Source organism: Aotus nancymaae, unplaced genomic scaffold (assembly GCF_030222135.1).
Source record: "Aotus nancymaae isolate 86718 unplaced genomic scaffold, 86718_ANA_hifiasm-v0.15.2.pri h1tg000003l, whole genome shotgun sequence".
Classification (NCBI taxonomy): domain Eukaryota; kingdom Metazoa; phylum Chordata; class Mammalia; order Primates; family Aotidae; genus Aotus; species Aotus nancymaae.
The window spans coordinates 72,451,594-72,522,734 of NW_026988414.1; the positions used below are offsets into that span (position 1 = coordinate 72,451,594).

The 71,141-nt window shown below is 49.9% G+C and overlaps 1 protein-coding gene across 2 annotated transcripts; it reads left to right on the plus strand.

The window, feature by feature from the left end:
- The first annotated feature begins 31,412 nt into the window (after positions 1-31,412).
- Positions 31,413-47,658, plus strand: TBC1D21 (TBC1 domain family member 21). Of its 2 annotated transcripts, XM_012475881.2 has the most exons (11): positions 31,413-31,639; positions 39,328-39,435; positions 39,572-39,675; positions 42,415-42,509; positions 43,045-43,155; positions 43,274-43,374; positions 44,299-44,395; positions 44,744-44,844; positions 45,848-45,964; positions 46,637-46,720; positions 47,513-47,658. In XM_012475881.2, the coding sequence occupies exons 1-11, from the start codon at positions 31,580-31,582 to the stop codon at positions 47,543-47,545; spliced, it is 1,011 nt and encodes a 336-aa protein (XP_012331304.1). In that variant the 5' UTR covers positions 31,413-31,579; the 3' UTR covers positions 47,546-47,658. The 2 variants fall into 2 exon arrangements, with proteins under 2 accessions (XP_012331304.1, XP_012331305.1); XM_012475882.2 differs by lacking the exon at positions 39,328-39,435.
- Positions 47,659-71,141: the final 23,483 nt, after the last annotated feature.

Genomic DNA, 71,141 nt, shown 5'->3' on the forward strand with positions numbered 1-71,141 from the left:
TCAGCAATTGGGGCCACTTTCTCATTAAGCATACAGCCCAGGGATTGGAACATGGTAAAAATTCATGAAGGGAGAGGGGCAGTAACCAGTGTATTCCCCATCCTGCTGTTCCTAGGATATCTTGGAAACCTCTAGTATTCTATGGATTCCAAGGGACAGGCGGAAGTACATATGACTAATATCCTAAACAAGGACCTTCAACCCCAGCCCCTGCCTGCTTAAACTAAGGCAAGCCAAGACGTTGTAAACCCCTCTCTCCTCTCTCTCTTTGGCTCTCCCTCATTCCAAACTGGAGAGTGACCTTGGGCTCCTGGTTGCCATCAGGCTGTTCAGAAAACTATGACATTGAGGCTAGAGCTAAGTTGGATAGATGAGTGCATGCCTCTGGGGTGCATTTGGCTTATCAAATGAGGCCTGTGAACCAGGACAGATGCAAGAAATTATTGTTCTTCTAAGATGGATGAGACCTTGGCAATGATGGTGGAGACCGCTGGTTATGCACCAAAATCCATCCTCTGCTTCTTCCATAATGATGGAGTTGTAGCTGGCCATGTGTGGCTGCTCAGCTAGGGACTATGGTTCGCAGCCCCCCTTGCAACTAAGCATGGTCATGGGACCAGGTTCTCAGCAATAGAGTGAGCACATTATATGCCATTTCCAGGCCTGACTCACAAAACCTTGGGAATGCATTCCACTGTGCTCACTTCCCATGAGCCCAAACTCAGACAGGCCCAGGCCCCAGCTGCAACCAAGCAGATAAGTGCAATGCCCTAGAGCAGTGGTTCTTCATCTTTAATGTGCATCACAATCACCTGGAGAAATTCTTAGCTCATTGATAGATGGTTGGGCCCCAGTCCAAGAATCTTTGATTCAGTATCTCTGCGGATAAGACCTAAGATTTTCCATTTCTAGTGAGCTCCAAGGTGAGGCTGATGCTGTTGGTCCAGGGACCACACTTTGAGTAGCAAGTCCCTGAGATACAACAGAGGAATGAGATAAAAATCACCTCCATCCCTGAATGGCCACATGGAGCACTGCCTTTGTACACCCAGAATGTTCATCTTGGATTGATATTGCAGGTTGTCTTTTTTAAAGCAACTGAATTCTTGCTGGGTCTCTATGGTTCAGAGCTCAACTTGACACTATTCTAGTCAGCTAGTCCACTCATTTAAATACAGAAGGGGATGTTGGGGCCCAAGAGGAAAAGGACCTGCCCAAGGGGGTAAACAAGAATGAGAACACCAAGCTTTAGCTCCCAAATGGCAGCCTGATTCCCATGTGTAGATGCAAAGGCACTGCAGTCTCTTTTACTCTGTGTGATAGGTAGAACAGAAACCCCCTTCCCCGGTCAAAGGTCCATATCCTAATCCCTGGATCCTGTGAGTAGGTTAAATGCTGTGGCACAAGACAAATGAGATTGCAGACTGACTTTAGGTTGCCAATCAGCTGGCCTTTTAAAATAGAGAGGTTATCAGGATTGGCCCATAGTAATCATAAGGGTCCTTAAAGGTGAGAGAAGGAGGCAGAAGAACAGTCCATGTCAGCGTGACATAATGTTAGAAAGACTCAGTTGGCCACTGGAGGCTCGGCCAAGGAATGCAGCAGCCTCTAGAAGCCAGAGGTGTCAAAGAAACAGATTCTTCCCTGGAGCCTCCTGCAGGGAACACAGCCCCACCAGCAACTTGATTTCAGCTCTGTGAGCCCTCACCAGACTTCTGATGTCAGACTATAAGAATATTAATTTGTGTTGTCTTAAACCACCAAATTTGTGGTAATTTGCTATAGCAGCCATAGATTAACTCCTGTGTGGGGAAACTGTTTCCTGTGTTAGGGAGGTCTGGCCCCTAGGCTGGGAGCTCCTTGAGTGAGCCTTTGCCCCCTCCACCTCCCCAACAGCACCTGGCTCAAGGCTGGGTCCTGAGGGATGGGGGAGGGACACAGAATAAAGCGTGTAGATAGGGACATATGTCCTTTTCCCCAAAACTAAAGAGAAGGACTGTGCTTGTATTACTCTTTGGGATGTACCCTGATAAGATCTGGTTCTCTGTCCCCACCCAAATCTCATCTTGAATTGTAATCTGAATTGTAATCCCCACGTTTTGGGGGAGGGACCTCATAGGAGGTGATTAGATTATGGGGGGTAGTCTCCCCATGCTGTTCTCATGATAGTGAGTGTGTTCTCATGAGATCTGATGGTTTTATAAGGGGCTTTTCCCCGCTTTGCTCTGCACTTCTCTCTCCTGCGGCCATGTGAAGAAGAATATGTTTGCTCCCCCTCCACCCTGATTGTAAATTTCCTGAGTCTTCCCTCGCTCTGCAGAACTGTAAGTTGATTACACCTCTTTCCTTTATAAATTACCCAGTCTCAGGTATGTCCTTATAGCAGTGTGAGAATGGACTAATACACACCTTAACTCTCATAACTAAACCCTGACTTTGTTCCTAGACTGAATCTAATTTGGGGCCCAGCCTGAGCCTTCATTCCACTAAACATTTTGGAAAACTATGTTGATCCCTCAGAGGAAAGCTTAGGGTGTGGGTGGCACAAACTAGCCCTGCTCCCATAGTCCAGCTCGTCAGGTTTTATCAAGGCCCCTGGGATCTCAAGGAGAGGCAGAGGCTGCTGCTGACAGGACAAGCTCCCAGGCAAGAGGGGGAAGAGGGGAGAGGGGATCCTGAGGAAAGGAGGGGAAAGGGTGAGGATGGGATCCAGGCTCCCTCTGGAGGCCTCAGTCTTTGGAAATCTTCAGAAATGGCAGGCTATGGGGACAGCTTACAGGCCCAGAAAGGGCATTTGGCCTCTGGGATGGAAGCATCATTTGTGACCAGGACCTCTGTGGGTCTGGAGGACCTAAGAGGTGGTCTGAGGATACTGCTGAGTGAGGGGTTGTGCAGTTGAAGGAGCAAATGCCCACCGGTGTGAGGGACTGATTCTAAATCTTTCCTGACTCGCGCAGTTCCCCATCTCCCAAAAGGAGCCCATCACCTCACCAGCACTCCTCTCATAGAGTTGCCCTGATCCCACAGTGAGCTGTAAGCCCTCCCCAGGTGCTTTTACCCAGGAAGGCCTCCCTGACTCCCAGCCTGCCTTGATCTCCATGCTCTGACCATTTCAGCCCTGCCTTGCTGCATCTCCCTGCTCTCTGGGCCGCACTCCTGTCTGTCCACGCTTACAGGAGCATCCTGAGAACAAAGCCCTGTTTCTTCCAGAAATTAGGCACTTAGGTTCAAGCTGGAAGATCTGGAGGTAAAGAACAGTGGCTGAGGATGCTGCTGCAGGTAGCATCTGATGGTAAACTATAAAGGCAAGTTAGGGGCTCAGGAACCCAGAGCCAAGGGCAGGAGCAGAAATCAGGAGCCCTGGGACGTAGACTCAGCCTTGACTCTGTCTCCCTGTGTGATCTTAGGCACGTCTTTTTACTTCACCTGCAGAGCCTTACTTTCCTCGTCTATAAAATAAGAATATTCATCCACACAAGTTCAATCATGGGGGATGATTTTTGGGGTAGGGCCTTAAAAATGTCAGGATTCTGATTCAGCTTTCAAATTAGGAACAGACAGAGGGAGTGAAGCCTGCACACCTGGTTGGATTTCCCATCCATTCTGGGCTAGAATGAGGGAAATTATGCCAAATCAGGGAAATGTGAATTAAACCCAATAATCCTACACTAAAGTGAACTGCTGAGGATTGAAGAGGGTGGCATGTCGTGGCCAAGAGGAGAGAGCATTAGAAATGTGCAATCTATCCATCTGGCCAAACAGCTCTGGAGGCAGGAACTGCATAGAACGGACCCTAAGAGCAGGCCAGGCATTGTTCAGACCAGAGGGAACCTAGCCTGTCAATCATTTACAATTTGATGTGAATTCTGTGGCTACTTTACCCCTCTCCATGGACTTACCTACTAGCCTGAATCATCCAGGCAAATGCAAGATTCCGTCTCCTAGTAAAAGACTCTTGGGCATCACAGTAAAAAGAACTGGCCATGGAGCATTCAGCTCTGAAATCAGCACCTTAACTGCTCTTTCAGCTTGACTCAAGCACCTCTGGATTCCAGGATGCTGGAATGATCCATCATGCCCTTCCAGCCAGGGTAAGGAGAGAATACCCCCATGCCAGAGAGGTAGTGAGTTCCCCACCTTCTGGGGAGTTCAAGCCTGGGAATAGCCTTCTGGAGCTTGCACTGACAACATGCAGGCTCCCTCACATTTCTGGAAGGCTCAGGTTCTAAAATTCTGTGTGAGGGACAAACAGCAGAGACTCTAAAGCCCTATTCCCCTTTTCCCAAAGGTGGGTGTCCCACAGGGCCCCCTGGATTCCCTGACCCCTTTGTATGAGGTGACTTTGTGGGAGAACACCAGGCTGCAGGCCCAGCCCCTGGAGCTTACTCTCTAGACCCTCTGGAAAAGGAGCAGCCCCCACCCAGGTTGCTGATCTACACAGCATTCCCCTGCCCCAGCCAGCCACAAGCCTGAGAATGAATTCAGGTGCAGAAGGAGCCTCAGCCTGGGCATGCCTCTGCCCCATGCCAAAACTCTTGAACTGCAGGTGGCACATTTTTCTTCCTTTGGAACCAGAAGGAACTGGCAGCTTCTCCACCATTCTGGCACTGTTTGGATGAGGATTCATGCCAGAAAGGGCTGGGGTAGAAGGAGGAAGATGAGAAGGGCAGGAAATTAGGAAGGAATTAACATTTAGAGAGCTCCTCCTCTGTGCTCAGAACTGTGGGGCCACTTTGAAAGCATTTGTTCATTCTTTCAATTACAAATTCATTCACAGAGTACTTCCACAAACACATAGTGAACATCCACCACATGTCGGGCCTGGTCCTTTGAGGACCTGCCTTTGAGGAATCCACAGGATAACAAATGCTATGAAGGTTATTTCATTTACTTTCTACAAATCCCTAGGGGAGAGGTATTATTTTTCCCACATTACAGATGAAGAAAAGGAAGATCAGAGAGGTTAAGCAACTGATCTAAAGTTGCACCATTTGCATGTGGCAAAGCCGAGAAGCAGAACTTAGTTTTCAGTGGTTACTACCACCCTTTCCTACTGTGTGTCTGTCTTAATCTGTAAAATGGGAGTGCAGCTCCTTCTTTGCAAGGTGTTGATGAAGACTGGATACAGCACATGTTAAGCACTGCATGACGCAGGTATTCAATAAGCAGTTCACGATGCAGTGTCTCTTGTGGCTCCAAGTCCTCTATTCTCTCACTTCCTCACGTGGTTTTTGGAAACAGGCTGCTATAGAGCTGGCCTTAGGAGTTGGGGAAGGAAGGAAGCAATTAAGGGTTTGGAAAGCCTGGGTCCTGTGGGAGGCAGATATTTATCACTCTGTCACCAAGTAATAATTGAGCACCAACCATGTAGCCTCAGGATCTGAGAAGGAGATGGAAGACTCAGAAGATATAACCCCTACCCTGGGGGAATTCTCAGCATGGTAGGGGAGGCAAGACTGACACATATAAAAACAACATAGGAGAGGGCCTTCGCATGTTCTGAATGGGTGAAGAGCAGGCAGCTGATAAAAGACTCATAAGCAAGCCACTTGGTGCCCCATTTTTGTATTTTTTTAAATTTTGAAATAATTGTAGACTTCAAGAAGTTTCTCGATAGTGCAAAGAGTTCACAAGTATCCATCACCAATCTTCCCCTGGTAATGTGGGAATGTGGGGATAGCTGCAGCACAATATTAAAACCAGCACAATATTATAACCATACATATTAGTATAATATGATTAACTAATCTACAGACCTTACTTTGCTTTTACCAGTTTTTCCAGGCACTCTTTTTTTTTGTATGTGTATATGCACAGTTCTAGTTTATCACATATATAAATTCATATTGCCACCATTACAATCAAGGCATAGAATGGCTGATCACCACACAGGGGCTCCCTCAAGGGCACACTTTTTTGCTTGCTTGTTTTTTTGAGACAGGGTCTTGCTCTGCTGCCCAGGCTGGAGTGCAGTAGCACAGTCAGCTTGCTGCAGCCTCAACATCCTGGGCTCAAGCGATCCTCCTACCTCAGCCTCCCAAGTAACTGAGACTAGAGACATATCACTACGCCCAGCTAATTTTTGTATTTTTTGTAGAAACAGAGTTTTGCCATGTTCTCCAGGCTGGTCTCAAACTCCTGGGCTCAGCAATCCGCCTGCCTCAGCCTCTCAAAGTGCTGGAATTACAGGTGTGAGCCACCACCCCACAATAAATATAAGTTGCCCACATTATGCCCTGCACAGGCCCTAAGGATGTGTGCTTGCTCATCACTTTAGGAAAGCCTACCTATCCCATCTTGCTCTGCCCAAAGAGACCTTTCCAGGGAAAGCAAGTTGGGGACTGGATGTCTAGGAAGAGATCTTCTAGGGTTGGCTGAAGCCCCCTGCACAAACTCTCTATGAAGAGGCTCACCATAATCAGTTTCCTGCAGAAGGAGAAACTGAAACCCTGAAGACTTGGTCCTCCCAAGGTGAGTCTTGGACAAGCTCCCTGAGATTCAGCACCACGGACAGATCCCAAGCTCATGGGAAAGCAAAGAGGGTTCATAGAGAGGAAGAGAGAGGGCTGGCTGCTTCTCTGGGTCACCTCTTAGTCTGGAGATAGAGAAACCCTGGGTGAGTACATGACCCTCTGCCCCCCTCCCCCAACACACAAGGTCTCAGGGCAAGGAAGCAGGGGCATTTCAAGAGGGAGATCCCTGCTTGCCTGACTCCTCCCCATGATTCAAAGCATATCCTCAGTCTCTTCTGTTCTGGATCTCTCCTTGACTTTCCCACCTTGCTGGCTCCCTTCTCGGAATTAATTTACCCCAAAAGCTGGCAGCACCATCCAAGACAGCCGGGAGCACACCATGTGCTTTTCTCTGCCTGCTCCCACATATGAAGCTGCACCCCCAGCCAGAATGTGAATGCCCAGAGGAAGGACCAACTTGTCTTTCACTTGTCTCTCCCATTTTCTCCCTTTTTTCCTCCCACCCAGTGTAGCGCCACACAGGGTTAGGAATTCAGGGTCTTTCTGGGGAACGTGTTAGCCAAGGGATGGCTCTGTCCTTATTCGATTCTCCTTCCAGAATCCCACATTGGGCATCTTTTCTGCCTGGCACTGTTGGGACAGGGAGCAGAGGGAGCATATTCAAACCTCAATTTTCCTTCCAGAACTTCTCATCCCAGCTTCCTTCCCCTTTTCTCATAATCTGTAAGACCTTTTCCCTTTGAGAATCCTCATGCATGGTATTTTCCCCGGAATTATCTATGGATCCTGGAGTTAGCCTTGCCAAGCCTAGAGAACACCATCCCCAGCCACCTCCCCACTGGAAGCATTGTCATGGCTGCTGTGCTGCACCACCTATATGGCCTCTGCGGAGCTAAAGGACTTACTCTACCAGCTGCCAGGAAGACGATCGTTTAACATTTCTCATCTCTCAGTCCCCCTAGAAATTGTCTCAGCTGAAGAAAGCACCCATGCCTAAGATAATATTCCCTTCCCAGGGCAGTCCACATCCAATGACAGGGTATTAAGGCCCAGCTCTCTCACCCCAATGCTGGATGCCTCTGCAGCATCCTCCCAGCCTCAGATCTCCTATGGAATCTGCAGAGGCTCTCATGGCAATTGCATTGCTGCCCAACTTCTCCCTCTGCCCAGTCCTGCTTCCTCCCCTCCCCCACAGGCATTGGTCCTGAGACCACTTCTTGATGCTTTCTGCATGCTAGTATGCCTCCAGGGCAACCCAACCTGTGACATCTCTAAAGTCTTGGCCCTGTGGGATGAGGCTTCTTCTGGCCACCAGCTGGCTACTCAGATCAGGCCCAACAAGACGGACTGGAGCCACCCTGCTTATTAATTTCCCACAAGTCTTCAGAAAGACTCTGTTTACTCCACATTCTGACAGTTCTCAGCCTTGCTCCTAGAAGCAGCCCGGCCACCCCGAGGTCCTCTGGGTCTTCCGGCATACTCGAACAAACTCTGAAGGCAGGCAGATCAGGATTTGGGCTCCAGCACCTCCAGGTACCAGGTAGGTGCCCCTGAGCAAATTCCATAATCTCCTCAAGCCACTGTTCCCAGATCTGGAAGCAGAAATGATAATGAAAACATCATAAACCCATTATGGAGATTAAATCATTTGACACAAGTAAAAATGTTTACAAAGCACAGTTCCTGACATATAAATATGTGCTCAAAAAATATAAATTCCCTTCCCTTCTTTTGAGTCTGAGGGCATTTTGTAACTAATTACCAATTAATATTAACATTGAAATATGACATTTTAGTAGTATTGAGCATGACAAGCGCAAACGTAATATAAATCTATGGAAAACGTTGCACATTTTTCATGTGATGGGTCAGGGAGGTGGCCATTCAACTGAACTCTCCCTGTATGCTAGTCTTCTTCACATCACTGGAACATTCTTGGCATCTAAAGAAGATTCTTCATAGCTTAAAGACTATCAGCTGTTTTCTTTGCATCCTAAGGGGGAAATGGAACCCAGCCAGGCCACCTTTGTATCTGTCTGGAGCAGAGAATGTGTCCACATAAGATACCAGGATCAGCCCCTCTTCTTAAACAATAGGTAGATGGTTTGGAGAGGAGGTGGTACCTTAAATTATGGCTGCTTGGGCCATACAACTGGGTGCTGGCATCTGGAAGAGAGGATGTGAGAAGACAATCAGCCTGTTAAGAGAGTTTTATGAAAGTATAAGTTGTCCCTAAAATAACAACACTAAGTATCCAACTCTCTGACAACGATCTCTTCCCCAAATGCAATGATCATCCACTCTCCCAAACATCTTCCTGCTGCCTCAGACTTACTTCCCTCAAATCCTTCTTCTCCTCTCCCCAGGGAAGCTGGAGAAGCCCTGACCTCCCCAGAACTGGTGCTGCTCCCTCACTGTGACATCTGTGGCCTGGGTGTGTAGGGTGGGAGCCGGAGGGGGACTGGGGAGCCCAGGGCGGGAAGCCACACCCCAGGCACACATTTTACTCCAGCTGGGCCTTTTCTGACAACCTTGGACCAGCACACAGCTACACCCACTCACAAGTACTGGGCTCAGAGAATGCTGAATTCAGCCCCAATTAAAGGGCCATCTCAGGGCAGGCTGCCGGCACCAGCAGCTGCTATTTTGGGACCTGGTGAAGGCACTATCTTCTCTCTTCCTCTCTCCTCCATCTCGGTTTTATTTTTCTCCTCTCTCTCCCTTCTCCATTTCCGTTATATCTCTAGGATTTTCTAACTGAGTATGCATTTCTTTTTGTCTCCCAGTTCCTCTGTCTCTCCAGCTGCCCCCATCTCTGTGGCTGGATCTCACTCTAGATCTCTCTTATCAAATCAACTTGACAAACACTAATCCCCCTCCACTGCACCAGGCCCTGTCTGGGCTCTGGAGAAGAAGTAATCTGCAGACCCCTGACTTTGAAGAGCCCTGAAGTGTGGGCTGCCTTTCTCTGCTTCTCCCTGCTCATTTCTGCATCTTGATCTACCCTGCTCACCCTGCCCGGGACCCAGGGATTGCCTCTAAAGGTCAAAGAAAGGATTCATGTTCCAGCCGTCCTGTCTCCTGGTCCACCTGCAGCTCCTGTACCCCTAGTTTCTGTGCCTCAGGTTCCCAGTTGTGGCTTTAGAGGGGACTTCTCTTTTCCTCCTCCAGACTTCTTCCAGTTTCAGCAGAAAAAGAAGGGCTGGCATTTCCAGGGTGAATCTGTGGCAGCAAAGGCTCTAGAATGCCCAAGAGGCCCACGGCCAGGCTTCCCCATCGTCCTGGCGTCAGGGAGACCTGGCCAGTGCCTGCAACATAGAACCATTTGGTCTCCCTTGTGTGGTGATTTTCACTGTAATTTGGTCTCCAGGTCTGTCTCTTGAGATTGGCCATAAGCCCAGATAGCTACTCTCTAAGAGAGCCCTGATAGGGGAAAAGTTAGGTTTGGGTGTGTGAGACATATGAGGAAGTAAAATTAAAATGCAGAAGGAGAAGAAATTTATTACTCACAGGTCCCAGATAGGTTAGGGGTGTCAATGGTAGGCTGATGGAAAGTCCAAAGGTGACAGGGAGTTCAACTAGGGAGTAGGGGGGAGAGAGAGAAAGGGGGGATCTGTGGGCCTGTACCTTTATGAAAGCCTGTAGTGTTATCATTGGGCTTTCCCGCAGGGGCTGCGGATTGGCTTGTTTAGAGAAAAGACACACGAAGGGGGGACTCATTTGCATGACTCTGGTGTCGACCATTCAGTTTCATCATGGTCAAAAGCTATGGGACCAGTGGTATTTCGGTCAGTGGGATGAGGAACCAGCAGGCTATATTGCAAACAACTATCTAGGGGAGGGAGGTTTTTTGGGTTTTAAATAACTTATGTTAGGCCTTAAAATGGATGCCAAGACAGCAACTACATTAAAACAAATTTGTGACACTAGGTCAGACCAGCAGGCCATGCTCCTCGTCAATTGAGAGATCCAAGATTCATAGACCAAAGTCTCTTCTCTGTCTTCTCCTCCTCATTCCAGAGAAGCCCACTTCACCATCTCCTGCCTCAGCTCCTGTAGCCCTGGTACTCTGTCCTGTGCTCATGGCACCAAGCTCTCCCACCATGGTACCCGTGGGCTGGATTTAACCTGACTCTGTTCCTTGATGCTGAGTGTAGAGTAGGAGCTTATACTAGGACCTGCCTGTGACCTCTCTGAGGTCCATCTCCTCAGTGGATTCCCTTCTTGGGCTTCTCCACGTACTGGAAAAAGGGGGTACATGGTAACTTCTTATGTTATTATTAAATTAAGAATTTTTAAAAATTAGCCAGACACATGAGTATTTTCAGATGTATTATCTTATTCAATTCATAGACCAGCCTTATTAATCTCATTCTAGAGTTGCAAGAAGAGAAGCCCAAAGAGATTACCCAAAGTCAAATCACCAGGGCTGGGCTAGGAAGCCAGGCCCCCTGATTCCCCAGCCAGGGCTTGCTCTAAAACACAGCTCTTGGCTATAAATAAAAGAGGGGGAAAACACTTCTACACAGCACAGTTCTTCCTCAGAGAGTTCTTCATCTGAAATCCCAGGGCCTCAATGCCCTTAGCGGCTGCTTGAGAGATAGAACCAACTCTTGAGGAGAGACAGAACAAGGCACCCACACACTGAGCCAGACTCAGCCTGGCTGGGACCTCGGCAGAGCAGAGAAGACCTGGCTCTGGGCCAGGTGGGCACAGCTGGTGACAAGTTCTCAGCCAATGGGAGCCCAGGGGCTAGAGGAAGCCTTAGGGAGGAAGGGACGCTCTTTGAGCTGGTGTCAGCCAGAGGCTCAGAGGTGAAAATATCAAAAACTCCCAGGTGGCTGGCAGGACTGAAACCCCGTCTCCCAGTGGGAAACAGGAGGCTGGCTTGGCAGGGTCACCTTTGAAGCTTCCCAGGGGACAGACATGCCACTCAGGGCCTCCCTGGTGAACAGCTGTGCCCCTCAGGCCTATGGCACAAGCGGCATCTGAAGCCAGCTTTGGGGCTGGGGGAGTGCAGTTGGGAAGGCACTTTGATGCTGCCTGCCTTTGGTGGTTTTTTCAAGCTCACCCTACTCTTTGTCAGCCGTACCATGTCAGGGTGTGCCAGATGAAGAGGAAGCAGATGGCAGAGCCCAGGTGTGCCAGGCTGCTCGAGAGGAAAAAGCAGCTCTGCCCTGGCCCAGAGCTGCTGTGCGGAGTCAGGGACCCCAAGCCTGTTGGGACCCTGGACTCTAGAGACCCCTGGCTCTGAGCTGGCCTGACCCCTGTCTCCCTGGCTTCTAATTAGCACCAGCCCTTAGACTCCAGGGGACCCCCAAACCCTGAGTCCTGGGCCTTGAGTGCCATATCCTGCAGGTCACCAAGGCCTAAAGAGTAAGAATCACTTCTCAAATCCACTCTCTCTTCTTTGGTTCCAGCACCTCTGCTGGGTTCTGGCCTTCCTCGTCTCCTGCTGGACTGTTGTTGCCCATGATCTTCTGGCCTCTGTTCTGTCCCAGCCACCCAGAGCAGGCTTTCTGATGTGCAGGTCAGGCCCTGCAGCCTCACATTCTTGCTTCCCTGATCCAGGGCTCCATGACTTGGCTCCTGTCGACATCTCCAGCTTCCTTCCCACCTCTGCCTCCAAGGTGCCCTCCAGAGCTCCACTGCACACGCAGCCATGGCCACTCCACAGACATGTCCACCTGTTCTCATCATTGTACCTGGGCCCGTGCTACTCCCCAGCTAGGACAGAATTCTCCCACTCTTGCCTACAGGCACTTGTCTATCCCAGTTTTCTACTCAACTTCTAGATTCCATTCCAGCTTCGCCTTCTGGACAAGCCTTTCCTGGAGGCTGGACTGGGCCTGTGCCTCTCTTGTGCTGTCTCTGTACCCCGCATGCCTGATCTCACTACTTGCCATGCTGGGCTGTCACTGCTGGCAGGTGTGTCTCCTACAGGAAACTGGGCTTCACGGAGGGCAGGAGTCATTTCCGAGTCACCAGTGTGGCTCCACAGCCCAGCATGTAGGGTGATAAACAGGCAGCCCTGCACAAGTTCCCACCATCTGGTTGAGACACACACACACACACACACACACACACACACACACACACACACACTACTGAGCTCTCACAGGACCAGGCAGTGTAAGCTAAATTGAGGGCAGAGTCAGCAAAGAGGATTTCCCTTGAGAAGGCAGGATTTGAGCTGGGTTCCAGAGGCATGCTCTGCACCCATCTGGGGATGTGAGTGTAGACATCTGAGCCAAGGCTGGGTGGCAAATGACTGGTGGATTGCATTGCATCGACAGTGCAGGGCTTCCTCATCCCTGCGTCCCTGTGCTTTGCTGTGTGCCTTTGTATTGTCCTCCCGCTATAAACAGAGGTGACATCACTACTTCCACCCTGACTCAACCCAGTCATGTGACCTGCTTTGGCCAATGGGATACTAGCAGACATGCTGCAAAGGGAAGTTTGAAATGGGCTTTCACATTGGAGCCTGCCTTCTTGTGTCTCTGCTTGCGGCTAGCTTAGGTCAGCCAATAACCAGCTGACCTCCAGAGATGTGAATGACCCCATCTGAGAACTGAAGAACCACCCGGCAGAACCCAGACTAAATCTCTGACCCACAGGATAAAAAGTTAAATACCTTTTACATTAAGCCAGTGAATTTTGGGGACTTTGTTATATAGCAACAGTGACTGGGGCCAAGGTGACCAGCCTCTCGAAGGGCAGGCTCATCCACAATGGTGCCCACGGTGGGCTGGCACAGAGGGAGTCTGAACAGGACCATCACTCCTTCAGCATTGCTACTGGTCCCTCTGCCCCAGCCACCTTGGGCTCTAAGAGACCTCACACGTGTCCTGTGTCTTTGTACAGCTTGTTCCTTCCTCCTGGAAGACCCATCTTCATTTGTCCTTTGAATCCTGTTCAACCTTTAAGACCAGCTCATACCCTGGAACCTTTGTAGGTTTACAGCCTCTCTGCCACCATCAATCTTTTGGGAATGAAGTAAAATCTAAGTGAATAAAATCTCGCCCCGCTTCTGTCTCCTGTCTTCTCATACCACCCTGTGCTCTGCCGGTGGCTTTATGGCAGCACATCCCCTTTCATGGTTACCAACCCATGCGGTGGCTCCTGAACGCTAAGTAGGGAGGGAAGCCCCACTGGAAGAGTAGCCCTCATGGAATCCTGGGTCTCTCCAAGCCTCGGCACTAGGCCGGGTGCCCAAAAGTGTCCCTGGAGGGGGCAATGAAGAAAGATGAACAAGCTTTCCATCTACTGATTGCCATGAAAAAACCCACATTGAGGCCGGCATGGTGGCTCACCACCAAAGTGCCTGTAATCCCAGCACTTTGGGAGTCTGAGGTAAGAGGATCACGAGGTCAGGAGTTTGAGACCAGCCTGACCAACGTGGTGAAACCCTGTCTCTACTAAAAATACAAAAATTAGCCAAGCATGGTGGCAAGCCTGTAATCCCAGCTAATGGCAGAGGTTGCAGTGAGCCGAGATCATACCACCACAATCCAGTCTAGGCAACAGAGTGAAACACCATCTCAAACAACAAAAACCACATTGAAATTCAAAGACCTGTTTTCAGCCCCTACCGCAGCATTTGCCAGGGGCTCACCCTGCTCCGAGCCTCAGTCTCCCATCTGTATAATGAGGGGTTGTGCTGACTCATTTCCCCACGCTGAGCATCTGTGGAGTGTGCTCAGGTATCTGGTCCTCCGGCTGCGACCTCTGGCCTGGTTCCTCGCTGGCCTGAGTTGTGTGGCAAAGCTTCCCACCTGCCAGCAGCCTGGCCAGTCCTTCAGAGAGTGGTGGCTGATGAGCTTCCCTGGCTTCTCTTGACTGCCAGCATCTTTCAGTTCCTGAACTTGCCAGTGGGCTAAAGAGGTCTTGGTGTTGGGAGACATCCCTTCTGAAAGCTCTGCTGGGCGAGGCTGGGTCCCTGCCTGTCCGATGGGGGAGGCCTGGATGGTCTTCAGGAAATTCATACACACACACACACACACACACACACACACACACACACACACACACACCATCCAAGGCTCTCTCTCTCCTAGCAGCTTCTGCTGGGCCCGTAGGAAGGAATGTTGACTGGCTGTGTCTTCCTCCCTTAGCATCCCCTAGAGTCAGGTAAGAAGAGGAGAGAGAAAGGGAAAATGGGCCAGTGCAAAATTAACCACACAGAGGAAGACCTTTCCACTCCAGCTCGCTGAAAACCAGGCTGAAAGATCTCAGAAGCCAGAATCCAGCCAGGTTCACACCTAGGGAGCAAAGCTTCCCGGGATACAGTGCAGGAAGCGAGGCTAGATCTGAACCAGAGCTTCTCCACCAGCCAGTATTATTGCCGTTCACTCCAGCCTCACTCAGGAAGGCGCAAAAACTCCAAAGATGCTCACCTCATGCATCCCCCTGGCATACCAGGAAGAAGCCTGGGGCAGGAGTTCATGGGGTCTCTATGGCCCTGGTGTAGGGCTCTACTGAAGCCCTAGGGTAGAAGTCTAGGCCACCGGAGCTTCCAGATTGCACCCATCACAGACAATGAGGGGCTGATGCGATGCAGCCTCTCAGGCCCTGCCTCCTCCCCCGTCTGCCCCTTTCCAGCAGATAAGCTTGAAGGAAGCAGGGAGAGGCTGTGTGTGGATGCAGAGGGGCTGCTCACTCACTGCTCTGTTCTCACACCACCTCCTCACACCCCACCCCTGTGACCTTTGCTAGAGCAAAGACTAAGAAACCGAAACTCCGGAGCCTCGGATTCTAGTCTGGGTATTTTCCCTTGATATCTTTGTGACCTTGGAGGGTCCAGTTCTTCTTTTGGACCCCTGGATATTTATTCTGCAGGTAAGAGGTAATAACTCCCACTCTGTCCAATGGTTGCAGGATGAGAAAGGCCTTCTGAAACCATCAGGCTCTTTACACAGATGTTTTCATTATTGAGTCCAGAGAGGTGGTCCCCTATGCGCTTGAGGCCTCACTGTCCCCTCTTTGCTGGCCTCTTTGCAGCACAGGCTTTGAGAAACATGACCAGGACCTGGTCTCTGCCCCTCTGCCTAATGTTCCCCAGCCAGCAACCCCAGGGTCCCTGCACAGGTTCAGCACCTGCTCTGAGCCCCTCCCAGGGCAGGGCTGTCAGGGACGTAGAGAGGGACCGTCCCTTCAGAAGCTCTCTCCCTGAGTACAGAGCCATCCAGGGAAGAGTGAGAGGCTAGAGCAGGACAGAGTTTGACCTGGAGCTGGTGCATGGAACATGGACTCTCACAGAAGGGAGAGGGTGGCTTAGGCTGGAGAAAGGGAGGAGCTTGAGCTGGGCCATAAAGGACTTGATTCTGTGCAGTGAGCATGGGCCTGGTGGATTAAGGTCACACAGCCCCACAGGCAGGAGAACCTTGCTACAGGGCACCTTCTGGCCTGCTCATCTCGGTTCTAAGGAGCAGGCCTCATGCATTGAAGCCCACAGTCTGGAAGCCAGCAGTAGCTGGGGGCCGGGGGACGTTGAGGCAGACATGGGATGGTACTAATGGCCCAGGGTCTCCCCTTCCGCTTCTGTCGTAGCAGTTTTTGCTCTGAAAGAAGAAACGCTGGGCTGATGGATGAGGTGGCTGAGTACAAGCCTGCGAGTGGCCGTCTGCCTCTGCCAGAATGGAGGCCAATTATCCGGCAGTAGAAGCACAAGGCATCCAATTCCTGTTGGGTAAGAGGACACCAGAGAATCTGGCTCTGTCCACACATCTCCTGGGCGTGTCAGTTACTACTTACCTCCCCTCAGAACTAAGCCCTCCACATCCACATGTCGTCCACATGACGTCTGAGCCATGCGAGGCTTGTAGGGGCAGATGGGAATTGTCACATTCAACCTAGGGAGGAGGAAGCTGAGTCCCAGGAAGGAGAAGGAGCTTGACCTAAGTTCTATGCCAGGACTGGAAGCTGGGCCTCCTGCTCCTCAGTTGAGTCAGTGTAGCCATGCTGCCCAAATAACCTGGGTCAGTGCAGATAAGTTAACTGGGTAAACTGGGGACAAGGGATCCATTTTGGAATAAAACTTATACTGTGGGGGACCAGGCGTGGTGTCTCATGCCTGTAATCTCAGCACTTTGGGAGGCCAAGGCAGGTGGATCACCTGCAGTCAGGAGTTCGAGACCAGACTAGCCAACATGGTGAAACCTCATCTCTACTAAAAATGCAAAAATTAGCTGGATGTGGTGGCAGGTGCCTGTAATCCCAGCTACTCGGGAGGTTGAGGCAGGAGGATTGCTTGAACCCAGGAGGCAGAGGTTGCAGTGAGCCAAGATTGTGCCGTTGCACTCCAGCCTGGGCAACAAGAGTGAAACTCCATCTCAAAAAAAAAAAAAAAATTACACTGTGGAGATGCAAGATGACCACTGTGTATACAAGCCCACCATGTGCTAGGCGCAGTGCTAGAGACTTTGCACAGCGTCTCATTCAGTACTCAAATCCAGCCTTGGAGTGAGGTACCCTCAAGCTACAGAGGCTTGGAGGGTCTGGGCAGCTTTTCTAAACCACCCATGAAGAAGCGGGAGAGCTGGGGTCTGAACACCAGTCTCTCTGAGGCCTGAGCTCTGCATCTTCCAGTTACCACCTGGCCACACTGACAACCATCTGCATTGTCGAGAATGACTGGGCCAGGGAGGCGGTGGCCATTTAGGCAGGACAGGAGTGAGGGTCCTACTAGTGGGTTCTCACTTCAGATTGGCTTTCTCACAGCCTCCTCCGGGGTGAGGAGTAGGGCCTGGCACCTCTGGGAATTGGCTCAGAGAATAACAACAAAAACAACAGCAATATTTTTCTTTCTTTCTTTCTTTCTTTCTTTCTTTCTTTCTTTCTTTCTTTCTTTCTTTCTTTCTTTTTTTTTGAGACAGGGTCTTGCTCTGTCACTCAGGCTGGAGTGCAGTGGCTCAGTCATGGCTCACTGCAGCCTTGATTTCCCAGGCTCAAGCAATCCTTCTCACGTCGGCCTCCACAGTAGCTGAGACTACAGGCACGTGCCACCACATCTGGCTAATTTTTTTATTTTTTGTAGAGACAAGGTTTCGCCATGTTACCCAACCTGGTCTCGAACCTTGGGTTCAAGCTACCAGCCTGTCTCATAATAACTTCTTCTCTTACTGGTGCCTCCTTCTAGAGCTTTCTCTGTTAAACCCTTTACATACATGCACACTCCCTCATTTAATCTTCAAAACAAATTCTTTGAGATAGGTCCCTTTTTTTTTTTGACGGAGTATTGCTGTCACCAGGTTGGAGTGCAGTGGTGCAATTTCAGCACACTGCAACCTCCGCCTCCTGGGTTCCAGCAATTCTCCTGCCTCAGCCTCCCGAGTAACTGCGACTATAGGCACATGCCAACCAGTCCCAGCTAATTTTTTGTATTTTTAGTAGAGAGAGAGTTGGCCAGGATGGTCTCGATCTCTTGACCTTGTGATCTGTCCGCCTCGGCCTCCCAAAGTGCTGGGATTACAGGCGTGAGCCACCGCGCCCGGCTGAGATAGATCCTTTTTATTGCATTTTATAGGTAAGGGAACTGAGGCTCAGAGGAGTAACGTTCCTCTCCAGTCTGTCTCCAAATGCTTGTATCTTCTACAGCTTACACTCCCCATGGATTTCAGGGGGAGAGAAATGTTTTTCTGACAGTGAGAGCTGCCTGAGGATGGTGGAAGGAGTGCCCCGACGATGAAGCTGTTTTGGTGAGTGTGTGGAGGCTTGTGCACACAGAAATACTACTTAGAGTTACCTTTTAAAATTTAATATTCAATTTATCAAGAATACACATATAAAAACAGCTTTTTAAAAGGATTAAACCCCACTTACCAATCTTATTGTTCTATGTATAAATGCAATACAATAAGAACAAAACCTTCACTTTTTCTTCAATTAAAGTTTGATCAACTCAAGTTGATAAACCTATTCCTTTAAACAACTGGTGCCATTTACAACTTAATTAAATTTACTTAAACAACTTCAGTTACATTCAAACTTTTTTTTTTTTTTTTTTTTTTTTGAGATGGAGTTTCGCTCTTGTTACCCAGGCTGGAGTGCAATGGCGCGATCTCGGCTCACTGCAACCTCCGCCTCTTGGGTTCAGGCAATTCTCCTGCCTCAGCCTCCTGAGTAGCTGGGATTACAGGCACGTGCCACCATGCCCAGCTAATTTTTTGTATTTTTTAGTAGAAACGGGGTTTCACCATGTTGACCAGGATGGTCTCGATCTCTTGACCTTGTAATCCACCCACCTCGGCCTCCCAAAGTGCTGGGATTACAGGCGTGAGCCACCGCATCTGGGCCGCATTCAAACTTTTAATATATTTGATTTTCCTATGTAACTTAAATATCTAGTTGAACAAGCAAAATCTTTTGATTATGTACTTGAAAATATAATGAATTAAATTTATAAAAATTTAGTTATAGTGAGTTAAATTTAAATGAATTAGGTTTATAAAAATACTGCTTGGGTGTGGCGGCTCACGCCTGTAATCCCAGCACTTTGGGAGGCTGAGGCGGGTGTATCACTTGAGATCAGGAGTTTGAGACCAACCCGGCCAACTTGGTGAAACCCCATCTCTACCAAAAATACAAAAATTAGCCAGGCATGGTGGCACATGCCTATAATCCCAGCTACTCAGAAGGCTGAGGCAGGAGAATGACTTGAACTTGGGGAGCAGAGGTTGCAGTGAGCCGAGATCACATCATAGCCCTTCTGCCTGAGCAAACAGAGTGAGACTCTGTCTCAAAAAATAAATAAGTTAATTAATAAATAGAATGACTTTTACATTCTCCTAAATATTGCAATACTGTTTGCAAAATGCGTTAAATTCTCCCATACCTTTCAACTTAAAGTTACACATCTACAGGCTTCTGATTACAGCTAAGATGACGGAGTAAGCAAACTTCATCCTCTCTCTCTCCCACTCTTTACAAATAAAATCCCTGGAATGAATACATGCAACGCTGTTTAAGAACTCCAAAAAAAATATAGCAGGTGGATTTGTGGGAAGTAAATGCTCAAAGAATGATCAATATGACTGTGAGTTATCTGGCATTTTCCCTCCAACACCTCCTGGCTTGGATGCCAGAGGCCCCAAATGCCACTGCACAGTGGGCACAGACAACGAAAGCTCCAAGAGAAGCTCCTCTTTCTAGCCAGAGGACTGGGGACAGGGACCCTGCAGGTCAGAGGGTGACCCCCATTGTTCTCTCTTTTACTCTCCTGAGTACGTCCCAAGGAAAGCCCCAATTACGAAACCATACTCCTCTAATGTTGGTAATGCATGATCTAAAATCATGAGAGAAATCCTTGTCTCTGGCCAGAGAAATTGGGAAAGGGAGCCCCTATGGAGGTGTGGGGGAAATTCTGTTGATTTTTTTTCTCTCTTTTGTCTATTTGCTTCACCCAGGAGGTGGACCCCAATCAGGGGAAATAACAATATGGGGAGGGTAAAACTCCAGCGTTGCAGCACAAAGACCAAGAGGAGGGCTTCTGGGTGCCAGAGAGTGCAAGGGATATCATGGGGTGCTAAAGAAAACACTTTCTTCAATCTGTGGATGAAGTCCTGCACTCATCCTTGAGCTGGGTGTGTGAAGAACTGATCCAAAACAGAAAGCAGGTCAGGACTCGTGGTCTGAACCAGATAGGGTTGATCACATAATATTCAAAATGCCCCAAATTACTCCATACACAAAGAACCAGGAAAATCTCAATTACTTTCAAAGGAAAAGAAAATTAACAGATGCTGGCCCTGAGATAATCTAGATGATGGAGTTATCACACAAAAACGTTAAAGCAGATATTATCACTATAGTTCATAGAGTAAGAAAGAATGATCTTGAAATGAATGGAATGGTAGAAGTTCTCAAAAAAACTGAAAACTATTTTAAAAAGAACAAAATGGACATTTTGTTACTAGAAAATACAGTAACTGAAATTATAAAAATCACCCCATGGCCTCAATGGCAAAACACAAAGATGACAGAAAAAAGAATCAATAAACTTGAAAATAAATTTATGGAAGGTATCTAATCTGAACAGAGAAAAAAGATTTTTTTTAAAAAAGAATAGAGTTTCAGGGACTTGTGAGATAATATCAAAATGTCTAATATTCATGTCCATATTGGAGTTCTACAGAAAGAGAAGAAAAGGCTTACTCAGTGCAGAAAAAAACTTGAAGAAATCATGGCTGAAAACATTCCAAATTTGGTGAAAAGAAAAGTTCATGGATTCATGAATCTCAGTATATTCAGAAACCCCCAAAATGATAAATTCAAAGATGACCTCACCCAAATACATCTTAAACAGCTTAAAACCAAGGATAGAGAAAAAAATTAAAACCAGCCAGAGTAAAGCAATGCAATACATATAGAGGAAGAACAATGAAAATGACTACAGATTTATCATCAGAAACCATCAAAGCCAGAAGACAATGGAAAAAAAAAAATCCTCTGAAGTGCCAGAAGAAAAGAGCTGTCAACCCAGAATTCCATACCCAGTAAAAAACAAACAAACAGACAAATGAGCAAAAACCTTTTCTAAAGGCAAAATAAACACATTTTTATATGAAGGAAAACTAAGAAAATTTATTAATGGCTTGCCAGCTGCAAACGAAATGCTAGGGGAAATTCTTCAGGAGAAAGAGAAATGATACCAATATTTGGGTGATTTTTCCAGATGTCTTCGCCTTATTCATTTTGAATTGCTCCTGTAGCCACCTGTTGCTGCTACTCTCTTGGAGAGGACCACACTCCCACTCAAAACTTGGAACTTTAGGAATAAAGGAAGATGATAAAATTATAAAGCTAGATAAATATGATAAACTATTTTCTCCTTCTTAAGTACTTTAAAATATGTATGACAGCTGAAAGCAAAAGTTGTAACATTGTATGATGGGATTTTCAATGTCTATAGATGTATATAATGACTGCAACATGGAGGAGGGAAAAAGGACCTATGTGGCTGCAAGGTTTCTATATTTCACTTGAAGTGGTAAAATTTTAACTCTACGTAGACCATGAGGAGTTAGGTATTTGTATTATAATCCCTAGAATAACCACTTAAAAAATACAAAAAGATATAGTAAGAAAGTCAAGAGAGAAAGAAAAATGAAATACTAGAACAATATTCAAATAATCCAAAAGAAGATGGAAAAGGGGAAACAATGAAATAAAAGATAGATGGGACAAACCAAAACCAAACAATAAAATGGTAGACCTAAATCCAACCATATCAATGAATGTATTAAGTGTAAATGGCTTAAACATATCAATTAAAAGACAGAGATTGTCAGATTAGGTTTTTAAAAAATAAGACCGACTATATGCTATATATAAGAAACTCACATTAAATATGATATAGAAAGGTTAAAAATTAAAAGACTTTTTAAAATACCATGAAACATTATTTTTTTAGAAAACTGGAATGGCTATATTAATATAAGGCAAAGTAGACTTCTAAAGAAGGAAATTTATCAGAGGTTAAGAGGAATATTACACCATGATAAAAGGATTAATTTATCTAGAAGTTGTCACAATTCTCAATGTATATATATCCAACAATAGAGCTTCAAAATACATGAAGCAAAAAATTGAGAGAAGTAAAAGGAGAAATAAACTCAGTTATACTTGGAGACTTTAACAAAACTCATCTTTCACTAACTGATGGAAAAGTAGACAGAAAATCAATGAGGACATAGAAGACCTGAATGACACTACCAATGAACTTGATCTAATTGATATTTGTAGAACACTTCACCACCAAAAGCCGAATGCACATTCTTTTCAAGTTGCCCCAATATAGACCATATTCTAGGTCATAAAACAAACTTTAACAAACTTAAAAGGATTGAAATCATACAAAGTATGTTCTCTGACTATAATGAAATCAAATAAAATGAAGAAGAGAGAGATATCTAGAAAATCTCCCAAATACTGGAAATTAAGCAACACACACACAAAATTCATGAGCTAAAGAATGGTGAGGTTGAGGAGCTGGGATGCTAGCCCGGGAAGTTTGCCCATGCTCTTAACCAGTAGGCCACATGGCCTCTCAAAGGTTTTCGAGCCTTGAATGCCAGGCTAAGGACTTTGAAATTTGCGCTTATTCAATGTATAAGCATTTGAGTATTTTCACATATAAAACAAAGCACTATTTGCAAACGGATGGAGTTGGATATAGTTTGTGAAGGGGCAGGAGAAGCGGCAAGACAAATGCGTTCTGCCTCACCAGGGAGGCAAAGTGAAATTCAAGATTTGGATTTTTCAAGATTTCAAAAATAAGACATTTTTGAAGCAGAGCCCATCCCTCCTTTTTCACAGAGGTTATTTCCATAGTGTTTTGGGATTGTACATGTGTTACATGAGCTGGCAGCTCCAGAGGGAAGAGTGTGTCTCTACCATCAGATGGGGGCTTTCTGAGGACAAAGGCCATGTAACCCCACAAGAATGGGGGTTTCCCAAGAGATAACTAGCTTGTGACTCTAGACAACTTATTTAACCTCTCTATGCCTCAGTTTCTCATCTGTACGATGGGGATGATACCAGTTCCCACTGACTGGGCCCTGGTCTTGAGCTAAGCTGCCTGGAAAAAACGCTAGAAGGGAATTTTAACTCCGGTTCCTGGTAGCTGCAGTAGGACCCTAGCTGGAAGGCAGGTGGGAAGGTGTCTCTCTAGTTTGCAGTAAGTCTTGGAGGAAGGTCTCTCAGCATGACAAGAAGTGGGACTCCTACCTCCAGGGACCCAAAGTGGGAGCAGGGAAGGGCATATTAATTATCCTCTGCAGAGACTTTGATCAACAGCCATGACAGGGAGAGTTTCTGTTCTCTTTGAAGCAGCAAAAAGATCAATCCTGCTTCTTATCTCAGCCTCTTTGCACAGTGGCATCACGTGCTCCTGCGGCCACTGATGTTGCTACTCCCTCTTGAGAAGACAGGAACAGAGGAGGCAAAGCCCAACCCAGCCCCGTCCCCTGCCCCCATCTCCCTGCCCGCCTGCACCCCTCCACCCTGGAGATGAACAGAATCTGCCACTTTCTGGCCTTCATTTGGTCTAGCCTCAGAAGGAAGGGGGAGAGAAAAAAACACCTATGCACCAGGAAATAAGACCTTTCAGGACTCCTTCATAAAACCTTAGCTAACCTGGGCACTCCCTCTCTCTTCCTCAAAGTCTGGCTTTTAAAACCTCGCCTTTTGCTGAGACCTAAAGATAACTGGGCTAGGAGGCAGGAGACTGGATTCTAGTTACAGGTACGCCTTTGATTTGCTGTATGACCTTAAGCAAGTTGCTGCTCCTCTCTGGAGTTTAATTTCTCATCTACGAAGCAGAGTTGCTGTAAATGTTTTTCAGGACTCAATTTAAAACTCTGTAGTGAAGACCAGGCTGTGGCCAGAGCGAGACTTCAGTGTGGGTTTGGGTTGTAGAATTGTCTTTCTCAGATCCTGTCACAAAGGAACTGCCCCCATAACCTTGACCTCACTGACTCCTTCCTATCTCGGCCAAATGTTTTTCTGCACAGTCTCTTAGTGGAAATTGCTGCTTGACTAATGGAGTGGCATCCTGAGTTTGCAGACTCTACCCACGAGGGGCAGGAACAATTCCCATCGGTGCTGCCTGCAGCTGTTTCGAGGACTGAAGACAGCAGAGGAGAGGGCTTGCAGGGTCACTCTGCCTTTGGAAGGCTGGGAGAAGAGAATAGGGCGTGCGGCAGGATGGGGGGAAGTTGAGGTGGGAATAAGAGATGGTGGGAGGAAAGTCCTAGACCTCCTGCCTCCGGATGTTGTGTGTTTTTGAACATACCAGGCTGGTGAGCTTGGGTGGGGGCCAGGAGTTTACCCCATGCAGGTATAGCCTCTCCCCATTTCATTAGGGGAAGGAAAGAGTTTCAGACACAGAGGAAGTAAGATCCTCCACCTGGGCCAGACATAGTGGCTCATGCCTGTAATCCCAGCACTTTGGGAGGCCGAGGCAGGTGGATCACCTAAGGTCGGGAGTTTGAGACCAGCCTGACCAACATGGAGAACCCCTGTTTCTACTAAAAAATAATAATAATAATAATAAAATTTTTAAAAAAACACAAAATTGGCCGGGCATGGTGGCACATGCCTGTAATCCCAGCTACTCGGGGAGACTGAGGCAGGAGAATCGCTTGAACCTGGGAGGCAGAGGTTGCAGTGAGCTGAGATCGCGCCATTGCACTCCAGCCTGGGCAACAAGAGGGAAACTCTGTCTCACAAAAAAAAAAAAAAAAAAAAAAAAAAAAAAAATCCTCTACTTGTCTCCTGTCCCCTAGCGGAGGTCCCAAAGACAAAGGGCAAAGGTCACAGGAATCCTGCTCCTCCAAGCCAAAACCCAGCCAGCTGATGCTGCTTCCCGGCATGCCCAGTGCTACGCTTCCTGTATCTGGTCTCTAGGACACTGATAGTTCTACTGTCAGGCCAGATCCAGGACTCACTCAGAGTCTCCTAGGGCGCAGAGGATGGAATCGTTCCAGAAAAGGGGAAAAATGAGGAATGAAGTGAGAAAAAAGTATTTCCATTCTCCCGGCTTCTGGCCGACGCTGGAGTGCATCAGGCCAGATCAGAACCTCCTCTCTGCCTCTAGGACTGAGGGTATCAGTGTGGATCTCCAGCCTCTCCTTCCCCTCCCCCAGCCCCAGCTCTGTGTATCCCTTCCATCACTCCAGGCCCCTGGGGTCTCCTGCTCTGCCCTCATGAACCCTGCCCTCCCAGAAGTCCCCAGGGTCAGCCCTTTGCCCACTCCCCAGCCTCCTCAGTGGCCCCCAGCTTGGGATCTTTCCAGCGAAAGGAATCATCTGTGAACTGCTGCCATGACTAACAAGGCACAGGGATGCCATTACTGGCATCCTGCCCAGGTGTTTGGACCTACAGGGTGGAAGTGTTTGTGTGCGTGCACACGTGTTCACACTTCATAGTGCAAGTTTCGCATAGAAGTGAGGTGTCCGGATTCATTTCATGCTGTTTTGGAGAAACATGTAAGTGTAGGCATGTTGTAGCATGATACAGACGTGTTTGTACGCACATTACCTGGGGCTATTTGTGTTTCTGTGGATCTGAATGTGTTGGAGAGTGAATATTGAAGCATGTGGTCCTGCATTTTATGAGGGCTTGGGTATCCTGAATTTCAGGGGTTTCGTGTATAGTTTGTGGAGTGATATGTGTGCCCATGGGTAAAGTGTGCTGGATACCTGTGAGCTACTGAGTATCTTTGCCACTTTCCTTTTGCCTGGAGGAACTTCCTACTGCCTTGCTGCCTCTTCTACATTGGAGGGAGAGCTGGACCCTTGGCCAAACAGCCCATCTGAGGTCAACCATCAGTAGCAAGTTTAGTGCTCCCGTGGTCCTTGCTGTCTGACCCACGTGGCAACGGCAGGCAAGTGGGGGCGGGGCATGCTGCAGGCAGGGGATGCTGATTGCAGCTGGAATCCCAGGAGCGAGCATCTGGAGGAGTTCAAGGTTAGCCTTTTTGTGCTCTGCAGCAAATGATAACACAAATAACTGCTGTTCACTGCATGCTTGAATATTCTAGATATCATGCAAAGCACTTTGCAGACATTATTTAAACCACACAATAATTGTATGAAGCACTCCTTTTCACAGACAAGGAAACTGAGTCTGGGAAATTAAATGACTTCACCTGGGTCATATAATAAGTAAGTCATAAGACTGGGATCTGAACCCACATCTGTTTGACTCTAAAACTCCTGATTCTCTCTCTCCATTCTGGTCTACAGATTGTGCTAGAAAGAGGAGAGAGTGGAGGAACTCCTTTTCTCCAAAACCCACACTTACCAGACAGATCTGTTTGGCTTGCTGGAGATGAACCTTCGTTTCATAGAAGGACCTCAATTTTACAGCTCTGGATTTAAGATCTGGAACTCTGTGCTGGAGAGAATGCAAAGGAGAGGCGGGCAGAGGAAAATAACCAGAGAAGGCCTCCTGGAGCTGATGGAGAAAAACATCAAGAGCTTTGGTGGGGTAAAGAGTTGGATTTCCAGACCTCGGTCTGCCCCAGTGTCCTGGAACCTGGTTGCTTGGTGTGCGAGGTTCCCATGGCTTGCTCCTGTGGTTTGCCTGGGAAGACTGCTGTGTGGTCACCCTCAGGATAAGGATGCTGGGTTAGCGACTCATCAAGGTGAAGTGATCAGAGACACCCCTGAACGTGCACAGCTGCTCTCATGCCCACTGGGAAGCTCTCCTTATTCCCTTTGCTCCCAGATTCAAGTTGCAGGGAAAATGCATTATTTTTTTTCATTAAAAATTTATTTTGGAATGGATGGCCTTCAGAAATGTAATTAGCCACGTTATTTCTCTCCATGAGCAGTCCCTGGCATTTGCTGGAGTTTCTTGTCATTTTTCCTCTCCATTTCACTCTTTCCATCCTCTCTACAATCTAGGTTGCAATACTTCCCCACCCCCACCTCCAACCAGCACAACAGAGTCTGTTTTTAGACTGAATAACTATTTTAAAATCTGGAGAGTGAGTTATAGCAAACTCCCCCCGTCCCCACTGGGCTGTAGGATTACAGTCCCCTGAGCCAGCTAGGAGCTCCAGGATGGCCACCACTGCCAACAGGACGGGGGAGGCAGCTCCACGTGACACTGCGACGGCCTGGCTAGTGGCAAAGCTAGGCAGAGCTGGGAAGGTTGTTGGCTCCCCATGTTCTGGCTGGATGATCCCAGGCAAGTTACTTAACCTTTCAGAGCTTCTGTTGGCTTCATAGAGTATTCAAGGCAGGTACTCACTTAAGTAAAGCACTTTATTGGAGGTATACAGCAAGTGCCCAATAAAAGGCAGCTGTGGTTGACAAGAGACATGGGTAGCAGGAAAGGCACAGCTTGGGCTTGGTGAGTCAGAGCTACCGGCTTTGGTGGTGACCCAGAAGCCTGGGCTGGGGGACAGGTAACAGGGAGAACCATGAAGAAGACCCCTTACAGAGCAGGACTGGGTGGGGAGAGCTCTCAGGAGCTCCACTTCAGTTGCCCACGGCTGAGCGTCTCTCTTTCGTCCAGAGTTGCTCCTATGGGTTATTTCTGGAACACAAGAGTGGGCTCCCAAGATCTTAGAGATGGCCCCAAGTATAGTAACTCCTTAGCCCTCCAACTAGGCAGGGGACTTCTAGGGTGGCTGGGCTGGGTATTGCTCTGGGGAATCCAACTACCTTGGTGCACAGAAGAGTGCCATCTCCACCACCCCCTGCCCCTCCCACCCTCATGCTAGTGACACATGACAGGCAGCCAACCCCAACATTGTCAGAAATGCCATACTCCCTGGGATTGAGGGCAGAAAGCCTGATGCCAAAACTCTAAACTTATCCTGGTCCCTCACAAAGAGGGGCAAAGAGGAGAGGACAGCTAAAGCATGGAAGAGCTTCGGCATTTTGCAATGAAATAAAATCAGAATGCATGTGATTTATATCAAGATCTAGCATGCTGCAGACTTAGACAGTCACGGGTAGGTATCCTTTAAAGGGGTTGAGTCTTTTTAACGGGGACACCATTGCATGGCGTTCGTTTCACAGAGTTGTGTCTTCTTGTACTGATGTGAAGGGAACTGGGGTGAACCTGGTTTTTAATACTGGCCTTGCCTGCTTTTATAGTAATCCTGGTCTCCTAGGTTCCCAGAGACGTGCAGAGAAGTGGAAATTGGCTCAGAGGGGCTTTGAACTTGTACGTGGATATTACTACAAGCCTCATGGAAGCAGGCAGCATCTCGACATGTGCGAGTCTAGTTCACAGAAGGAAGTCTTCAGTGTGATTTTTCTGGACAAGCCCTAGGCATTAGTAATAGTACTGGTGATGCTGAGGATAATAATAACTATCCCTGTAATCCCAGCACTTTCGAAGGCTGAGGCAAGAGGGTTGCCTGGGGTCAGGAGTTTGAAACCAGTCTAGCTAACATGGTGAAACCCTGTCTCTACTAAAAATACAAAAACTGGCCAGGCATGGTGGTGCACACCTGTGGTCCCAGCTACTCGGGAGGCTGAGACAGGAGAATTGCTTGAACCCGGGAGGCGGAGATTTCGGTGAGCTGAGATCATGCCACTGCACTCCAGCCTGGACAACAGAGCGAGGCTCTGTCTCAATAAATAAGTAAGTAAATAAATCAATACTACCATGCATTGGGTGCCTCCTGTGCTCCAGGGACATGCTGGGGTTTTACGTGCACTGCTTCAATTACCCTTCAGTTCCATAAAGCATTACCATCCTCACGGCACAGTTGAGGATGCTGAGACTCGGGCAGGGTAGAGAAGAGTCACACCGTGTGGAGGACGGCAAACAGCACAACAATGCCGGCCACCAGGAGCAGCAGTACCAGGATGTCAGCCCACTGCATGGTTTATGGGTGTCGCCAAGAAAGACACGACTCACACAGGCACCGGATGGAACGACGCTTTACCCACACACAGAGACTGAGCGAGATCAGCTGCAATCATGGGTTCAGTCCTCCACGCCAGGGGCCTCCTACTACTGAGGACAGAGGGCGATGGTCTGCACGCACCCCTCTTGTGCAGCAGGGGAAGGACCCTGTTTCCTCCCCTCCTGGAACAGACATCACAGTGAGGTTGGCCAGGTGCCTGCCACATGACACGCAAGCTTAAACAGAACAAAGGAGTACACACTGAGCCTGGAACAGGGAAAAGATATTCCCGCATAAGGCGATAAGCCCGGCACAAGCTTTGGGAGCTCCTTATCTCTCGGTAAGGAAGTGTTTCCAGCTCAAGGCCACTTGTAGGGGGCTGAGCAGAGGTTAAAAGACCACATGCATGAGACTGCCTTTCTCAACCAAGGTCACATCGTTGGCGTGCGGCAGAGAGAGGATTTGAACCGGGTCTTTCTGTCACCAAAGCCTATGAGCTTTCTCACTGATGATACATCTTTCCCAGGCCCCTCCAAGTCTCCTCTTCCTCCTCACACCATAGCTGCCATCAGCTAGTGGAGAGCCAGAGAAAAGATGGGCCGAGTGGTTTTCTCCCTCCTTGGACTTCTTTAATGCAAACACCTAAAATAATATTTTCCCTGAAGAATCCCCACGTATAGAAATTTAAAGCAGAATGCTGGATCCCCAGCAGAGAGGAGAAAATGCGTAACAGAAAACCAATATATGGGAATCTAAGGCACTTGGGCAATTATGTAAATAAATGAACATGGTAAGGACCATTCAGCCCTGGGAAAAAAAAATGGACACATGTAATCCCTTTCAGAATCTGAAAAAAGAAGAAAGAGGGACGGAATAAAAGCCCCCTTTGCTTCCAGGGTCCTGCAGTTCTGTTTGAATATTAAGCCTCCATCTGGTTGCTATGAGGCTTTTTTAATATGACTAAACTGTATCGGCTCATTTGGGGGAGGGCTATTACCTACAATTCACAGACAGGGAGCCAGAGGTTAAAAGAAGTTCAGTAGCTGATGTATGTCCACCACGCTCATTTTAGAAGCCAGGTTGGATTTAGCTCTCAGATGTTTCCAATTCCCGACCTGATCCTCATCTTCTCAAAGAACAATTGCAGTGAATTCTCAGTTGCCTACATGGTTAATGTGGAAGAACAGAGATATAGATAATCCCAAACAATGCCTGTGTCTCTTGCTCCAAACATTTGCTTTGGAAGCTTCTTGCAGACCTCCGAATGAAGCCACCCTGATGTGCAAGGAGCCCCATCCTTATTCCACACCTTCCCTACTCAAAGTTGCCCACCTCCCGCTCCATGAAGACATAGGGGCCGTAGGTTAAAGGCGAAAGGCTCTTAACTCTCTCCTAGGTTGGGTAGTGGGCAGTGGGGAGAGGTAGATAATAAGGCGTTTTGATTTAAAAGGCCTCCTGCAGTGCTGCAGGCAAGCAGAACAGAAACAGTAAATGAAACAATGAATTGTGTCCACAGAAGACTTCCATATGGATGGTGATTCATTATGTTAATAAGGAGGTGAAAGCCAGAGGTTGACTGTATTCTGATTTCATGGCTGGGGAATCTGTAGCTCAGAAGCAGGGAGCATCCAAATTTGAGGTCAGAGTCCAAATTCCAACTCCCAGCTCCTGATTCCAATTTGGTTGGCCTAATTACTATCATCTCCTAATGACTAAGGAAGCTTTAGAGCCAGATGGGACCTGAGTAGAATGCAAGCCATGCTTAAGGTGGAGAACAGTGATGCTAGAGCCAAGCAGAGCCAACTCCTTGGATCCGTAAGTATTGAGCACCTCCCAAGTGCCAGGTGATGGCAGAACTGACATCGGGAGAGGGAACCACAGAAGAATCTGACGTTGACCCTGGGCTAGAGGAACTCAGGGTAGGAGGGGATATGGGGCAGGCACAAATCTCTGTCATACATACAGAGAGGGAAGTGAGATGCGATGTAAGACAGCTTCATTTATTCTCCCACTCCGTTATCATTCATTCAGCTACTCAGGCACCGTCCTAAGTGCTCTGGATAGAAAGCTAAATAAAACTGGTCTCCACCCCAGAAGCTACCATTCCAGGGCTGAAGCTGAGTCACCCCAGGAGGCATATCAAAACACATTCCCCAGCCCCCCAGATTCCAGCCCTGGCATACTGATTCCGAAACTTTGAAACTGGTACCCAAGACATCTGAAGCCTGGTTTTTAGGTATTCTTCAACTCTGGGCACTGGTTCTGGTGGAATAGGGAAGGAGTCCAGCTAGAGTTCAGAGGAAGATTCAGAGATAGAGAGCAAGGCTTCATGGCCCACCTCTCCCTGGAAGCCCTCCCTGACCAGCACAGCTCACACTGATCCCCACGTCCTCTATCTAAATCCAACCTCCACTACGGGTACTGCAGGCTTTTTTGTTGTTTGCTTTGTTTTGTTTTTGTGTAACTAGCAGGTTTAATCCCTCTGCTCCTGCATGGTTCTCATCTCTAAAGGTGGGTGCTCCTGTGTTCCGGGGTCATTGTGATGAGGGTTCCGGGGGCCTTGTGACACGCCGCTGGCTGGCTCTGTTCAAGTGCGAAAGGGTCAGGAGCAGCCCAGTTCCTCTTAGGGATGCAACCTATCTCTGAAAAGGAAGATCACAGTTACCTGCTGATTAAGCATCACTAGGGCTTCAAGTGAGCTCTGGTTAGAGCTGTTTAGAAGCCAGCGGGGGCCATGACCACCCTCTCTCCTGAAAACAGCCTCTCTGCCAGACAGTCGGCCTCCTTCATCCTGGTGCGTGTTCTTCGTCAGCCTTGAGTGCCTCCCTCCCCAGCCTCTGGTTGGCACTGGGACCATTTTCCCCTGCTGGGTGTAAAAAGCTAGAACCCTGAGATAACATAGAAGGTGGAGCCAGGGCAGTTGTACCTTAGTCTTACTGTCAGCCCAAGAACAGGACTCAGACATCCAAGCCCCCTTTTGCCTTCTTTCCAAGCCAGCAATCCCTTCTCCCCAGATGTCCTGTTCTAACGTTATTGAGTTGTAGGTTTGTGAGTGCAGGCCTGAAGATACTGACAGATTGTCATCGGCACTTTTTGCCAACAATTTTGGTATACTGCCACCAGGTGGCAGTAATGCTTTTGTTAGTAGGTAGTGCTAAACCCAGTTTACAAGATGTATCTCTATTGGTTAGAAGTTGGCTTCAGTCATAAAAATTTTCCACACAGTATGTTTTTCAAAATCATAACTAATTACAATAACTTTAGCCAATCTCGAGTCTCATTAATCATAATGATTAAGAGAGTGATACATAAAAATGCAAAATGGACACCTCTCTCCCTGAGTTTTAAATGTTATTGCTTTATTGCAAATTATCACCAGGCCTTGCTTTAAATTTTCTTTATATCTTTCTCATTTCTCTGAGCTTAGAGAAGGCTAATAAACTGTCACAAAGCATTTATTATGTACGATGACTGTCCTAAATGCTTTATTTACAGTCATTCGTTCTCGTGACAACTCTATGGGGTGAACAATGCTGTTATCTTCCTTTTATAAAAGAGAAAACTGAGTCACAGAGACTTCATAACTCGCCTACTGTTACACAGCTTGTAAGTGGCAGAGCTGGTATTCAGACCCAGACAGGTGGGGTGCAAAAACCAGTATTCTCAAAGCGTGGCACCCAAACCCGCAGCATTAGCGCCAACCGTGAACTTGTAAGAAATGCAGACGCTTGGGTCCCAGATCTTCTGAACAAGAAACCTGAGACGAAGCCCAGAGATTTGTGCTTGTGTTTGTTGTTTTTTGTTTTCTGTTTTTTGAGACAGAGTTTCGCTCTGTCGCCCAGGCTGGAGTGCAGTGGCACAATCTCGGCTCACTACAACCTCGGCCTCCCCAGTTCAAGCAATTCTCCTGCCTCAGCCTCCCGAGTAGCTGGGACTACAGGCACATGTCACCATGCTGGCTAATTTTTTGTATTTTTAGTAAAGACGGGTTTTCACCGTGTTGCCCAGGCTGGTCTCGAACTCCTGAGCTCAGACAATCCGCCCGCCTTGGCCTCCAAAAGTGCTGGGATTACAGGTGTGAGCCACGTGCCTGGCTGAGATCTGCGTTTTTTGTAACTCATCCCTCCAGGGGACTCTGATGCACAATTAGCTTTGTGAACCACTGTTTTAAACCATTTTCTTCATCACTGTGCTGTACTGATGATGCACCCTCCACACCTGGGTTGGTAACAATTGCTGAAGTGGGGACCCTCTGTTACTATTGGGAGTGTATCTTGTCCTCAGGTGAACTGGAGTAAAAAAGAGAACCCTGGCCAGGTGTGCTGACTCATGCCTGTAATCCCAGCACTTTGGGAGGCTGAGGAAGTTGGATCACCTGAGGTCAGGAGTTCGAGACCAGCCTGGCCAATATGGTGAAACCACATCTCTACTAAAAAATACAAAAAATTAGTCTGGCGTGGTGGCTGGCACCTATAATCCCAGCTACTTGGGAGACTGAGGTAGGAGAATCACTTGAACCCAGGAGATGAAGGTTGCAGTAAGCTGAGATCATGGGAGACAGAGGTTGCAGTAAGCTGAGATTGCGCCACTGCACTCCAGCCTGGGTGACAGAGAGAGTCTGTCCACCCCCCACCACACACACAAAATAAAAAGAACTTTAAGCAAAGTCAATGACCTTCCCTAGGCTTTATTGTAGGCTCTGTGGCTATGAGTATTCAGAGAAACTTGGCATCAAAACCCTCAAAAAGTTTTCCTTACCCAGCAGTATGCTTCCCAGGAGACTAGGAAAGGCAGCATTGCAGACTGTATACTTTCCCTCCTGGGTTACCAGGTCATTATGATACCCAGTGTCTGGGGAAGGGTGCTAATAGGTTAGTTGAGCAAAGAGCAGAGGAATATGAGAAGATGAAGGTTGATTTGAGAAGCCTCTGAGTTGACAATCTCCATCACATTAAAGGAGCCCAGATATACATTCTCTGATTTCTAGCATGGGTAGGTAGGTGGTGTGCACATAGAAAGGGGACTTCCAAGTGACCTTTCCCCCTTGACCTTCTTCGGGTCAACAGGCTTTTTGTTTTGATCCTTGACTTGCTAGTAAGTGTCTTAGATAGTCTTGTGGGTGGCCCATAGTTTGCTTAGGTTTGGAGAGATACAGGGAACTGGTGGGTGTAGAGAAATGGAGTTTCCTAGAAGGAAGAAGCAGTGACTTTTTTTTTTTTTTTTTTGAGACGGAGTTTCGCTCTTGTTACCCAGGCTGGAGTGCAATGGCGCGATCTCGGCTCACCGCAACCTCCGCCTCCTGGGTTCAGGCAATTCTCCTGCCTCAGCCTCCTGAGTAGCTGGGATTACAGGCACGCGCCACCGTGCCCAGCTAATTTTTTGTATTAGTAGAGACGGGGTTTCACCATGTTGACCAGGATGGTCTCGATCTCTTGACCTTGTGATCCACCCGCCTCGGCCTCCCAAAGTGCTGGGATTAAGCAGTGACTTTTTATAAACAAATTCAACCATGGCAAAGTAGGCAGGTGGCCAATTGTTGCAGGTAGAGGTTTAGAAATGCGAATTCTCTGAATACTCAACAGATGTCTTCTTGTGATGTTTCTAATTATTTCTGCCTTATTGTGTTGATGCTGTATCTTTTGTTACGGTGTGCTGTGCATGTTACTTTAATTTCGGTATCACGTTTTGTTCATTGTGTTTGACTTTTGTTTCATGTCTTTGTTCATCGTTTTTTTTTAATCATTGTAGGGCATTTGATTTTAAGGTATCTCTTTTGTTCACAGCTTGTGTAAGATACATATTTCTTTTTTATTTGAGTGGAAAATCCTTGCCTTTTAATTCCTTCCCACTGCCCCTCCCACCCCCAGCATGGTGTTAAACCCCTCTGAATCCATGGCTTTGATCATCGGAATATATAAAATAAGCATTAATTAGACACAGTTATGAGCAAATCCAACAGCTTTGGATTCAAACTTCAGCTCTGATGACTTCTGTGTGATCTCAGCTATGCTAATTAACCCTCCTATGGCCTCAGTTCCCTGATCTGTAAAACGGTACAGGAACTATACTACCTCATAGACAGCTGTGAAGGTTAAATGGGTTGATACATATAAAGTGCTTAGAACAGTGTCTGGCACATCATCAATACTGCTTTTTAATGTTTACAGCAAATAAGAGAATTTAATGCACTTATTTTCATAACTAATTTCTTTGGGTTTCTGTCATTTTTATGCTTTTACTTTTATTAATTCCTTCCTGTCTCCTGTATTACTTGCTTTTATTATTTAAAGTTAGTCAGAAGGAAGATGTCCTGTTCCTACAAATTCCTAATTTTTAAAGTCAAAAATAAAGCAATTTCTTTTGACTCCATCCTAATATCTAATAAAAAAATAGAATCTGTAGTTAAAAAATTTTCCCACAAGGAAAACTTTAGCCCAGATGGTTTCACTGGTCTACCAAACATTTTTTTTTTTTTAACTTTTATAAAGACGAGGTTTCACCATGTTGGTCAGGCTGGTCTTGAACTCCTGACCTCAGGTGATCCGCCTGCCTTGGCCTCCAAAGTGGATTGCAGGTGTGAGCCTTGGATTGCAGGCGTGAGCCACCACGCCCAGCCTCTACCAAATATTTTAAAAAGAAATAATACAAATTCCATACAGACACTTCCAGAAAATTTAAAAAAAAAATAGAGAAACACATCCCTACTCATTCTATGAGGCCAACATTACCCTGATACCAAAATTAGAGATATTACAAGAAAAGAAACTCACAGATAAATGGTTCTTGTGAACACGGATACAAAAATTCTAAATAAAATTTTAGCAAATAGAATCCAACAATGTATAAAAAGCATAGTGTATCATCACCAAGTGGGGCTTATCCCAGGAATGCCAGGCTTATTTACCATTCAAAATTATTCAATATAATTTACCATGCTAACAAACTCAAAAAAGAAAAGCCATATGCCCATTTCAATGATACAGAACATTATTTGACAAAAGCCAACAACCATTCCTAATTAAAAACTCTCAGCATGCTAGAACTGGAAGGGACTGTCTTCAACCTGATAAAAGGCATCTGTAGAAAGCCTAGAGTTAACATCATACTGAGTTGTGAAAGCCTGAATGCTGTTCCTCTAAGATCAGGAACAAAGCAAGGATGTCTGCTCTCACCACTTTTATTCAGCATTGCATTTGAGTTCTAGCCAGTGCAGTAAAACAAGAAAAAATAAATAAAAGGCATCCACACTTGAAAGGAAGAGGTTAAACTGCCGATATTCACAGATGAACATGCTCATCTATGTCAGAGTTGGAAAACTTTTTCTGCAAAGGTCACGATAGAATTTTTGGCTCTGTGTCCATTCGGTCTCTGCTGCAACTACTCAGCTCTGCCATTGTAGCGTGAAAGCAGCCACAGGCAGAAATGAGTGAGTGGGTGTAGCTGTGTCCCAATAAAACTTTATTTAGAAAAACAGATTGGAGGCCAGATTTGACCCATGGATCATAACTTGCTGACCCCTGGTCTGTGTCAAAAATTCTGTGGAATCCACAAGAAAGCCACTAGGAGTATTAAGTGAGTTTTGCTCGGTTGCAGGAATACAAGATCGATATATATATAAGTATATTGTGTTTCTATTAGAAATTTAAATTTTAAAGTAATACCCTTTATAGTAGCATCTGAAATATGAAATACTTACAGACAAACTTGACAAAATATATGAATGACCTAACACTGAAAACTACAAGACGCTGCTGAGAGAAATTTTAAAAGACCTACGTGCATGGAGAAATATATAGTGTTGATGGGCCAGAGGACTCGATCGTGTCATCAATTCTCCCAAACTGGCTTACAGATTCAATGCAATCTCCACCAGAATCACAGCTGCCTTTATTATAGAAATGGACAAGTTGACTAAAATCCTTATGGAAATGCATTTCTAAAGTTAAAGCATTTCCTTTTATAGTCAAGGATCCCGGGACACAGCCCAGCTTTGCCTGTTCCCTTCTGCTTCCTGCCACATTGCATGCTGAGTGCTGCAGTTTCTGAATGAGTGTAGGCTGGGAGAACATGATGACAATCGGAGGGGCAGAAAGCTCGCTCTGATGAGTGACAGTGTCTGTATGCAGGTGGGGCACCCATCAGGGCAGACCCTGCTTCCCAGAGTTAGGCCGACACTGAGATTTGCAACTTCTTGGACCCATATGTCCTATTTTGGTTCAGATGACAGGGCACGCATGAGTTATTTAAAAATGTGCTTCTCAATCCATTTCCATCAAACATACAGTTAGTGGAAATTGTCCCAATCTGGGGCCTGCAAGCTCTTATTTTTAGTTAACAATGTTGTTTTACTGTCTTTTATTTATTTATTTGAGACGGCGCCTCGCACTGTCGCCCAGGCTGGAGTGCAATGACATGATCTTGGCTCACTGCAATCTCTGCCTCCCAGGTTCAAGCAATTCTTCTGCTTCGGCCTCCTGAGTAGCACCCACCACCACACCCAGCTAATTTTTGTGTATTTTTTTTGTAGATATAGGGTTTTATCATGTTGACCAGGCTGGTCTCAAATGCCTGACAAGTGATCTGCGCACTTGGGCCTTCCGAAGTGCTGGGATTACAGGCGTGAGCCACCATACCCGGCCTGTTTTGCCTTCTAATACTTTAATACTCATGTGGTTTGTGGACCAGAAGCATCACCTGTCACTCAGAAGCTTGTTAGAAATGCATCACCTTGGGCCCCACCTCAAACCCTCTGAATCAGAATCTGCACCTGGAGAAGATCCTTAAATGATTTGTATGCAAATTTAATTTTGAGTCACATATCCAGATGTGTGCTAATGGGAAGTTGGGAGTGTGCGTATCGACATGTCTACTCAGCTCTGTCCATCAGCACATCTTTATGCCTGCAATGTGGCATTTCAAGGTATTATTCTCTCCAGCAAAAGGGAATACTCTAGGAAGAAAGGAATCTTCTCTTAGTCCAACAGGAACTCTAACTTCTAGCTGTTGCTGTTGCTGTTATTGTTATTATTTGAGACAGAGTCTTGCTCTGTTGCCAGGGCTGGAGTTCAGTGGTGTGATCTCAGTCACTGCAACCTCTGCCTCCCAGGTTCACGTGATTCTCCTGCCTCAGTCTCCCAAGTAGCTGGGATTACAGATATGCGCCACCATGCCTGGCTAATTTTTGTATTTTTAGTAGAGAGAGTTTCAGCACATTGCCCAGGCTGGTCTCGAACTGACCTCGAGTGATCCACCTGCCTTGGCCTCCCAAAGTGCTGGGATTACAGGCATGAGCCATTGCATCTGACTCTAGTTATTATTTTGTAAGCATTTTGAATTACTTTGCATGCGGTGCACTCATTTCTCTCCAACACACGCACACCCCACACAGATATATACACCACACACACACACACACGCACACACACATCCTTATCAAAAGCAGAAACCATCCTTTGTAATGAACTGTTCTACATTTACAGGAAAGGTAACGTGGAGCTCATAACTGTGTATAATTAATGCTTATTCTATATATTCCCATGATCAAAGCCGTATACATTATGACAGAAAATTTTAAAAATACAAGAAAGGCCGAGCGCGGTGGCTCACACCTGTAATCCCAGCACTTTGGGAGGCCAAGGCGGGCAGATCACAAGGTCAAGAGATCAAGACCATCTTGGCCAATACGATGAAACCCCATCTCTACTAAAAATACAAAAATTTAGCTGTGTGTTGGTGCGTGCCTGTAGTTCCAGCTACTCAGGAGCCTGAGACAGGAGAATTGCTTTAATCTGGGAGGCGGAGGTTGCAGTGAGCCGAGATTGCGCCACTGCACTCCAGCCTGGCACCTGGCGACAGGGCAAGACTCTGTCTCAGAAAAAAAAACAAAAAAAACAAGAAAAAGGATAAAAAGTACTTATTTCATATCACTCAAAGATAATCACTGCCGTATTTTCTGTCTTTTTTTCTAACAACTTTATAGTAGTCAATGCATTCAATATTAGAATTTATGTGGTGTACTTACTGTAACATATACCAGACATGATACATAGAGAGGTATTACTGTAAGTGCTGCAGCTGTAGTATAGAGTACATGGAGAAAATGCTAGATCTACAACTCTGTATTCTGCTTTTTTCTGTTAACATTTGTATTTTTTCAGATTATTATTCATTCCTTGTAAACAATATTTATATGCCTCACAATATTCCATTGAGCACATAAACCATAGTTTACTTAACTACCCCCTTATTGCAGAACATTTAGAATGCTTGCATTTTTCATGTTGGTAAGTAATGTGCAATGAAAATTATTGTGCACACAGGAGTTTTTCTATGTGTTTTCAGTAACCTCCTCAAGGTAGATTTCCAGAAGTAAGTCAGGCTGTGAGCTTTGATTCATATTGCAAAGTCCAGAACATGTTATTTAAAATCACACTTAAAAGCCGAAGGCTCCTAACATAAGGCTGAACTGATTGCTTTTGCCAGGTGAAGAGAAAACCACCCATTGACAAGACAGAATGGGACAGCTTCTTTGATGAGAATGGCCACTTGGCCCAGTCACGGGACTTCATTTGTGTTAACATCCTGGAAAGGGTGGGTCCCCAAGCTCCCCTTGGCCTTGCCCTGGAACTGGGGGCATGGATGGGCAGGGGGCAGGTGCGACATTGGATGAAACCCTTTCGGCAGGCATCTAAGAGCCCGTGACCCCCACCTCCCACCCCCACCCCAGGGTCTGCACCCCTTTGTGAGGACCGAAGCCTGGAAGTTCCTCACTGGCTACTTCTCATGGCAGAGTTCCCAGGATGAGCGGCTCACCGTGGACAGCATGAGGAGGTAGAACACGACCCTGTGGAGGTGGGAGGGGGCCCTGCAGGTGGCAAGTGCTGCCACCCTAGCCTGCAGACTGTCTTCTGACCCCCATGTGACTTCTCATTCCGAAAGGAACCCCGTGCCTCCTGACCCAGGCATAGTACACAGGAGGTGCCAATTCCTGACAGTGCCTTCTCTCCCCGAGCTCCCTTTACCAGCCCGCCGACTGCCAGGCATGGGCTCAGTCCCAGACATTCCTCTTACCCCTGGACCCCCAAGTCCCATCCTTCCCTAGGGCCTATGCATTCTCCCTTTGAGGCAGCTCTTGAACACAGCCTGCCACTCCTTCCCTGGGCCCCACCCCAACTCCACCTCCTCCCTGTCCCCCGTGGCTGAGCTGCCTCCTGGGTCTAGTCTCCTACCTCCCTGCCTGCACCCAGCATTTCCTCCCCGTGCCCAGGGGAAAGGTACAAACCCAGTATGGGCTGCCTGCGTTCTTAGATGAAACACTCTCAGTGGTGCCACTGGTAACGTTTCAAATAGTGCATCTTCTCTTCCAAACACTTCCTACTCCTAGCTCCACACCACCCACTCTCCCAGAGTCTGACATTCCAACCCCACTGACGGCCTCTCTGCCTCCTCATTTGCCCACCCGTTCCCCACCCCTGCCCCAGCACAGACCACATTTGCATGCCCCTCTGCCCCCGGCTCATCCTTTCTCCTCCCTCCACAATGGCTTTCTCTCATCTGTCAATCAAAAGCCCACCCTTATTTCAAGGCCCAGATCCCACAGTATACCGCCTCCAAGCAGCCCTCCCAGATCTTCCAAGGGAGCCAGGGAGGAGGCACTTTGGTTTAGTAGATAGCACACCAGCTTTGAACCTGTACTGTCTTGGATTTGGAAACCGGGTTCAAATTTCAGCACTCTGATTTACACTTGCCCATGAACTTCAGTGCTGACGTCTCAGTCTCCTCCTCTATAAAATGTGGGTAACAATCCATTTCACAGAGCAGCTGTGGGGGCTGAGTCAGATAATATAGGCAAGGCACCTGGCACAGGAGAGGAGTGAGTCGCTTTGATGATTTTGATGGGAATGCTCCCTCCCTGAAGCTGGGGGCCCTTGGCTTGCCCTTCTGTGACCCTTGTCACTTGGTCCTGCAGTAGTGAGACTGGAGCCTGTCTTCCCTCCCAGGTTGAATGCAAACAAGGGCAGAGGCTGCCGCCAGTTTGCCTTTGCCTCAGGCCTTCTCCTGACCTTGACGGTCCATAGGAGGGCTCTGTACACACTGGCTGAGTCAGACTGACTCCACTGCTGAATACCTTCCCATCAGAGGAACGGACTCCTCTGGATTGTGGCTGTGTCACTGTGTAGCCCGGGCTGGACTCACCCGTCTGGGAGCCTGAAGTAGGGGCTAGGTCCAGCCCCAAGGGAGTATCCAGACAAGATGTGGAAGAGATTCACACCTGAGGTTCAGCCAGAGGGGCCCAGGGTGGTATAGGGGTGTGAGGGCCAGGCTGGGGAGCTCAGAGAGGCTCAGGAATGCTGACAAGAGCCCACCTGTACTCATTTCCTGAGGCTCCCTTAGCAAGTACCACAAAAGGGGACTTCCAACAGCAGAAGCCTGTCCTCTCGCAGTTCTGGAGCCCAAAGCCCAGAGTCAATGTGTTGGCTCTTTCTGAAGCCTCTAGGGGAGAACCCTTCCTTACCTCCCAGCTTCTGCTGGCTCCTGTGTTCCTCACCTGGTGGCTGCCCCACTCCATTCGCTGCCCCCATGGTCGTGAGACCTTGTCCTCTCTGTGTGTCTCTTATATGAACAACGTGACAGCCAGGCGTGGTGGCTCACGCCTGTAATCCTCGCACTTTGGGAGGCCAACATGGGCAGATCACAAGGTCAAGAGATCGAGACCGTCCTGGCCAACATGGGTGAAACCCGTGTTTACTAAAAATATAAAAATTAGCTGGGCGTGGTGGCACGAGCCTGTAGTCCCAGCTACTTGGGAGGCTGAGGCAGGAGGCAGTCCCAGCTACTCGGTTCACTGCAACCTCTGCCTCACTTGAACCTGGCAGGCGGAGGTTGCAGTGAACCGAGATCGTGCCATTGCACTCCAGCCTGGGCAACAAGAGTGAGACTCCATCTCAAACAAACAACCAACCACAAAAACACACGTGTCATTGGATTTGGGGTCGTCGTGGACTCTCTCATCTGGAGATCCTTACCTTAGTCACATCTGCAAAGACCATTTTCCTGTGCACAGTCACATTTACAGGTCCTAGGGTTTAGGACATGGATATGTCATTTTGAAGGCCACCAAGCAGCCAGCAATACCAACTAATCACATTCTAATCAGGAGCACAAAACGCTGCCTCACTCAAAACTTCCAATTCCGAGGCACAGGTACCAGTATTATGCCCATCCTACAGGTGAGGAAACTGAGGCTTAGCGATGGAAAGTGAGGTCCCCAAGGCTCGCCCCCAGTGGCAGACACCCAGATATTAAAGCGTAGAGCCAGGATTCAGGTGCAACGGTTGGAGTACAGAGCCCAGGAGGTTAAACCGTCTCGGTTCTGTACTCCAGGTGCACGTTGTAGGACAGTTAGGGTGGCACAGCTGGAGACGGGGGAGAGCATCACAGGTAGGGTGCACGGCTGGCCAAGGGTGCTGCCCTGGATCTGCCTGAGGCCCCGCAGCTGCAGCTGCTCGGAGTTCTCCACTCATCAGAAGGGGAAGGTCACCTCGTTCAGCTTCAACTCTGTTCTCACAGGAAGAACTACAAGGCCTTATGCCAAATGTATGAGAAGATTCAGCCCCTTCTGGAAAACCTGCACCAGAACTTCATAGAGACTCGTAATAACATCAGTGAGCAAAGTGGGGTGGAGGGGGGTGGGCGAGGGGGTGGGGGGGTTTGAAGCCAACCCTGTTCCCTCTCAGCCACTTCCAGGAAAGGATGGCCCCAGGGTCCTAGGAGCTGTTTTGACTGGTGCCTGGAGTTTTGCCAGCTGAACCTTGGCAAATCCACCCCACCAGTCTCTCCTGGGTGGCCCTGGATGCCCAACACCATGTTTCCCTGGGCACACGATGCTCCTGCTGCCTGGTTTTCCTCCCTCCTTTCCTTGGCTTTGAATGAGGTTGCATTTGAACTTGACAGAGAGGAAGGGTGGAGGAGGACATTCCTGGCCAAGGGTACAGCCTCGTCAAAGGGTTGGAGGTGGGAAGAAACCCAGACAGCTCAGGGTGTGGTGAGGAACTGAGCCTGGCGGGGGCTGATGTCCCTTTCATAGCTCCCTCTCTAGGATGTCCTAGGGCCTGCCCATTGGCGTGGGGGAAGAAACTCATTCATAGACCTGCTGGATGTGATCTGGTGCCATCCACTTGCCTCTTGCTTCCAACCCAGCACATGACATTCAGAAACTCTATGACAAAGACCCCCTGGGCAACGTCCTCATCGACAAGAAGAGACTGGAGAAAATCCTGCTCCTGAGTTACGTCTGCAACACGCAGGCAGGTAAGCCACAGCCTCCTGGTCACCCTCCCCTTGTCAATGCCCTCCTGTGGCCCAGCCTAAGCCACGGGTCCAGGCCCTCCCACCCAGCCCCTCCTTACCAACCCCCTCTCCCCCACAGAGTACCAGCAGGGCTTCCCTGAGATGGTGATGCTCTTCCAGCTGATGGTGGAGCATGACCACGAGATCTTCTGGCTTTTCCAGTTCTTCCTGCAGAAAACGGTGAGGGCAAGACCTGAGGTCAGGAACGCCCCTCCCCAACCCCCACCACTCCCCAAACAACTCCTTGAGGCTAGGCAGGCATTGACAGTCCCAACCATTCCTTCCAGCCCTAAAACAGCCTCCTGGGTCTCAGAGGAGCCTGGGAGGGCGATGCCAAACCCAGTGGTTGGAAGTGCTGGTGGCGGGGCGGTGTTGAAGTAGAGAAGGGGGACGGAGCAAAGCTCTAGGTCCACCTCTCACCAAACCTTGAAAGAGCATGGCTGGCCAGGCCCAGGGATGGTGCCCTCTCCTGGCATTTCCTTCCCCAAGCACAGCTCTCCTGCCTGCATACTCTCCATGGCTCCCCGTGGCCTCCAGAATAAAATCCAATAACCTTAGGCAGTGGGGGCTGTTCCTTTCACTTAACCTGCATTCCAGGCACACCAGGGGACTCAGTAGTCCCCAGGGGCACCCACACTGCCCAGGCTGAGGGGTTTTGAAGGCACAGCTCCCTGGAACACCTCCCTGAAAAGCCTTTCCTCATGATCTGCGAGAGGCTGCCCAGAACCCTCCCTCATCCCTCCCTCCACATGTGCCTGCTGCCCTTCCCTGTTCCCAGCTGGCTCTGCCCCAGCACTATAGTGTGAGGGAAGAACTGGGCAACTGGGTTCACTAGACTGTGAGCCACAGCTGTGCGTGTCTACTACACACACACACACACACACTAAACAGCCACTCAGAGGTGCACAACGTATACAAACTTGCACACACAGATCACAGTCACAGACATAGATGCGTGCACGTACACACACACACACACACACGGGTCCAGCCCACAGATAGACACACAGAGCCTCCAGAAGTGAAGCTGGGGAAGCAGCACTGGCTCTTCCGGTGCCCTGAAGCTGAGGGCTCAGTCTCCCTGTCCCCCACCTTTGCGTGCAGGAGCACAGCTGCATCCTCAACATAGGCGTGAGCAAGAACCTAGACATGCTCAGCACCTTGATCACCTTCCTGGACCCCGTGTTTGCTGAGCACCTAAGTGAGTGGTCCCCACCTCCTGCCACCTCACCCACCCACCCCCCAGGGCAGGCATGGGAGGGGGGCCGGGACCCGGACCCGTCAGTCCCTAGTCATGGGGGGCACTGGAGAGCAGCAGAGTCGTTTGATCGCCTCTCCAGGTCCTGGGAGGAGGATTATCTTGACGGGGTTGGAGTCTGGACAGTTGAAAGTTGACTCTAAATCATCTCCCAGAGCAGCTGGAAAAGGGGCAGCAGGCTTTTTGTATTTCCCACGGGTTTTGCGTGCTCCGTGGTTTGGCCTCATCTGCATGTGTTTGCTGCATCGTATGTGTTTTCCCTGACTGAAGCCTCGTCTTCTCTCCCCACAGAAGGGAAGGGTGCAGGGGCCGTGCAGTCCCTCTTCCCCTGGTTCTGCCTCTGCTTCCAGCGAGCCTTCAAGTCCTTCGATGACGTCTGGAGGCTCTGGGAGGTGAGGCGCCCAGCTGGGGATCGCCAGGCTGGGCTCCACCCCTCGGTCACCAGACTGGGCTCCACCCCTCGGGCAGAGTAGAAGCTGCAAGTTTTCCTTGCCTCCCCCTTTCTTCCTGGCTTGGATGGGGTTTTATTAGGTCGGCAACGCTGCTCCCACCTTGCTGGAGGAAGCTGGGGCATCACTTTGTCCATATGTTCATTTAACACAAAGGCCTCGCTGGCTGCGCCTTCTGTGGGGCAGTTGGCACAGGAGGACCCTCCGGCCTGCGCGGTGGGAGCCTGGCCTGCAGCTCCGCCTCCCTGCTGCCCTGCCCAGGCGGCCTCCCCGTGCTTTCACTTCCCAGGCTGTCCTTCCCCGACGACTCCCCGGCCTTCTCCTTTCCCAGAGTGCTGGCTCCTGTGGAGCTCTCTGGAAGAAGGTGGGCCCCCAAGCACACCTGTAGTCTTGTGACCACAATCCCCGGGGCCATCAGCAGATGAACCCCCTGAGGAACGCCACTCTACCCATCACTGCCTTCGCGTGGCTGCCGCTGCCTGCAGAGTCCAGTCCAACCATCTACCTGCCGTTTAGGGCCCCACAACTCTGCTCCCACTGCCCTCCTCCTCCTTCCTGGCTGGCTGGTCTCCATGCCCACATCCACAGCCACTCTCAGGCCTTTGGGTCATTTAATCTCCCTCAACCCTTGCTTGCCAAAACCCCACTCAGATTCAACAGTTTCCTAGTGTCTCCCCGCACCCTGACTGCCTCCCTCCCCTTCCTCTATTTAATGAATTCCCTGAGACTTTTCTCTCGAATCCCCAGTAGACAGCACAATGACTGGAACCAGGGGTGTCTGTGAGCATGTGCCTGAGTGAGTGGATGAGTGAATGAATGAATGAATGAATGAGCAAGTCAGAAGCAAGGCCCAGGGATGGGACACGTGATTGGTGGGTACCTCACCATCCTCAGGGCATCTGCGTTCTTGGGCCACAGGCCCAGGCTCAGGCACCCTGGCCCACAGGTTCTGCTGACGGGGAAGCCCTGCAGGAATTTCCAAGTGCTGGTGGCCTACAGCATGCTGCAGATGGTCCGAGGGCAGGTGCTGCAGGAGAGCATGGGCGGGGATGACATCCTCCTGGTGAGTGCACCCCCAGGCAAGATGCCACCCCAGCTCCCGGAGGCCCTGACACCCCACCTCACCACAGCTGAAGGACTGGGGCTCATGGGGTGCTGGGTGTCAGTCCCACTTTTTCCAGGCAGGAGGGGCAATGAGAGCAAGTGTATGGAACACTGTGCCAAGGGCCTTTAATAGACTAGCTCGTGTAAGCCTCATGACAGGCTTGACACAGGGAGGCTGTCACTATCATCATCACCCCTAGTTAGCACACAAGGAAACGGAGGCCTTGAACAGTCCCACCTCACAGGTAACCCCGGGGCCCTGGGATATTGCTGAAGCAGAAGGACCTAGGGTTGTCCACCATTTAAAAAAGCTACTGAAGTCTTCGTTGGAAAAAAAAATCTTAGGTGGCATCCCAATTATAAACCAAGTCCTCCTTAGAAACCCCTAAGGTACTTCGGGGAACTCCAGGACTCCCTAGAGCCTAATATGAAAGCTAACATTTACCGTTGCCCCAAAATATAAAAGTTTAGGCACTGAGCCGAGCAGGCTGGGGAGAAGTCAGGTAGTCCCAGCGACTGCTAGGAGCAGCACCCTTCTTCCCTGGGTGCTGCAGGCAGCTGCCTGTGCCCAAGAGTGCAGGGAGATATTTGCACCAGCCCCACCCACAATGGCTCCCACGCTCCCACATAGGCCTGCAACAACCTCATTGACCTTGATGCTGATGAGCTGATCTCTGCCGCCTGCATGGTGTATGCTGAGCTCATCCAGAAGGATGTAAGTTGCCCCAGTGATTTGTCCTCCTCCTCCTCCCCTCCTCCTCCTCTCTTCCTCCTCCCCTCCTCCTCCTCCTCCCCTCCTCCTCTTTCTCCTTCTCCTCCTCTTCCTCCCCTCCTCCTCTCCCCTCCTCCTCTTCCTCCTCCTCTTCTTCCTCCCCTTTCTCCTCCTCTTCCTCCTCCTCCCCTCCTCCTTCTCCTACTCCTCCTCCCCTCCTCCTCTCCTCCTCCTCCTCTCCTCCTCTTTCTCCTCCTCCCCTCCTCCTTCCCTCTTCCCCTCCTCCTTCCCTCCTCCTCCTCTTCCCCTCCTCCTCCTCCCCTCCTCCTCCTCCTCTCCTCCTCCCCTCCTCCCCTCCTCCTCCTCCCCTCCTCCTCCTCCCTTCCTCCTCTTACTCCTCCTCCTCTTCCACCCCTCCTCGTCTTCCACCCCTCCTCCTCTTCCTCCCCTCCTCCTCCTCTCCTTCATCCAAGGAGCCTACCCTGATCTCCCAAATGCAGCCCATGGCAGATGCATTCAACTTCAGAGACACAGACTGTGCCACGTTCTCTGCCACGAACCCATGCATGTTGCTCCTCATGGTCTTCTTGCTGTTTGCACATGTAGCTCCTCCCTCCCTGAGCAGGCTGTGCTTCTTGAGAGCACAGCCCTCATCCCCCATTCCCCGTGTCCATCCCAGTGGGTCTGAGCACAGGTCTGGGCACCTGGGGTCAGGAGAATGTTGCTGCTTAGAAGAACCGAAGAATGAAAGCCACACACCAATGTCTGCACACCTCCTACCTGCCTCCTCCCTAGGTTCCTCAGACATTAAAGGATTTCTTCCTCTGAGGACACCAACGCCCACAGTGGACCAATGCCCTCGATGGACAGGATGAAGGTCAGGGGCACCGGAGTGAGGGCGTAGGTAAAACAGCTGCAATATAAACAGCCCTCTGGAAGAATGGTTTATGGTGGGCACTATGTGTTCTTTGACCTTGGGGGCTGGTGGGCACATGAGGGCTGACACAGGGCCGTACAATTGGAAGAGAGGCTGGCTGGCTGAGAGGCGTGTGCTGCGTCCAGGGAGGGTGCTCACTGGAAGACACCGTGTGGGTCAGTGGCTCGTGCTCGACTGAGAGTTTTCCGTGGCTGCGGTGGATCCACATCTGGAAGCAAATGGTTAGAGGAGAACCAACTCTGAGAGACTTGCAGACCCCTGTGGAGGACAAAACCGAGCACATTTCATAAGGATTAGTTCATCTGGACTCAGGTCCTGAGAGGAAGGCTGGCCCTGGGACTCTGCCCCTGCCCCTACTCCTCCCCGAGTCCTGTCATTTCAATGGCACAATTGAGTCACTTTTCCAGAGGTTTCCTGCTAGTCGGTGGAAGGGGCTGGCCTGGGAGGAAGAAATCTCTGGGAGGAAGGCGATTCCCTTCCTGGTTTCAAAGCCTTCCTCATAATTGTGCCTTCATTTATCAGCCTGCAAATGTGTACTCAAGCTACATTTTATTTTCCAGCCTCGATTAATCTCTCTTGAGAACTCATGCTCTGCCCTTGGCCGGGCAGTCAGATGCTCCGTGCAGAAAATGTGCAACCCACCTGCTTCCCCGGGCTATGCCACAGCCCGGAGCCCCTGCCCAGCCTGCCCCTGCTCTGGCTGGCCTCTCTGAGGGGTCCCCCGAGGGAAGACATGGAGATGGCCCAGAGGGGCTGAAACTGCAGAAGGGTTGGGGCTGACTTGGTGCACCCAAGAGCTGATCAGCAACACACACACACACACACACACACACACACACACACACACACATACACAGCCCTTCCCAGTGACTACAAGTTTTCAGGAGAGCTGACACATGGGCAGAAGGGATCACTTGCTTTTGCTGTGAACCGGTCCTCAGGGGTAAGGCATGACCACCCCTCTCACTCTTCAGCCATCTGCCCCTCCCTCTGTTCCCATCCTGTCACTCTTAGTGACCATCACTCCAAAGGCATTGTGTCCCCAGTTAGTGCCTGGTCTCCTTCCCCTCAGGTGACAGTCTCCCATCCAAGGCCAGTCCTGAGTCTCTTAGCTGCTGTGTCTTTGCTGGAAGGTAGGGGGGAATGCTAAAGAATGAGGGCCCGTCCCCCCAGCAACATCTTCTCTGCCTGGCTAAAGAGCTTGTGTTTGCTAGGCAGGAAGGCACATGGGTAAATTCATATACTACACTTCTCCTTTGCTTTGACGTTCCTAAGGCAGTTTATTTAAAAGGGTTCCTGCATGAAAGACAGTTCTCCAAGGATGTAACTGTGTTTGCATTTTGCCAGAGAGGTATAGAACCAGAGCAAAAGACATCTTGCTGAGCTAGTTTTGGCCTTGGGAAGAGAAGAATCAATAGAAACATCAGATGAATATTTTCCAATGCTTCTTTTAGACTGGTGGCATTAGATGGCTGATTGCTTTTGGTTGGGACCTACACGCAATGCCAAACATCTATTTCAAAACAAACATGTAAGAACTCACCTTCTAGACCACTTGCTGCCAAACCTGTTTTTAAGATCACTGCAGCGTCATTATTACACAGTCCTTCCCAGGAGCCCTGTGGATGAAGGCTGGGTGGAGATCCCAGAGCCCCCTTCTCCCGTAACCCCTCTCAAGCCCCCCTCCTTGAACTTCACATCATTTCCTCTGTTATCTCCAAGGAGCCTCTTGTATACTAGGGCACGTAGTTGAAAACCCGTTAGGTCTTAAGATGAGGTGAATTAAGTCTTGACACCGAATTGATCCAGACTCAGATAAGTCCCAGGCGATGGAGTGACGGAAGAAACAGTCTTGGAAGAGTGGAGCTCCTCTCAGCTCATCCGCAGCACTCCCAGCCCAGTGGACTATAGATTCAGATCTCCCCACGGCGTGGCTACGCAGATCCCGAAAAATAACGCTGGGCTACCTCATTCATTCATTTGTTACCCCTTCTCTGGCTCACTTAGTTTATCATTTACACAGCCCAGTGTTATTTTTCTCTAGTAGGGTCTATTCCAGAGACTGAACTCTAGGAAGCATTGAAATCCTAGAGCCTGAGTTTGTGTGATGATAGGGTCTAGATGGTTTATTTCAGCATGCATTTATTGAGTGCTGTCTTGGTCCATGTGGATGCTCTCATGACAGCAGTGGCAGCCCATCTGGAGCAGCTGCTGCCATGATGCCGGCTGCAGTGGGGGAGGCGCAGCTAGGGCTGCACACCCCATGGAGCCAGTGGGAGCCCCACCCCCTTCCAAGTTGGAGGGGTGGGAGCCCCACCCTCCCAGGCGCAACTACAGCCACCCAGCCACGGCTATGGACCCAGACATCTCTGCACTCTTGGAGGCCCGGGAAGCCCCCATGCCCCCTCAGGCTCAGAACTGCCTGCTCCCACTGCCTGGCCTCTCCCTACTCCTGGTGCCCACTCTGATTTTGGTGCAAAGTTGTGCTGAGCCCAGGTGCTGTCACGACCCAGCTGGGTGAGTGCAGGCTTAGGGTAGCACTGACACACCAGCTCCATGCCTCCGTGGTCCCCCTCCGGACTCTGGGCACTGACAAGCATGGAAGAGAAGCTGAGGGCATGCTAAGGATGGCTCGTCATGGGCCTGCAGGCACCCCTCATCATGAACAGCCTGAGCGCCATGGCCACCGTGGACAGCAGGTTAATAACAGCAGGAAGCAGGCAGACCTGGGGTGGAGAGGGGCAGATCCTGGGGAAACACCACATTCAGGCCAGTGGTGACCTGAGGCCTGGGGGCCAGGCTACCAGTTCCACAGACTGGAGTGACAACTTATTTGGCTTTTCTGGGCCTGCCCATGGCCACCCATGGACCAATCAGAACGTACTTCCTCCCATCTAAAGCCCATAAAAACCTTGGACTCAGCCAAACTCAGGCAAACTACTGGACAACCTGCCTGTGGAGAGGAGCTACCCACTGCATGTCTCCGCTGAGCTGTTTTCTTGCTCAGTAAAGTACCTCTTTGCCTTGCTTACCCCCCACCTGTCTGCATACCTTATGCTTCCTGGACGTGGGATGAGAACTTGGGACCTACCGAATGGCAGGGTTGAAAGAGTTATAACACAAACAGGGCTGAAACCCACCTCTTTCTTGCCATGTCACGGGTGACAGGAAGGAGAGAAGAGAGAAGGAGAGAAGAGCTGTAACCCTTTGGGGATCCCAGACCTAGGATCTCCCAGAGCCAGGGCTGTGACACCTTCTTTGGGGTGCTGTGATTCTTGGTATCTCCAAGCTTCCGTGGACCACTGTGTTCCCTGATGCCAGCCACGGAAGGTGCTTGTGGTACACCTGGTCCAGCTGCATCATCTCAGGGAGCCAGCGCCTGTGCTGGCATCTGGAGCTGCCCCTCCCACCACAGCCAGCATGCCTGGCTGTGCACAGTGGCCAGACTCCACACTCACCCATTCACACACCCCTCGCTGCTCTGTGTCTGGCTCTCCCTCGGCAGGTGTGGGCTCTAGGCTGGTAGTGCGAGATGAACACAGCCTGCCAAGCTGGTGGAGAAACAAGTGCAGTGGGCCCGAGCAAAACGCAGGCATCACTGTCCATGAAAAGCAACACTCTCAGGACTCTGTGACAATAACACAATACAGTAATGTCAGTGATGATGGTGGTGATGGTGATGGTGATGTCAGAGACGTCGGTGGTGGTGGTGAGCCTAATTAGATGGTGGTGTTCGTGGCAGAGGTGTGATGTCATTTATGACGGTGGAGGTGGTAGTGATGGTGACATCAGTGGCAGAGGTGATATTGAATCTTGCAGTGGTAATGATGTCATCACTGGTGGTGGTGATGATAGTGCTGACTTTCATTCTGCCAACAGAAACTGTAATGGGGTTCCTTAAGTAGTGCCAGAGGGAAACCTGTGAGATTCAAGGAAGGGACTGAAGGGGATCGTAGTGGGGAGGGCTCTGATACTGATGATGGCGTTGGTGGTGAGGGCAATCATGATGGAGATGAAAACAGTGACTAACTCATTCTGAAAATACTAGTGTCCAGCATACTTCCAATCAGCAAGGCCCAGACATAACATCTTTAAATGAATCACAGTGGCCATGAGCACAGACAAAGAAAATGCAAGCAGCCAGGCCCCATCCAAGCTTTCCAAAACTTGGTCCTGAGCTGGATGTGAAAGCTTGGATTGGATTGGCTGCGTTCCTTCCATGCTCTCGCCCCCGCTTCTCCTTCTTTCCCTCTTCTTCTAAGCCTCTTCCCTGAAGAACCCATTCATTTATTCCTTCTTCTCTGGCTACACTGAATGACCCCAAGGCCACTCTTTGTTCCTGGAGCTTGGATAATAGCTCCCTACCCACTGACAACTGCACAGAGACACCGTGGATAAAACTCCAAGTTCTCTGGGCCCCAGGGTCTGTGTTTCCCTGCTCAGAGAGGAAGAAAGAACGGGGGCTTCTGCACCCACCCTGAGGCTTGCCAGCAGAACCCAGTCCTAGCCTGAAGCCAGCAGGCCTTTGGTCAGTGGGGAGGAAGGACATAGCTACCAGGAAGGGCCTCCACTGCCCAGGACCCAACCCCAAGGACAGCTGGTGGGCTGGAGCTTCAGGAGGTCATGAACAAGGGCACGTGACCCCTGCCCTCAATTATTCAGAAGTTGTACTAATTGAGTAATTAATATGTTCCACGCCCTGTGCTAAGCACTCACATGCTTTATCTCACGGAATCCGAATTCTGATTCTGATTTCGCCCTCATGACCGAATTCAGATTCAGAAGCAGGTGCAGTCCTCACCCTCTCATTACCAGCGAGGAACCTCAGGTGCTGGGTTACACAGCTAGCGATTGCCAAAGTCAGGATTTGAATGCTGATGGGTGAACCCCGGGGCCCCTCCATCACGCCACAGTGTCAGCTCTTGGGCAGCTTTCATGGTCACCTCTTACCCTGCCCACAGCCTCACTTGGGGTCTGCCATCCTCCCGCAGCCCACACTGAGTCTCTTGTCTGGTCCTCTGCAGAGCAGGCCCTCACCTCACAGGCCACCCTGCCCTTGGCAGCTGAGGCCCGACCGATGGGCCGAGATGGTCCAGGGCTGGACAACAGGGGATAGTGTGTGCAGGAGGCTCTGTCCTACTTCTCTCGTCCCTCTCTGTGCCTTTGATGACCCCAGTAAGTGTGGGAGGGCCCGATGCAGCCATGTTTACTGCATCTTGTTTTGAAACAAAGCTCTGAACATTCCTTCTGCATTCCTTCTCTAGCACAAGGAGTGGGCTATGGATCTGGGGTTTCAGGATGTCATTCCGCAGGAGTGAGTGTGGGGACCCAAGATGGGGCTGGCTGGTCCCGTACAGAAGCAGCAACAGCAAAGCCTGGGCGGCTGGGGTGGGGTAACTATGTGAGGGGAGAGCCGCGCAGCTCTGGGAAACAGGGTGGAGGAGGGCTGTGCAGGAGTAGCCTCTCTTCCTTACCCTTGCCCCTTCAGACCTTTTTCTGGATGAGCCGCCGGGGCAGAGAACCCTGGATAGAACGAGACAAGGCGGAGAGGAGGGAATTTCCAGTTGGTGCCAAGTGCCATCAGCCACACTGCCTAAGACGGAAAAAGACTTATTTCTGGGATCTCAAATAAAAGCTCCAAACTGTCCTGCCAGACCCTGGGGCTCGCCGAGCTTGTAGTGGGGAAGAGATTAGCAACCAGAAATGAGGGAGGCTGGTGGCAGGCGCAGGAGGGCGGAGTCACAAGCAACAGCTTTTAGTCTGGGCTTCACATTAGAATCACCAAGGGAGCTTTTTAAAAATAACCAATTCCCAGGGCCCACCGATTAAACCAGAGTATCTAGCGGGTAGGGCCAGGGCACTGGTCATTTTCAAAAGCTCCCAGGTGGTTCTAAAGTGCTGTCAGGAACGAGAACACTTGAGTTCAGAACAGGCGCTTAATGAAGGGGGATTAGTGATCATCAGCTGGTTTGACCCCTTCCTTCCACTTAGAGGAAGTTCAAGGAAGTCCTCGCAGTGAGTAATTTCGGCCCAGAGAGGACAGGAGTGACTGTGCAGGGCACTGTCCTGAACTGACACCCAAGAGCAGAGCTAGTCTCTGCAGCCAGCTCCCCTATTACTGCTCCTCTCCGGAACACACCAATGCTACCCTCTTTCCAAGAGCTCTGGAAGGGACCACCCTACGCTCCCACCTTCAGCTGAATGACTCTAGAATTAAGCATTCCAAGTTCTATTCTAAGCCAGCACATCAAAGAATTTCTTTAGAGAGTTAATAAGAGCTAAAGCCTCAAAGGTCTGACCCTCACCTGCAATGATATGCAAATGGTACCTCAACACCCGTAGTGCAGCAGCAATCAGGGGCTGGGAGCAAATAGGATGCAAATGTATGCAATCATTATGCAAACAAGGGCAGCCCCAGATTAATGGCCTCAATCTTTCAACTAGACAGCAGCTGTCTCTTTAGGTACAGGCATGACTGACATGGAGGACTGAATTGCCTCCTGTTAGAAACATCCTCAGGAAGGGTCAGCTTTCGGGTCAGGAGGAGGGATTGTTTGAACACCTGGCTTGCTGATGCTCTGCTCTGAGAAATCTGGGCAAGGATGTCTGCCAGGCAGGCAGGATATTCTTCTCTGCCTGGGCTCCTTGTTCAAGCCCCAGGATCAATGCTAGGCACTGAACTTTGTGGGGAGAGTGGTGGTGATGGGGTGATGGAGGTGGCGAAGGTCATGGGAGAGGTAATGGCGAAATTGATAGAGCTGGGAACAGTTGAGAAGATCGAGAAGTGGAGGTGAGGGTGATGAAGTTCCTGGTAATGGTAGTGACGTGAACGACAGAGATAATGGAAAGAACAGAGGTGAAAATGGGCTTGGAGGAGATGAGAGCCACGGCAGCAGTGAGGACAAATATAATGCAGGCACTGGCAGTGGCAGCAGTGGTGACAGTGATGGTGGAGGTGATACTGGATGTGATTCTGCAGATGACGTGAAGGTAACAGAGGTCATGTTAGTGACAGTCATAGTGGAGGGGATGGCAATGCAGAGGTGAGAGGTGGAAGTCATGGGGAGGAGGAAAATAGTGACACTGGCATCGCACGGGATAGAAATGATGGCAATGGCAGGTGGTTGTGGCAATGGTGAAGGTCATGGTGGAGGCTCACGTGCTAGAGGCCACAGTAGAGTGGTGGGGGCAGTGGAGGTCATGGTAGTGACGAATACGAAATGAGGGTAATGTGGCAGTGGCAGAGAAGAAGATGATGATGGGGAGAGCTGGTGACAATGAGTTCTCAAAACTCCTCGCTCAATAGGAAAGAAGGCTACAGAACCTGCCAGAACAAAGGCAAGGGAGGCGGTGAACTTGAATAAGAGAAACAAGGTCTGTTGTGTTGGGGAGAGGAAGCGTGAGGCTCCCAACCACAGGCCTAAAGAAAGCTCAGAGGCAACACCTGACATCTCTCTCCCTGGCAAAGACTTGGTACGCACCCCAGTTTAACTCAGTGAGTGAAGCGGGCCTGAGGTCTGCCAGTGATCAGCGGGATGACCTGAGATTGGGGAAATCCCAGCCTCCATTAGTCCTCAGTTCCCTCCTCTGTGAAATGGAGGAGAGCATGAAGTCCAAGTGCATGCCCCATGGCTGACTAGTGGTGCGTGTGGAGTGTAGTGGAGCTGCCACATATGTGTGGGGCGGGGGCCGGGGGTGATGTCAAGAAATAGCCCATGATAACTGGGCTGGGAGATATTGACAAATGTCTTCTCAGGGAAACTCAAAGCAATGGCCTCTTGTCACTTCCATCCCATGGCGTGGATCCTCTCCATTTCTCCATTGCCCCCACCTCATCTTGGTCACTGCACTGAAGGTCACCAGAGCTGTTTCCCTGACTGTCCTCATACCTCTCTTTCCCTCCTGGAAGGCTGCAGTGTGAACTGGTTAGTCCCTGGACTCTGGAATCGGGCTCCAGGTAATAGTTGTGAGACCCTGGACAGTATACTTTACCTCTTTGAGCCTCTGTTTTCTCACCTAGAAATTAGAAGTCACAATAATGGCTATGTCTATGATGCGTTTAGCCCAACAAACTTCGACTCAAAGAACTGGTAGCTGTTGGAAAGACACAGCAGGAGCTGGGTTCAGAATTATCAGTTATTCTCTAACCCAAGAAGCTGTAGCCACAGGAAAGAGGACCTCTCCAGGATCTGTGGCTTCCCACAGCCACAAGGTACAGCCTCCAGGGTGAGCTACCTCCTCCTTCCTGTGGAGCCTGCACTCGCGAATGCCAGCCTGCAGAGGGCGCGCCTCTTCCTCTCTTCCTCGACAAACCCAGGACTCCATGGGGAGGTCCAGCTGCCCAAGGGACCAGGCACCCTGCCCAGGTTGCGAGAGTCTTGGGCAATCCCTGTGCTCTGGGGCGAAAAGGTTACCCAGAGGGAGGAAACCTAACTGCCTGGCCCAGAGCTGCTTTGGGACTGAAAGGGCAACAGGGAGAAGGGCTCTGTTCTTGTTCATGGCTCTCAGAGGCCCTACACCTTCTACTCTGGCTGCAGATTTGCTAGGGAAGGAGCCTGGGACCAGGGGAGCCTCAGGGTCCCCCCAGAAGCATTTCCCAGCAGCCCTAGGACCCTGTGGGCAGGTACAGTGGGGCCCACACTCTGCCTCTACTTCTCCTTTCCTGGCTGGGAATCCCACCCGCTGCCCAACACACACACACACACACACACACACACACACACTCTCAGTGTGGTCCCTTGTGATTCACTGTGAGCGGTAATCATCGTCCTGATGGCCTGCATGCTGGCCTGAGGAGAGCAGGGACCTCAGATGAGTCATCTCCCTGAATGGTAATGAGGGCAGTCCGGAGAGGATCTGTCCTTCAGCCTCCTCCCCGGGCTCCCGGGCTCCCTCCCCTTGCCATTCACAGGCTCACCCACGGAGCTGCTGCTTCACCAGCAGGGACCTGCTCTGCCCCACCAGGCCCATATGGCACAGGGAGCAGCTGTGTAAGCCACGCCCTCTGGCCAAAGGGCAGGCCATGAGGCCGTCACTAGTCTCCCGCCACGGTCAGGGCTCAATGTATGGCTGGAATTGGAGGCCTCCTCTGTTTCCTCAACCTGATTCCTAAACATTACCTGTTTCACTGTGAAAAACCATCCACGGACCTCTCCTATGTTTTTCTACACCTGAGACCAGCAGTGTTCAATAGAAACAGAAAGTGAATGAACCACAATGTATTTTAAAATATTTTAATAGCCATATTTAAAAAGTAAAAAGAAACAGGTGAAAAAAATGTATTTAGCCCAATATAGTCATAGTACATTGATTCAATATGAGCCGAGCGTGGTGGCTCATGCCTGTAATCCTAGCACTTTGGGAGGCTGAGGAGGGCAGATCACTTGAGGTCAGGGGTTCGAGACCAGCCTGGCCAACATGGTAAAACGCTGTCTATACTAAAAATACAAAGATTAGCCAGGCGTGGTGGCATGCACCTGTAATTCCAGCTACTCGGGAGGCTGAAGCAGGAGAATTGCTTGAAACTGGGAGCTGGAGGTTGCAGTGAGCCAAGATCATGACACTGCCCTCCAGCCTGGGTGACAGAGTGAGACTCCATCTCAAACTTTTTAAAAATGTATATATATACATAGCTTCAATATGGACCCAATATAAAATTGTTAATAAAATTTTTACCTTTTTTGGCACGACATCTTCAAAATCTGGCATATATTTTATACCTGTAACACATCGTAATTGGGAACAGCTGCATTTCAAATGCTCAGGAGCACGTGTGGCTAGCAGCTCCCATATTAGACGTCATTACCAATTTTTAGCTCCTGGTACCATCTTGACAGGCAGGAGAGTCTCCTAGGAGCCTGTAGCAGCCGTGGCCGAGGGGTCTGATGAGCTTGTTTCTCTACCTGAGAGCTCATCCCTTGAGAACCTCCTGGGAAGTGGGCGAACCTCACTCCATGGCCCCTGGCTCACAGCTGGAATTGAGCATCCTCAGTTCCTGGCCTGAGGGCTCCTGCTCTCGGGAAGTTGCCATCTGGTGCAGTCCCTACAGAGGACAGAGGCAGGTTCAGGAGGCGCCCTCCTCAAATCCAGTCCTCTGGGTCATTCAAGGCCCCAGGCTGCACTCCCAGAGCTCCTTGCCGTGGGCCATGTTCCCACCTGATGCCAGGGCTGTGCTTCAGCTCTGCGTGAGGGGAGGGGCTTTGTGTAACCTGAAAGGGAAGTTAATATTTAGACAGTGGAAAGGAGGGAGTGAGGAAAGAGAGCCAGGAAGGCAGCAATCTGGCCAAGGGTCTGGAGGTGGGAGGCGGCGGGACAGGAGATGACAGGGAATCAAGGGGAAATCAGGGGAGAGAGGAGAAGAGGAACAGCCGTCGCCCTTGGAGGGGTGTGTGCGTATGAACACTAAATGCCAAGCCTGGACAAAATGGAGCCATGGAAGTCTCTGAGCCACGGAAGGAATGCAGTGAGGTCAGGATTTGAGGCACATTAGCCTGGGGGCTGTACAGAAAGGACTGGGAAGGGAGAGATGAGTGGGGAAGAAAGCCCTCTGGGGTAATTAAAAACATAGGTGGGAACGCAGAGCACTTGAGACCTTCGGCAGTTGGCCCCAGGGAACTCAGCCTGGGATTCGAGCCTCTGTGCCAGAAGTCCTGGGCCCCCACCCTCCTCTGCCTGTCTCCAGGAGAACCTGGACAGCTCCCACAGAGGGACGTGCAGAATCAGTGGCTTCTGGGGATGTGACTGTGAGTTGGGTGTGGGTTTGCTTCTCCCTCTTATCCATCCATCACCACCCGTTCTATGCCCTGAATGCCAGGGTCTGAGGGTTGAGCTGCCAGCCCTGGGCTCCTGCAAAGCCAACGTATAATTCCAGGCCACTGAGAACCCAGGCAAGGCTTTTGTGAGAATTAAACAAGACAGGCCCCTCTGGGCAGACACAGCCTCTTGGCAGATGGCACGTTTGTGCTAAGCAAAAAGTGCCCGGCGCAGGCTGGATTTCAATCCCCACCACACCCTTGGCTGCGGCCTGGCACACGAACCATGTAACCATGCGCGGCAGTCCTGCGTAGTTCCCAGTGCTGGGGGAAGTGGTATGAAGGGGATGAATCATGCTTGAAAACCACAAGGCACCAGAGAAGAGACCTTCAGATGAGACCCACTAACCTGTCCTGCTTTCTCCTTCTCTCCTGGACCAGGGGTCCAGAGCTCCTGGGGGACTGGGCAAGGTGAGTTACATTGAAAGCAAACTCGCTGGATCCAGGGAGTCAGAGCAGCAGGGTCTCGGGCCCAGGCACAAAGCCTGCATACATCTCTCTCCTGGAGCCAAGTGAGAACAGCCCTGGGAGAGAGGCAGGATGGAGACTACAGTCTTGTTTCCAAAAAAACGGAGGCCAAGGCCAGGCGCGGTGGCTCACAGCTGTAATCCCAGCACTTTGGGAGGCCTCGGTAAGCGGATCACCTGAAGTCAGGAGTTCAAAACCAGCCTGTCCAACATGGTGAAACCCGGTCTGTACTAAAAATACAAAAATTAGCCTGGGATGGTGGTGCATCCCTGTAATCTCAGCTACTTGGGAGGCAGGGGCAGGAGAATCGCTTGAACCCAGGAGGTGGAAGCTGTAGTGAGCTGAGATTGTGCCACTGCACTCCAGCCTTGGTGACAGAGCGAGACTCTGTCTAAACACACACACACACACACACACACACACACACACACACACAAAACAAACAAAAACCTAAGGCCAAAAGAAGTTCAATGGTCTGCTCAAGAAGACACAGCTAATAAGCGTGGACAGTGACAGGCAAAGTCACAGGGCAGTGAAGAGGCATCCGGCAGACCTAGGGAGAGTCCTGGCTCTGACCCCGAGCATTCATTGAAGTTCTTCAAGTGTCAGTCTGCTCATCTGTAAAATGGGGATAATAGCTAGGGCTATTCCTAGATTAAAGACAGCAGTGTACGTAAAGCGCTTAATGACAACTAAAATCCCAAGTTCTTGCCCAGGGAGATATGTGGATGCATCGCAGAGCTCCTCAATACATGAGGAAGTCCTGGATGTTAGAAGGTTGTCAAAGTACCGGGCCTGTAGAGCAAAGGCAGAAGACTCAGAGAGATGCACCTTCCACAGTTCTGGGGGATGCATAAGCTGTGCACGGGGGCCTGCTTCAGGACCACGGTGAGCGTGGCCTGCCGAGGGCTCAGAGTTAAGTCCCTCTCTATGAACCGCTCTCCACCAAAAGGAGCTGCCCCATTTAAGGCCACATCCCCTGTGCAGGGAAGCCCCATCCAATGATTGTGTGAGTCCCTGGGCCAGGCTCTCTTGCCTCGACCTGGGGTAGCTCTGCAGGTCACCTCAGCCCTGGAGCTCCCCAGGGAATCACCGGCCACTGCCCACCTCTGCCCTTCTCTCCCCACAGAGAGAGACACGCGCCCGAGAGCACGCCCCACTCGAATTCCCGTGTGCACGTCTTCATCACAGAGTCTGCTTCTCGGGTGTATTGTTTTACTGGCTGCTGTAACAAATTACCACAAGCTTGGCGGCTTCACACGAGGCACATTCATCCTCTTACAGTGCTGGAGGCCAGAAGTCTGAAATCAGTTTCACTGGGCTGGAGTCACCGTGTCATTAGGGCTGGCTCCTCTGGAGACTAGGGGAGGATCTGTTTCCTCACCTTTCTAGCCTCTGGGTGCCGCCTGCATTCCATGGCCAGTGGCCGCTTTCTCATGTCACTCCAACCTTGCTTCCATTGTCACATCTTCTACTTCCTCCTCTGACCTGCTTGCCTCCCTTTTATAAGAGGGAGGCCCACCCACAGAATCTAGGATAATCTTCCCTCCATCTCAAGATCCTTAACTTTTTTTCTTTTTTTTTTTTTTTGAGACTGGTCTCACTCTCTCACCCAGGCTGGAGTGCAGTGGCACCATCATGGCTCACTGCAGCCTTGACCTCCCAAGTTCAAGCAATTCTCCCACCTCAGCCTCCTGAGTAGCTGGGAACACAAACATACACCACCTCGCCCAGCTAAGTGTTTTCATTTTTTGTAGACATAGGGGCTCCCTTTGTCACCCAGGCTGGTCTCAAACTCCTGGCTTCATGCAATCCTCCTGCCTTGGCCTCCCAAAGTTCTGGAATTACAGATGTGAGTCACCGTGCCTGGCCAAGATACCTAACTTAATGACATCTGCAAAGTTCCTTTTGCCATTCACAGGCTCTGGAAATTAGGATGTGGATATTTTGGGGGACTATTATTTAGCCTACCACACTGAAGAACCTAACCTAAGAAAGCAGCTGGCTGCCTGCTGTGGTCCTCCTCACCTCCTGCCAAGCATCCTCTCGTGGACACCTCCCCAGCAAAGGCAGTCTGACTCCATCCCAGGACGGGAGGAGAGGTCTGGCTAGGGAAGGCCTGTCTGTGGAGCCAGTGAGTCCCATCATCCTGAGAGTGTGTGATACCCAGCTCTCAGAAAGGCTTAAACAAGCTGGAAGCCTTTGAAATCCAGAAATACCTATCCCCTCTTTTCTCTGCCTCTCAACCTATGTCACATTTCAAGGCTTGGCTGCTGCAAGAAGCCTTCCCCTGAGCAGACAGAGCAGCTGCCTCCTCTCCAGCCTCCACCATGCTCAACGGTGTCGCCACTGGTGCCCACCCCACAGCTCACCGCATGCACCTGCCATTGCACGCCTGCCTCTCCCCTGGCCTATGCAGTAGGTCTTTCTCATTTTCCCACCCGCTCGATGCCTAGCATGGGGTCTGTTCCCCTGGAGAGCAGAGACCTTGTCTGCTTCCTGTCAATCAAATAAATGCTTGCAGAACTGGGTCATGCCGAGCCAATCCACAATTCCCAAGGAGGAAGACGGAAGCGTGAGGTGTCAGCTGAGTACCCTGGCTGCTCAGTCGGAATCTGTACAGGTTGGGGTGTCCTGGGGAGGCCCCCCTCTATGTTTCCATCAATCTGGGGCTGGCCCCTGGTGGGTGACATGCTGCTGCTCCCACAGGTCTGCGTGCTGGTCTCCCTGGCTCAGAGCAATTCCATAACCAGGCCCAAGCTCACCTGTTTCCCAGCCCCAGCGAGGACATCACTCAGTCCTTACCGTAACAGGCCGCTGCCACCTCCTGTCCTGGCACCCATGCCCCCGGCTTCTGCATCTCTTCATGAGGGAACCGTCTAGCCTTGGACCAAACCTGGCCCACATGGAATGCCAGGGGGATTCACACCCCAGGAGCAGCCCTTGAAGGAATGGTGGGGAGCTGGTGGATACATACCCCAGATTCCCCACCCTTTCATGGGACAATTCTGAGGCCTGTTCTGTACACTCAGAAGGTCCGCAGGGGGCTGAACCTCAGTGTTCCACAGCAGTCGCTGCTGGGCAACTCACTCTGATTACTTTTCCCCCTTCCCTGTCTCACTTCCCAACTCCCTCACATGCTGCCTGAGATCATCTTGCAAACAAACAACATCACCCAAGTCCTTGTCAAAAGGCCTAATTTAGTGGGGCAGGGAACCACCCTAAGGCAACATATTCCATCATGTTGCTCTGCTCAATGCCAATAAGAAAAGACCAGGCCCCTTCACTCAGTATTCAAGACCTCAAGGATGCTGGCCTCCGTCTGCCTCTTTGATACCATCTCTTACCTTTATCCGGCCTCAAATGTGTACTCTGGGCCGGGCACAGTCACTCACACCTGCAATCCCAACACTTTGGGAGGCTGAGGCGGGCGGATTGCTTGAGGTCAGGAGGCCAGGACCAGCCTGGCCAAGATGGTGAAATCCCTTCTCTACTGAAAATACAGAAAGTTAGCCAGGCATGGTGGTGTATGCCTGTAGTCTTCCTCATGTAGCTACTCAGGAGGCTGAAGCAGGAGAATCGATTGAACCCGGGAGGCAGAGGTTGCAGTGAGCTGCACTCCAGCCTGGGCGTCAGAGCAACACTCCGTCTCAAAAAAAAAAAATGTATACTCTGGCAACACAAAATTTCTCACCTGCTTTGTGACTTAACCCAAGCATTTCATCTGGGAAACCTTCCTTCCATGTATAGAGGTCAGTCAGTCCTTGGGCTTCCTGCCCCATCCTAAGGTGAGCACTTCTATGAGTCAGTCACAAGGAAGAACTAACCAGGTTGGAGTGGGCTGTTGGCCCAAAGTCGAGCCGCATAGGCTACAGTGGGCTGCTCTGTAGCCAGCCCTGTGGGCAGTGCCCCCAGCCCCCGTGGGCATGCAGGAAGCCCCTTCTCCTTGCCTAGTGCTGTGCTGAAGTCAGCGTGCACTGGCTCAAAAGAATCAAACTTGTGCACCTTCTTCCAGTTCTGCATTCGGTGACATTATGTGGTTGTCTGAAATCGGCCATGGTAAGAGTATTCACACCATGGAAATTGGCAAGTGCCACAAATCAGGGGTTTTGTTTTCTTCAAAGAGCGACCGTGGCCTGCCTTCCCACCATGTGCAATAATCCTGAGTATGTCTGTGGGTTCACAGTACAGGTCCCAGCCCTGAAGTTCCCTCAAGAGGCAGGGCAGAATCAGCTTGGGGGAAGGGGTGTCGACTGGCAGCATGGTGCCAAGATAGATGTGGATGGGAGCCAGGGGCCAGGGTGCAGCTAGGCGAAGTGGAAAGCAAAGCAGGAAGGAGCCCATGGGACTGGAGGACAAGGACCCGGAGTGTGTGTGTGTGTGTGTGTGTGTGTGTGTGTGTGTATGTGTGTAGAATACAAGAGAAATGGAGAGAGACAGCAAGGAAGAGACACAGAGAGAAGAGAAAGAGAGACATGGAGACATAGATAAAATAAACAAAAAACACAGAGGGATGGAGGAAGACAGAGTGAGACAGCAAATAGAGACAGCGCAGAAACAGAGAGAGAGACAGCTTGAGACTGGGAAGAAATGAGAGTGGAGGAAGCCAAGGGCAGAAATAGAAGAATTCAGCGACAAAAACACAACCTGGAGGGTGGCAAACAAAGACCGTAGCAGCAGAGAGGGCCCAGGAGGGTGCAGCCCAGACCTAGCTGGGGCCCATGGTGCATGGGGCAGCTTGCAAGAGAGGCTCAGGGCCCACTTAGGACAAGGTCTCCCGTGCCGCCTAGCCCCAGCCATCATGTGAGTACCTCCTTAGGTGTTGATCAACCACTTGAAGATGTGAATGCTTGATTGCTTCTTCAATTTAGGCATTAAATCCCTCAGTAATTCACGTTACTCACGTGACACGCAATTTTAAATTAGGAAAAAATATTTAGGCAATGCAATTGCTAAGTGATTGGATTGTTTCTGAAAGAAATTTCCTCCTAACGCTCCCTTGAGTTATTCTCCCTTCCTAAATCAACCTGAGAACGGGATGCGCAGACTTAGCAGTCTGTTTCATGGCTCTCCCTGGCTGCATTCAGCACATCCTTTAGGTCAGAGTCCCCGGATTCAGGCACTTTACCTTGTCCAGTGGTGTGCCGAAGACAGCTTGCTGGAAAAATAGTGAAATGTTCACATCTTTTCTTAATTTTGTATTCAGTGACATCATGCCAATAGCTTGAAACTGGCCATGGTGGGAGTATTTACACCATGGTAATTGGCAACTGCTACAAACCAGGCATTTTTTTTTTTTCTTTAAAGAGCCACCACTGCCTTTACTCACCTCCTGTACTCCCACCAATCTGTGGCCCTCCAGGTGTGATAAAACCTCGAGCAGATTTTGTGGGTTTATAGCATTTGCTCCAGTGCCCAGCTGGGAGCCTCCCTCAAAGGGCAGAGCAGAATCAGTTGGCTTGAGGGTTTGAGGGAGTCAACTGAGCAGCATAGGGCCAAGCTGGGGGCACCGGGGCCCTTCCCTGGCCTCTGCCCCAGGGATCATTGTGCCTCCCCATCAAGACAGCACAGTCTGAAATAAGAGCTCCTGCCTGAACATTGGGAGAACTCGGGTACCACACAGTGTTGGTCAAAGAAACCCAGGCTTGGCAAGGGACTAGTTCCTGGTCACCGGCAGGGTAGGTGGGATGCATGTGTCTGCTGGGCTTCGGTTTCATGTCCTTTCTGTTGGTCTAAGCTGCTCACACTCGGAGACCCAGAAAGTTTGCTGTGCTGCTTCTAAATAGAAAAAAGTTTTGTCTCTAAAAATTTGTACTCTCCACTGCCTTCTTAGGAAGCTGAGTGCTGGTCACCGGTGGCCCTTTGTGCTACTATCTTGAAGGAGCTGGGTAGGCAAATTAGGGACAGGAGGGGCTAGAGAAGCAGGAGACCCACGTGGGAGGAGGTCAGGGAGAGGCTGGAGAGAATTATGGAAATAGGATTTCACACGTCTACGTGGAGTATGAGACCGTCTTCTGAATTTTCCCTCCCAAATTGTTAGTAAACTCAATCTTGCTCCCTGATGTCTTTGAGTGAGTGGAATCTGGAGGGGAGAGGGTGGAGGCAGGTTGGAAAGAAGGATGAGGGACCAGCCCCACTGGTTACACGTAGAGAGGACAAGGTACATGGAGGAGGAAGGCAGGCTTGGCAGAGCTCAGATATCCGTGGGAGGAAGAGGCAGGTTCTTGCCTCTCTGTTCCTCTGGGAAGCAGCTTGTTTGGGAAATCCAAGCCCAAGTCAGAGCAAGTGTCTTGATTTTCTCTTATGAGGAAGAAAACGGCTGTCCTGACCCAGGAGGAGGAGAAAACTGGGGCCAAGTAAATCAAAGGGACAAAGCTAACCCCTACACCATCAAGAATGTATGTGCAGTGCTGAGTACTATTCTTTGGATCTGAGCTGTGCTGAGTGTTGGTTTACAGAGCCCCAGAACCCCCAAGTGTAGAATGACACATTCACTGGCATCATGTGTGTAGAGAAGAGACCCCCAGGCCTAGGAGATTCTCCTCTGCAGGCCCTCGTTCTCTGTCCCACCACCCTAGTGATATGGGTAGGTCTTAACTTCATAAAGAGGCTCCACCAACCACAATTCCGTGCAAAGCTTGCCGCAGAGACCCAACTGTGAGGGCAAGGACCCTGGCCGGGCCAGACAGCAGACAACTGGGCATCTCTCTTTCTCTTTCTTTTTTTTTTTTTGAGACTGAGTCTCGCTCTGTCATTAAGCGCCAGGCTGGAGTGCAGTGGTGCAATCTCAGCTCCCTGCAACCTTCACCTCCTGGGTTCAAGCAGTTCTCCTGCCTCAGCCTCCCGAGTAGCTGGGACTACAGGCGCACACCACCATGCCCAGCTAATTTTTGTTTTTTTTTTTAGTAGAGACAGGGTTTCACCATGTTGGCCAGGATGGTCTCGATCTCTTGACCTTGTGATCCGCCCGCCTCGGCCTCCCAAAGTGCTGGGATTACAGGCGTGAGCCACCGTACCGGCTCTCTCTTTCTCTTTCTTTTCCTCTCCTCCTGCTCTTCCTCCTCCTCCTCCTGCTCCTCCCCTTCTTCTTTCCCCTAGTCTGAGCCCTCACTCCCCACCAGCTAACTAGCCCAGAGCAAGCAGCTAAATATAGTTCCTTATTCTTTGACTGGTAGAAGTCAGCCACAAACTGTCCGTCAACATGAATTTCTCAGCTCAGTCATTCTAGCCATGAGCAGCTGCTGCTCCTGATACTTCACTGGGCTGCTCTCAAGCTCATCTTCGGTGGGGGTCTACATGGGAAGAAAACACACATTTGAGAGGGCAGCTTTAGAGGGTGTGAAGTGGGCATAGACTTTGAAATTGGAGAGACGGGAATGAAATCTTAGCTTGATCACTTTCTAGCTGTGAGATCTGCTGGATCAATTACTGAGCTCTTACTTAGATTCTTTCAGATGCTCTAAGATCTTTCCAATAAATCCTCAGTTTTGCTCAGGCTGATGTGAGTTAGGCTGCTGTCACTTGCGAGCTGAAGAAGAAGAACTTGCTTCTCAACCCCCGGGTCCTCTGCCAATGGCCTCTTCCAGGCCTCCTCACTCACATCTTCCATTCCCACATTTTTGCAATCTCTAACCCTTAAAAAGTTCCAAAGCTGTTTTCTTTCTCTTTTACTTTTAAGAAAGATTTTTTCCAAACGTAACACATTTATTGCATAATCTCAATTTGTTGGGGTATAGACGTGAACTTGTTTTCTAACTTCCCTGAGCCTGTCTTCGTCTGTACGGTGGGGCTACTATTGCCTGGCTCACAGCACTGCTAGCACAGTCGACCAGGAAACTAGATGGAAAGCTCCTAGCCCAGGCCCGGCACGGTGGCAGAGCTGGCTAGATGCAAAGCTCCTAGCCCAGGCCCGGCACGGTGGCAGAGCTGGCTAGATGGAAAGCTCCTAGCCCAGGCCTGGCACAGTGGCAGAGCTGGCTAGATGGAAAACTTCTAGCCCAGGCCCGGCACAGTGGCAGAGCTGGCTAGCTGTCCGTTCCTCTCCCCGTGTGGAAAGTCATTCTTTTTTTTATTATTATTTTTGAGACTGCGTCTTGCTCTGTCGCCAGGCTGGAGTGCAGTGGCACAATCTCGGCTCACTGCAACCTCCACCTCCTGGGTTCAAGTGATTCTTCCGCCTCAGCCTCCCTAGTAGCTGGGACCACAGGCACGTGCCACCACGCCTGACTAATTTTTGTATTTTTAGTAGAGACGGAGTTTCACCATGTTGGCCAGGATGGTGTCGATCTTTTGACCTCGTGATCTGCCTGCGTTGGCCTCCCAAAGTTCTGGCATAGGCGTGAGCCACTGTGCCCGGCCTGGAAAGTCATTTTTTACCTATCCCACAATAGAATAGAGACTGGAATTGTAATGCCTGCCCCTAGAAAGTGGCTTTATTGAGATGTACAAGATATTTTACACAAATTTTTATGTCATCCTCAGTTTTTTTGAGATGTAAAAAATCAGTGTTATAGATTGTTACAGACACAGTATCTGTCCCTGTGCCCTGACCCTGACTGGGGCTGTCAAATGTGCTCCCTAGGGGAACCAGACACACGAGACACACACACACACCCACAAACACACGAAGCCATGCAAATTCAGAGACAATTTGATAGGTGTCACACACACACACACACGAAGGTAGGTGCATGTTTGTGACTGCACTGCAGGCCCGTGGCTGGCTGAAGCACAGGAAATGGGGGAATCCACAGGGCTCACGTAGCCACCTGTCCTGGCTCTTAGAGCTCTCCTCTTGGGCTAGTTCTGGGCCATGGGTGTGTTGAAAGGCTTTGGCGCCCTCTGCTGACTGTGGTCCTGCCTGCAGCCCTCTCCATCGTAGCCAGAGCCTGTGCAGCAGGCCCCAGGAAGCCAGGAGTCTAGGAAGAGGGAAAACCAGAAGGGAAGAGAGTGAAAGGAAGTGAAGAATGGAGGGAGAAGACAACCAGGACCTTTACTGTCCCCAAAGCCCCCAGGATGGAGGACCCAGCTATGCAGCTACTCACTGACCACAGCAGCTGCTTGCAGACAGGAACATCACCTCTCAGCTGCTTATGATGACCCTCTAGAGACCCTGTGATGGCACAGCTAGCAGTATGAAGGGCACAGGCCCCAGAAAGTTCCTCAGGCTCTGGCTGTGATGCCTTGTAAGTCCATGTGGTAGAACCATCCACCAGGCCAGGGAACTTTTCCACCTCCTCTGGGAATGTCCAGCCCCAGACCTTCAATCCTGGAAGCAAGGGAGCTTGGTGACGAAAAGAACAGACTTGGGGACCAGACTGACCCAGGTAGAGTGCTGCACTGCCCCTCACTTGCTGTGTGACCTTGGGCTCCTAACCTCTCCATGTCTCTGCATCCTCATCTGCAAAATGAGGGGAGTAAGACAGTTGCAATGAGGATGAACTAAAAATCCGTGTAGATGCCAGGTGGAGTGGCTCATGCCTGTAATCTCAGCACTTTGGGAGGCTGAGGCAGGCAGATCACTTGAGGTCAGGAGTTCGAGACTAGCCTGGCCAACATGGTGAACATCTCTACTAAAGATACAACACTTAGCCAGGCAAGCTGGCATGCGCCTGTGGTCCCAGCTACTCCAGAGGCTGAGGCAGGAGAATTGCTTGAACTCAGGAGGTGGCAGTTGCAGTGAGCCGAGATCACACCACTGCACTCAGCCTGGGGAACAGAGTGAAGCTCCGTCTCAAAAACAAAAAGAAAAATCCATATAGAGTACAGCCCAGGGCCCGACGCAGAGTAAGTGCATACTAAACGCTAGCTACTGGCATTACTATTGTCAGAGATAAAGGGCAGAGTTTCATCAGGGCCTCTGCAGCTGACCCGACTCCTGGGAAGTCATTTGTAATGGTGGGATCATCAGAATCTCATGTTTGCAGAAGGCCATGATGTCAGGCAGTCAGATTCCTGCTGGGAACACCTGTCCCAATTGTCTGACCTTCTTTCTTCTGTGGTGGAACAGTCCTTTTCCTCCGCAGGGCTCACCTCCCATCTCTCTACATAAGGCTGCCCTCCCAGGCCAAGCTGACTGTCTAGGGCCATGTACCTGGCCTGAGCTCAGCCAGGGAGGCCCCTCTTGTGGTGTGTTCAGACTCAGGGACATCAAGACTCACTTCTTTCTCATGACATAACCTCCAAGTTACAACACTCAGAAGCTGTCAGTGGTCATATTTTCTGTATTAGACAAAACCAGTCTTCTGGGAAAAGAAAGAATGAGGCTGACCTGCAAAAACAAGAACCTGGCAGGGCTGCTGTGGCTTGCAGATCCCTGGTCCCAGATGTCTCTAAGGCCCACCTACATCCCCGCCCCTCTGGTGGCTCAATTACTGGGCTCTTACTTAGATTCTGTGAGATGCTCCAACACCCTCCAACAAATCCTCATTTTTGTCAGGCTGAAGTTGGGCTTCTGTCATTTGCAAGCCAGAGAACAAGGACTAGCTTTTCAAGCCCCTGGGTCCTCTGCTGAAAGTCTCTTCCATCTATCCTCACTACTCACATGTTCCCATCCCACATTTTTGCAATCCTCTACTCCTAAAAAGTTCCAAAGCTGTTTTCTTTCTCATTGATTTTTAAGGACTTTTTTTCAAGGGTAGCACATTTATTGTAGAGCCTCAATTTGTTAGGGTGTAGATGTGAAATTGTTAATAATCTCCTCCCAACACACACACAAACACACACACACACACACACACACACACACGGTCAGCTGTGCTCTGTTGAAATCCCTTTCCTGCTGGGTGACAGGGATCTTAGTGACATCGTGGCTGCATCCCACAACTCCACTGTCACTTTCTCATCAATGAGGACTGTCTCATTTCCGTAATCAAGACATGTTCCTGTTTGTCTCTTCTGCCATTCCCACTTCTGCCCAGACGAGAGTGGTGACTGTCCCTCCCACCCCGACAAGGCCACAGTGGAGGGGAGCATCTGGCTCTAGACGCGCCTCCTATCCCTCTTCTAGTCTCTCAGTCACTGAGGGGCCAGGAAGGGGACTTGGAAGCAACTCTCACATGTCCTCTCCTGGGTGGATTGTCACTGCTTCTCTGGCTACTCCTCTCCCTCCTCTTTGCCCTGGTGACTGTCTCGTGGACAGCCTGTGCATTCTATCAAACCCTAGAGAGACACCCTCAGGGGTGGAATACTGGCTTGTCCACTTGAGCCCAGCCACCTCACACAGCTCTCTCTCCCCGCTGCCATCTGTCTCCTATTTCCCTCTTCCCCAACTCAGGCAGCTTAGTATACAAGGGGGTCTACGGACTAAGCAGATGCCCCCCTGGGGGATGGCATGCTTGTCTCTCCTTACAAGAAATTCTCTTATGCTATCAGGGAGGAAAGGCACCCCATCCCGCCCCTCGTCTCTTGTGAAGAGGGGAGCCAGCAGCCTCTACCACAAACACTGCCCTCCCCACATGGCAACAGGCTGCTCCATCCCCTACTCCTCTTCTAGTCACTGTGGGAGGTGGTGGTGGCTGATGAGAGAAGAGCTATCAGCCCTGCAGGAGGGAGATGGTACTAGCTGCTGACCACCCACTGACAACTCTGAATGCAGAAGGCAGGGTCCCCAGCGCCTTTTGTACTCAGCTTTGGGTGTTAGCTGCAATTCCAGAACAGGAGGAAGAGTCCCACACAATATCCTGTTATGCTGGTGCAGAACTCTCCTCCCTCCCAGATCCCAGCTGAATTGATCAAAAGACTAGGAAAGAAGAGAACGCCTGTTGGCCTGGACTGAAAGCCAGAGAAGGTACATTCTCGTGCCAGGAAAGCTGGGGATCGCTGTAAAATGTGCAAGACACAGATGAAAGGAAGACCCCAAGGGCTGATTCACAACTCCAATGTTTGAGAAAGCAAAACTGTATCATCAGAAGTAGATGAGGTCCTGGCAGAAGGTACTGACCCCGAATTAGGACAGATGGTGGCACATGGGGCTTGCAGGGCATCTTTGGAAAGCCCTTTCCATACTACCAACTGCCTTGGGAAACAGCTGACTGGGAGGTGGGCTGGGGTGGGGGTATGTGGTTGCCATGTCAAGTAGATAACTGAGCTGGGTGGAGCGGGAGGAATTCTTCCCTCAATCAGTTTCTCTCTAATTCCATGTTCCTCCTTTCCTGTTAATGTGGGCACAAGTCTTGCCATGGCTATGTTGAATACCTATAGGAACAGC

Coding starts and splice junctions, on each gene's coding strand:
- TBC1D21 (XM_012475881.2), top strand. CDS start 31,580: ATGACCACCCTCTCTCCTGAAAACAGCCTCTCTGCCAGACAGTCGGCC. Junction 39,676..42,414: donor ACCGTGGACAGCATGAGGAG/GTAGAACACGAC, acceptor CTGTTCTCACAG/GAAGAACTACAAGGCCTTAT. Junction 45,965..46,636: donor GCGGGGATGACATCCTCCTG/GTGAGTGCACCC, acceptor GCTCCCACATAG/GCCTGCAACAACCTCATTGA.